General features: G+C 47.8%; 1 protein-coding gene across 3 annotated transcripts; it reads right to left on the reverse strand.

Moving 5' to 3' along the window:
* Positions 1 to 13,607: 13,607 nt before the first annotated feature.
* On the reverse strand, positions 13,608 to 50,508 carry PLEKHA1 (pleckstrin homology domain containing, family A (phosphoinositide binding specific) member 1). 3 transcript variants are annotated; one of them, XM_012723835.1, is made up of 12 exons: positions 50,343 to 50,508; positions 45,992 to 46,048; positions 42,163 to 42,208; positions 36,717 to 36,814; positions 31,206 to 31,331; positions 26,761 to 26,904; positions 25,389 to 25,457; positions 20,749 to 20,813; positions 20,154 to 20,217; positions 18,416 to 18,505; positions 17,220 to 17,260; positions 15,803 to 16,093 (listed from the first exon to the last, which is right to left on the reverse strand). In XM_012723835.1, exons 1-12 carry the CDS (start codon positions 50,481 to 50,483, stop codon positions 15,901 to 15,903), a joined length of 1,134 nt encoding a protein of 377 aa, XP_012579289.1. In that variant the 5' UTR covers positions 50,484 to 50,508; the 3' UTR covers positions 15,803 to 15,900. The 3 variants fall into 3 exon arrangements, with proteins under 3 accessions (XP_004680438.1, XP_012579289.1, XP_012579287.1); XM_012723833.1 differs by having other exon boundaries at positions 17,190 to 17,260; XM_004680381.2 differs by lacking the exon at positions 17,220 to 17,260 and having other exon boundaries at positions 13,608 to 16,093.
* Between the last annotated feature and the right edge of the window lie 5,558 nt (positions 50,509 to 56,066).

The raw sequence follows: 56,066 nt of genomic DNA on the forward strand, positions 1-56,066 counted from the left end.
TGGGCCCCACAGCCCGCAGCCCACCCCCGCTGCATCTCCCAGGTCGTTTGCCCGCTGGTGCTCCTGGTCGGTAGAGAAACGCACTTGGACTCTGTGATGGAGGGGGCTGAGCTGGCTCGGGTCCTGCCGCGGCCCTGGCGGCCACAGCTCCTGGCGGCGGGCATCCACCCCGCTGTGCCGCGGGGGGCCGGCTCGGAGCCCTGATCCTGGCTGTCTGCTCCCGCAGGCCTGGGGGGGCCTGTCACGTGCCCCCAAGCTGTGCATCACACTGAGGCTGCACGCGGGAACCCCGCTTGGTAACAGGCATGAAGTGAGCTAATCTGCACCCCCAGCTCCACAGACACGCTGGGAGGGGTGGGCCTCATTTTGGGGAGCAGGTAACCAGTGTCAGAGTGGCCTCCACAGAGGTAAATCCTAAGAGTGAGGAAGCGCAAGGGGCCTGTTGGCAGTGGGGGGCTCTGTTTATGGGCACGCAGGAGCTGGGGCTTCCTCCAGCCACTCTAATCAGAAAAGGAAAGATTTATGGGTGGAAAGACCAACATGGGATGGCATCCTGCAATGTGAGCCCAGAGTCGGGGTGTGGAAGGCGCGGCCTAGCGGCAGCTCGTGCTAGAAAAAGCACTAGGTGGGTCTACTTAGCAGCAGCAGCACTGGCTGCTTGGAGCATGCGGTCTCTTGACAGGACGCACGTCCACTCCGCCATTCCCAGGACCAGCACCCCACCCCCTTCTCCTCCTTGGGAGCGGCTGCTGGGTGGTGAAGGTCAGAGGACTGTGGCCACGTCATGTTGGCCCATGGAGTGAAATTCAATTGAGACCATGCGGACTTGAGAGAAACCTGCCTGGTGGCAGGGCAAACATCTGGTTGGCCACATGCGCCCCCTCCTCGTGGGCGACCACCTCCTCGCTCCTTGATGCCCGGGCCCTGTCCCCATCCCCGGTCAAGAACAACCCTTGCCTGGCGTTTCAGCCCTAATTGCGTTTATTCGTTTTCTCCTAGGAATCTGATGTTCCTCTGTCTGCCCAAGCAACTCAAGCGGATCCCAGGGGTTCAGGGAAACTGTCCCCTGCACTGCAGTAGACTTCCCTCGTTGGGGCAGGGAAGTAGCCCCGGAGAGGCTCGGGGCGTCTTCCAGCCTCCCCGCCGCGCAGAGAGGCGGTTTCTGGACATTCGTTTCACACGTGGTAAAGAAATTCAGCTGCGGTTTCAGCAGCCGGGACCACAGGCGAACAGCGAAGAGTGGGTCAGCTCCCTGCCTGTGAGGAGCACCCCGCTCTATGCTCCTGTGGTGCACACAGCCTCTCCAAGGGCGGAGACGCATACTGGAGAGCACTCGGGGGCCGGGGGGCCGGGGTGCAGGGGCGCAATGCAGTGACGAAGGTGCGGCCCTCAGCCAAGCCAGCTGCCCATCTGGCTCCGCCTGGGTGCTCCAACTTCTGGGGTGCATCGCCGGGGACCTCGGGGAGGCCCGTCCTCTCGCTGGTTCTCACGGCTTCATCTGCAGAGGAGGTGACATGGATCCCTGTTTCGAATGATTCATGGGGAGAGCTTTTTAAAAATATGGATACGCAGGAATTTAGCAAAGCCAGTTTGAATTCAGTAAGAAGTGACAGTGTTGATTTCTGGGTGGATCCTTTTCCCGGGGAAGCAAACAGGAGTGTGTGTGCAGTATCTGTGCTTCAAGGATGTGAACGACGCGGTCTTCAGATGATGGTCTTCATGTCTGCAGCTTGCGGTTAAATACTGCAGAGGAGGAGGGTGAGTGAGCCGGTGTTTGCTGTAAGAGGGGAGTGTGGGTTAAGGACAAGGGAGAGGTATATGCTATTTTTGTAACTTTTCTCTAAACCTAAAAGTATTAAAAAACAAAAAGCACTATACTCCAGGCGGGCTGAATCTCAGGCCCTAGAGGTGCCGAGAAGCACGTCAAAAGCAGCTGCACCTCATCAGTCACCAGCACACTGCAGCCAAAGTGCAGGAGACCCCACGAGCTGGCTCAGGTCAAGCCAGACCCATCTTGGGGGGATGACGTCTTATCGACCAGCAAGCACCAGTCCAGTTAGGCACCCCTTCCCCCAGGACTGGCAAAGATAAATGTTTCTCTTTTTCTTCCCTTCTTAGTAACCAAGGCCAGCTTCCGGGAAAGCAAGCTCAGGAACCCGAAGGACTGACCCTAATTCTTGGTGAACAGCTATTGCAATCCTGTCCTTCTCTGCCCTCCTTTTATCCTTCCAAAGTCCTTTAACCCAAGACCCCGGCTTGACAGTTTTGACTGTTACCTGAATACATGCCCTCCAGTTTGCAAACTGAAGGCGCACTCGAGTAAAAGCTATTATTGCATGCAGGCTCGTGTTTCTCTTGCTCACGTACGGATGCAGAGAAACGCAAACCTGACCTGCTAGTGGGCATGGACAGTGGTCAGTTGCTTGGTAAAGCAGCCCAGCTGCCCCGTGACCAAAGAAGGGGTTCCCTGGACCCAGCCCAGGCACACACCCATGGGAAGTAAAGCACACACCGCCCACCCACACCGCCATGGCCCATCATGGCCAAGGAGGTGGAACTAAGCCACACCCAGCGGCCCTGCCTGGCCTGATCACTCACAATGGCCCATGGGGCCGCTGCACTGAGTGGAGGCGCCAGACACAGGCCACACATCAGGTGACTACTCAGGTGGGTCGTCTAGAACAGGGACTCTACAGGGCCAGAAACCGGTAGGTGGTTGTTTAGAGCTGCAGGAGTTTGAGAGGCAGAGAGGGAAGAGCTGAGAGCCACACTGTCTTTTTGAAAGTGTTTTAAAATTGGGCCTTCCTGGTGGCGCGGGGGCTGGTCTCAGCACTGTGAAGCAACCGGCCACCACTGCAACACGAGTTCGATCCCCGGCCAGGGAGTGACCCCCATGGCACGGCAGACCCCTCCTGACCCGCCCGCTGCTCCCCTCGGCAGTGTACTTCCTCGATCTGCCTGTTCTGCTCCCCATCCTGTCTCTGGTGAATCCTCTCATCCCCTACACCTCTAGCCTGCACCCCAGTTCTTATGTGCATAAATAAATTTTTAAAATCTTTTTAAAATGTTAAAAATAAAATTGACAGTGGTGACATTTGTACATACCTGTCAGTACAACAAAAACACCCCACATTATCCTCTGACGTGGTGAATTATCGATATTATATGTCACTAAAGCTGTGGGGTGCGGTTAAGCATCCCTGAGCCCTGGGCATCTCCAGTGAGCTGAGAACAGACAGCCACTGCTATAGAGTGACCCTGTGTGTGTGGCGTGCTGACGACCTATACCAGGGTCATGTCCTTAAAGGTGTACATTTGAGTTCACTGGGGTTCCACGCATGACGTCCACAGCCCTCAGTTTATCAGCCCATCTGTGCTCCAGGCCGGGAGCCATCTGGAGTGGGAAGCTGACTTGGCCACGGCACCGGCCAGTGCCAGCCACGTAATCTGTGCCAGCCACGTAATCTGTGCCAGCTGGTGTCAGCCACATAATCTGGGAGCCACAGTTGCTCCAGCAGAAGCCAGGCACAGCCCTGAGATCACACATTTCTTCATTTACTCTCTTCCCTTAAGCTCAGTTCACTCCTGAGGTGACCTTCAGCTGTCAGCTGTCACCACTGCAGGATGGTGCTGCGTGGCGCCGGCCGCAGGGGCCCTATGAATCACAGCGGGGTACTTTTCCACTGGGCCCCAGCCGCCACCCCCTCTCCATGTGCGTGAGAGTCCTGTCACCTCGCTCTGGAGAGACCTGCCCCTCCCACTGGGTGTCACTTCTTGTGGGCAGTTTCTGGTGGCTCACGCCAAGCCCAGTGCTGGCAACATCCAGTCTTTGAATTAACTTGCTATTCTTTTCAAAAGGAATCGTCACCACTTCGAGAAATGGGTTCTGAAAGCCTTGTCTGCATTTGCCCCAGACTTCCGGTCCTGAAGACCTGCAGCTCACTGGGAGAGGAGGGAGAAATAACCCCACCATGAACTTCAGGAAGCCCAGCCACTCTGACCACTCAGCGGGAAACCAGGAAATGCTTGGGACGGCCCAGCTTCCCTGGTTGGAGAATCAAGAGGAAACAAAGTAAAGACCCAGGGGATGCTTATCCACAAAGCAAGAAACGCAGGATATAAAGCTTTGTGCTCTTGGCTCCTGATTGCTAAAGAAAATGGTCTTGGGTATACACAGGAGGGAACCAAGCACGAGGGTGACAGTGGTGCATTCTGGGTGGAGAGGTCTTGGCTGATGGATGTTTTCTGTTTCTTTTAATGTTCCACACTAACCATTCAAAATAGAAGGAAGGAAGGGTCAAGGAAGCCAAAGCCCCGGTGAGCCCTGCTCCCAGGCACACTTGGGAAAGCCGGGGTTCCCTCTGAACCCCCATCAACACTGAGCAGTGCCTCTAGTTGTGATAGGCTGCTCCTTGTCCCCTGAGAGCCTCAGACCCACCCTGCCCCCGTCCGAGCTCAATGCCTGACCCCAGCCCTTTCTAAATACCATAAGGGACCCTCTTCCACTACTTAGCACATAGACGGTGTTCCAAGTGCTTAGCAATGAGATAACACAAAGGATTATAGATTATGCCAATGAAAATCAATACACAGAAACACTATCTAAGGCAAGAAGGGAGTTCTCACCCCCATGAAATCAACAAGCTACAAGACTCAACAGCACCAAGCATCTGTCGGGAAATAATGGTTCTCCCTGCTCCAGAGGAAGGAGGAGGTTTGTTGTTTTGCCCAGCAACAGCTTACCAACGATGAGTCACCACACATCAAACCCCCAGTTTCCTCCAATGAACTGCGTGGTGACAACACCCTGTGTAAAATCTATATACTGGCTCTGGCTGTTGTTCTGGGGAAGTGTGTGTCACCGTGAGACGGCACTTTCCAAGTCGCCATTTCTGGGAGTCATCATGATTTTGCAGGACACAGAGTCGACTCACCCAAAGCTGAGAGCAACACCTGCTATACATGTAGGCTGCTCTGTGCAGCCACTGGGACCCCTGTGGTGCGTGTAGCCCACTGTCAAGTCCATCAAGGAGTAATCCATGACTGGGCACTTTCTGATATTATAGAATGAGGATGCCCTCCTGTGCTCTTCAATCTAGCAGGACATCTACACCCCTTCTCTAAATGAAAGGCCCCTGAAGCCTTGAGGAATGTCTCCTGGTATCGGCCCAGACGTATCCACTCCCTTTCTATTTTCCCTGATTCACTTGCCCATCCCAAATGGCCAGTGCTGTTTCCTGGTACAAGGAAATGGCCTTTGTGAAGATGGTGTTCAGATATCACAATGTACTTTAACAGTAATGAGGACAGTTTAGCATTGGCATCTGGATAAACAAATAGATCAGTCAAGTGGGAGGGAACCCAAATTAAAGTCATCCAGACATTGCACCTGACTTAACAAAGGGATAACTGCAGCTTTCAGTCAGTGGCATTGGGTCAATCAGCTCTCTCCACTGCACATGCACCCGCAAACACTGCTGGGGGTGAGCCTAGGTCCATGCAAGCATCAGACACAATCACTAACTCAAGGTGGACCATCGAGTTTAATTAAAAAGTAAGAATAATAAAACAGGTCCAGATGGGAAACTATCTTTATGATCTTGGGGTAGACAGATGTCATGAACAGGGCATGGTGGAATTGTACCTCAAACAAGGTTCAGATAGCCCTTTTTCCAAGATATCCACAGAGGCCTATGTGTCACTCTCATAGTGAAATGAAAATCAGTCATGGCCCTGTGAACCTCAAGAGAGACTGTTCCCATTACCATTATCTAGATTTAGGGGGACCTCCAGAAACAATTGGGGAAGCCTCTCTTAAGGCAGGTCCAACATCAAGAGGCGAGGTTTTGTCATATGAAGTCAAAGATAGCCCCTCCTTGTCATGTGAAACCCTCCACCTCTCCTTGATGATCTCCTTGGCGTCCCATTTATTTTAGAATTTACAGCCATGCAAATTCTCCATCTTGACACAAGCTATGCAACCTCTGTTGACCGACAAATTCCCAATAGAAGGGAAACGCTCTGAAAAATCAGAATTTCCAAGCTAACTTATGTTATGACCTCCCTTTTTTGTATAATCATATCAAAATAATCTGAGCAATCTTTAGTTTACAACTGGATTGCCTTAGCCTCATAAGGCGCTGCCTGGCCCAGGCAAGCAAGCGCTGAGAAATTCCTCTTGGAGTCCAATACTTTTACAATTGGCTGATTAATAAAAGCAATTGACTGTTACAGCAAAATTTATATTGTAATATGAGAATGTTAAAAAATAACAAGAGTTCTTTTACTGCCTGGCCGAGAACCCAAATCTCATCACTCTACTATCTTACTTAAGTTTTGTATTGTTTTTAAGGAACTACTTAAGCTGTCTATTCTTTAGACTTTAAATAAGGAAATTTACTTACATTTTCTATTTTTTTTTTAAGAATTTTTAATTTATTTGTGCATACAGAACTGGGGTACAGGCCAGAGGTACAGGGGCGGTGAGAAGATTCCCTAGAGACAAAGCGGGAGCAGAACAGACAGATGGACGAAGTACACTGCCGAGGGGAGCAGCGGGCGGGTCAGGAGAGGTCTGCCGCGCCCTGTGGGTCAGCTCCCGGGCAGGGGATTGAACTCACGCTGAAATGGCTTTAGCTTCTTAGTGCTGCATTAACCCGCTGGCCACCAGGGAGGGCCTTCTATTCCATTTTTAAGGAACGACTTAAGCTTTCTATTCTTTAGGCTTTAAATGAGGAACTGTACTGTATCTCTTTTAGTGATTGATATACAAGAAAATCACTGCACCCTAGTCCTCAACGTGACTATTTCCTCTAGGATGTCTCAATGTGAATAAAGGTCATTAAATAATAATTAGGGTTAAAGAGACTTTATTTTAGCTAATCATCACTGTGGTAAATATAGCAATACTAGTCTTATATTTTATGAATTTATGTACCTGTTTTAACTTTAATAGATTGATTTTTTCCCCTTTTTTTAAAGATTTATTTATGCATACAGAACTGGGGTACAGGCCAGAGATGTGGAGGGTGAGAGGCTTCACCAGAGACAGAGTGGAGAGCAGAACAGGCAGATGGTCGAAGTACACTGCTGAGGGGAGCAGCGGGAAGACAGGAGGGGTCACTGCACCCTGTGGTCACCCCAGGGCGGGGACCGAACTCGCACTGAGCTTGCAGTGCTGCGTCCTAACCCGTTGCACCGCAGGGAGGGCCCCGGTGCGCCTTTGAAGAGCGCCTTTGCCTGCCCCAAGTTAGAGACCAGCTAGGCCTGCAACAGCCAGAGCGTGGACTCTGCAGGGTGGCCAGTGCATGTGGCCAGCGACTGAGTGAGCTTAGACCTGGTCCCCACACTCCCGCCACCTCCCAGCCCCTCCCCTCCTACCTATAAATCCTCTGTGCCTGATGTGGGGCAGGCACTAGACAGCGAGCTCCCGAAGACAGGAGCCCTGCCTGCCTGCCTGTCTGCTTCACTGCTCCGTGCCAGCTGAGCACAAGAGCTGAGCACATTTCAATGACTCTGTGATCCAGATTCCCACAGACAGGCTTCTTGGAGCCCAAATGCAGACTCCAACAGAAAGTTTGCATGAGGCCCTGTGCTTGCATGCGGCAACCTCAAGTGAAGAGGATGTGAAATTCAAGTCTCTGTCTAATCTCATCAGAATTTATTTATTAAAAGATTTATTGATGCATACAGAACCGGGGTACAGGCCAGAGGTGCAGGGGCGGTGAGAGGCTTCACCAGAGACAGAGTGGGGAGCAGAACAGGCAGATGGACAAAGTCCACTGCTAAGGGAGCGGTCAGGAGAGGTCTGCTGCATGGTGTGGGTCACCTCTGGGGCGGGGATCGAACTCCCGCTGAAGTGGCTTCAGCTTCTCAGTGCTGCGCTCTAACCCGCTGCGCCCCCAGGGAGGGCCACAACATGTACTTCACCCACACGCCCACCGCTGCGTGCTGGGATGACCATAAAGTGATGACATTTGAGCACGCTTCATTACAAGGTTCCTACTGAGGCTGTCTGATTGTCATCTGTATCTGCTGATGTTGGACAGCTCTGCTGAACACCCGCTCCCGAGACTCCTGAAGGCCAAGCGAGAGCTCTCAGCAGCCAGCCCCTGCCCGGCCACCTGGGCCGCCCGCCTCCAGACGCCAGACGCAGGGTGGCTGGCAGCCTTGTCAGCATCCAAGCACCCACCCAGTCTTCCTCCTCCTCTACACACATGTCTGGGTGCACAGGAAACCACACCAGCCCCCTGAGCTCTTCTGGGCTGCCTGAGCGGTCAGAACAGCATCAAAGGTCAGCACAGGAACAGCGGTGAGCCCACGCAGCGGGGGCGGAGCATTTCTAAGGAATAATGCTGCGGACCCGCACTATCCACCGTTCATTTAGGGGCCTGGGGTGTCAAGAGGGGAGATTTCACAGGCCAGAAGCGGGGCGACCCCATCCTTAGATGATCTCAGCTGGAGAGGCCATGCTCACGGACAGCCCTGCGAGTAAATGCCACACCACAGCACCTCTCGTGGGTCATAAAAAGGGGAGTCAGGATGGCTTCTGCAGCTAGAACAGGGCAGGTGAAGACGGACGCTCCTTCTCCCAGGGGGCAGCGCCCCAGGACAGCCCAGAGCTTCAACTATGCCTGAGTTCACTGCTCCTCACTCCACTCAGCAGGCAGGTGGGGTCTGTGCACTCAGCAGGCAGGTGGGGTCTGTGAACTCAGCAGGCAGGTGGGGTCTGTGAACTCAGCAGGCAGGTGGGGTCTGTGAACTGGCCAGCAGGTCTGGGAGTCTGGGGTGACCTTGCTTAGGCACAGTCTCACGCACCCTTCTCTTGCAAACCCCTAAAATGCGCACAGCTACAGGAAGACCCCCCAGCTAGGTGCAGTCACGACTCCAGCCAGACCCCGCTTTCAGCTCAGGTTTAACAGGAACAAGCAGACTGGCAACGTTATCAAGTTAGAGCACCCCACACCCCCAAGCCTGCCCCCCACCCCCGACAGCTTGAGCCCGGCTGACACCCCAGGCCTGCCAGCAGCTCCCAGAGCCAAGCTGCTGCCCGGATGTTTGAACTTCGCTTCCTTCCTGTCTTATGTGCGTCTCTCGGGGCCGATCTAATCAAGAGTTAGACTTGGCTGCTTCCATTTCCATCCCCTTCCAAGTTTTGAAGTCACTGGCTTTTCAAAGTAACTGCAGAGGAGAGAAAAGCTCCTCAGGCAGCTCCGTGTACCTGCAAAGGCTCCGGTGCCAGCGAGCTGGATGGGAGGTTGGCAGAGGGAGAGGCGGGAGCCGGGTATTTTGGGGACACTGTGGCTTGTGCTGTGGGGAAGACCAGAACCGATTCCAAAGCCTCAGAGAGAAAGCGGCGGGAGGGGGGCCCGGAGAGGCAGCCAGCAGCAGCCAGCAGAAGCAAAGGGGAGAATGTGGGCGGGAGGTGGGAGCCCGGAGCCAGAGCAGGCGCCGCCCCGAGGGGTCTCCAGAAGTGGCTGCCCAGCACGAGCTAAGATGTCAAACAGTGCTCTAGAGGAGTGTGCTTCCCCAGGGGAGCCCCGACTTGAGCTCAGGAATCACAGCCTTTCATACTTGAATTTTTTACTTTTGAAGGCCCTTAAAAGTGCTTTAGATGCCGTGGAAATGCGGCCACTTCATTCTGGAGTCCATGTCTGGACTATACTCTCCTCCGTGCCGGGCTCAGATCCAGGGTGTCACAGCTCGCTGTGTAGACATCTCCCTAGCAGTTCACAGTTGAAACTGAAGACAGGGCCCTCCCTGGTGGCCCAACGGGTCAAAGCGCAGCACTATGAAGCTGTCTGCAGCCGCTGCAGCGAGAGTTCGATCCCCGGCCAGGGAGCTGAACCAGCATGGCCAGCAGCCCTCTCCTGTCACCCCGCTGCTCCCCTCAGCAGTGTGTTTCAGTACATCTGCCTGTTCTGCTCCCCGCTCTATCTAGTGAATCCTCTCACCCCCAACACACACTTCTGGCCTGTACCCCAGTTCTTGTATGCACAAATAATCTTTTAAAAAAGGGTGAAACTATCCAGTATTTTTCTTTCTGGGGTATGTCACTCAGCATGATCCCCTCCAGCCCACCCATGTTGCCGCAAAAAGCATGAGTTTGTTTTTTTGGTTGCTGAGTAATATTCCATTGTGTGTATGGACCACATCTAGTTAATCCAGTCATCTACTTTTGGGCATTTGGGTTGATTCCTTGTCTTCTCTACTGTAATGGATTGGCGGGGGTTGGGGGGGGGGGAAGCAACTGTAATAAAAAACAAAACAAAACAAATAAAAAACAAAACACAAAACAACTATATACCAGACATTTTACAGGGGTGGAGGGGGGAATGGGATCACAAATAGGGTGGGAAAGGGCCTAGGGAAAGGGGTGGAGGGGGGAATGGGATCACAAATAGGGTGGGAATGGGATCACAAATAGGGTGATGGCACACGGCAAAGTGGTGGTGGGAAGTCCACGGGGACTGCACCTGAGATGGAAAAATGAACAAAATGAAGGATGATGTGAAAATAAATAAATAAACAGTGGGTTCTGCAAGAACTCTGCATATTGGCTCAGTTTCATGCAAACATCTGATAACTTAGAATGTAGGGTTCTCTAGGAATGTATCAAGCTGATTTCAGAAGACAGAAAACCTAAGCGCACTGGCTTCCAGGGAAGAAATGAGCTGGGTCAGGGGAGTCCCTCCGCGGAAGTCCAGAATGTTCTGAAGAAAGCCCACCAGGTCTCTGCCCCCAAAGGCAGAGCCATGAGGGAGCCCCAGGCAGCCTGCGCCCTAGGCAGGAGCAAGGGGTGTGGTGAGTGGCCTGCCGGCTCTCACAGCCAAGGGCCCTCCCCTCCCAGGCTGCTGGGCAACTCACTTTCTGCTCCTTCCTGAAGCCTCCCACACCTCCTCCCATCTCACTTGCCATGAAGATTGTTTCCTAATTTGTTAAGACTAAACCGTGGGAGAACCCAAGCCCACGCCTCATGGCAATGACATCTCTATCTCTACTTCCAAAGCAAAAACTTGGCATCTTCACGCTATTCCCTAATCCCTGTACAGGTTGCGAAATGTCAAGGCCTGAACTGTCAGGGAGGTTGGAATCAGGCACCCATGAATTTAAATGCATGTGTCACTTGGAATACTATGGTTCTGGAAAATGTTGAACATTCAACTTACTTAACAATGTGGAGGTAGCACAGTAGACAGAGCAGTTCTCCCGACTTCTGCCCAGGGAGTACCACCATCTGGCTGAGAGATGCTGCAACCCAAAGGTTTCCGTCTTAGGCCTAATGTGACTCTGGGCAATCTGTTTCCACACCTGACACGGGAGGTAGATGTGATTCTGTATTTTTATAGCTTTTTTTTTTAAAGTTATTTATGCACATGAGAACTGGGGTACAGACCAGAGGTGTGGGGGGTTGAGAGGGCCCACCAGAGTGGGGAGCAGAACAGGCAGATGTACTGAAACAACACTGCCAGGGGAGCAGCAGGCAAGACAAGAGTTCTGCTGCGCCCTGTGGGCCACTCCCTGGCCGGGGATGGGACTCGTGCTGCAGAGGCTGCAGACAGGTCCACAGCGCTGCGCCTCAGCCCACTGTGCCACCAGGGAGGGCCCTGGATGTGATTACAAAAGAGCTGCAAGGCGGGATCCCCTGGATGATGCAATCACACTGCATCCTGACTGTGCTGATGTCTTGGTTATATTATTTTACTCTCATTTTCACTATCATCATTGGGTCTCTGTACTAAAATCACTGAAGTCATTCTTACAAGTGACTACAATTATCTCGTAATAGGTTTAATATTAAATTTCATTTGCAAATGATTTGTTTTTACATTCATTTCAAAACTGTTCAAGGCGACGGAACCCTCTTTCTGAGTGAGACAAAGCCAGACCTTCATTTTAGCCATGACATAACCAGAAGGTGGCGCTATCACACCATGACTCTATTGGAGCGAGGCACCCCGCCTTCACTGTGGTGAAAATGACACGGAACCTCAACAACCAAAATCGTAAATGCTAACACTAATTCAGCAATGTTTCTAACACGTCAGAGTGAGGGTTTGAAAAAGCACACTTTCATATTTAAAGATGATATGCAAATCATCAAAATTTTGGATCTCTGACACATAGTTTACAAATAGAAAATACAAACCCGTCTGATAAATGCATCTTTCAACACATCCCACTTGGCCTGTCAGGTTCTCCCAAAGACGAGGGAAATTCACAGCACATGGTATTAAGTGGTTATATCACTGTATTTTTGCTATACATATCTCCTGTTCAGCCATTAACAAAAATATTGATAAAGGCACAGCTAACGTAAATACATGAGAAAATTCCTGTAGCTGGAAGTAAAAGTTCTGAAAGGGACCAGCCGCACTGCTTAAAAGCAACAAACAAAACTTACAAATGTTTATTTGGGGTTTCTTGAAAATAAAAATACTTCTGAGAGAAAGAAAATTTAATTGAACCAGCTAGTAAAATTACCAAGAAAGACAGCCCTTACCCAATACTGTTACTTTACAGAAGGACTAAGGGGAGGTCCAGAAAACTTAAACTTGACCCAAGTCAGACATCAGAGCAAGCCCAGAGTTTGGGCCTCGTAACTTCAGACAGACAGCGCATAGGAACCGAGAAATGATGGCAGAAACTCCTTGCACAAAAGGGGCTATTTCTGTGCACTGTGGGTCTGACTTTCATAGTCAAATTGGGGGGGGAGGGAGTCTTCTTTATAAGTATCACTCACCAACATAGCCATTTATTTAGGGGAACAGAAACACCCACAAGACCAAAGACTCCAGGGAAGTTGAGGAGTTTGAGACCCAATGGGGAAGAGAGATGCCGAGGGTGAGGGTGGACCCCTCAGTCTTGAGGACAGTCTTGGCCAAAGTACAGGTCTGTTGCTCAGGTTCTCGGTGCCCTGCGTGGTGTGAGGAGACATGGGCTATTCTTGCAATGGCACTTTTGATAAGAAAATCTCAACACGTCTTTGAAAAATAGACACAGGCCCAATGAAGAAAAGAAAACCTCACTTGCTGAACCCACAAAGGTCTTGGAAGAGAGCTTTTCCCAGGGAGTACTAATACCAAATAGCCCCGTCTAACAGTGAACATACTACTTGTGGGTGTGCAAGAACCAGCCTAATTGGAAACCAAAGGAAGCCTGACACGTGGGACACACTGCCAAGCCTCAGCGCCTGCATTCTGGGGCAGACCCATCCCAACTGGGAGCAGCGGCTGAGGATGCACAGGGGCGTCAGGGGAGGCCAGAGGGCCTCGGAGACTTTTAAAGTCACTGATGGCTTCTCTGTCCGAGAGCACATTCCAGTTTCAAAATGCTTTTGTTTCCGTCAGCAGGGACATATTCTCCTCTAGAGTGCAAAGTGGTCATGTTCTGGGTCACCTGGCCTCACTCACCCCAGAGGTCTCATCGCTGCACCCCAGGGCACTGTGCTCACGGGCTCTGCCCACCACAGCTCGGGACCAACGTGGGAAGCTCCTGACACTGGACGGTGTGTTGGTGGGGGGGCGGCGGGGTGGTGGGCTGAGCGGAGAGCAGGAGCAGGTCGCCTGGGGATGGGCCCCTTGCTGCCCTGCAACCCTGCCTGCCGCCCACCTGGTCTAGCCAGCACCAAGCACTCAACATACTCCATTTGGCTTTTGAAAATCTGTTTTCTAAGGAAGCAAAACCAGTGACGTCTTTTCCCCAAAAAGTCTGCTCTTCCCTTGGGTCCCCCCAACCTGGTTTCCTTGGGCTTCCCGGTCACCAGGTGGCCTGCTGTGCATAGATTCGAGTCAATTAACCAAATGCATTCTGGCCTTGCCCTCGGTTCACAAAACAGTTGACCCAACCAGGAGAGAAATGAGTTAGAATTAATTCTGGAGCAGTTTATTCTCAAGTCATTACAGTGTTCAACCAGTTTGACATACAAAGGCAACACGTTTGTAAAAGAAGCCTCTCGGAATCACGCGCCCCCCCCCACCTCAGAGGTGTGCTACGCGCACAGGGACAAAACGCAGCAGGTATCAAGGTGTTCAAAGTGAAATTCTGACAGTTCAGATGTAACGTATTTACAAGAAAAGTCTAAGCTTTAAAACAATTAAATAATTTTCATAGAATTATAAAAGTACTGAGATAAATACTAGCAGACCCGGACAGTCACAGGGTGTTTTCCAAGGCTAGTGAACCAGGGAGTTCTATAAAAAGTCCCAAAATAGAGCTCATTATTTCGCCACCGTTAAGTATATCAAATTACCCATACCAAAATGTACGAAAATGAACATGCAATGTGGAAACTGCACCCCAGGAGACAGGCTCCGGCTCCTGAGTGCCCCAGGTCGCCCAAGGGCGACTTCAGAAGGGCCGATGTAGCGGACACGTCAGCACACAAGCGGTAACTACTTAAACCCTTGCATCCTACCATCTGCAAATGTAGCTGCAGAAAAGAAAAAAAAAAACTAAATGTTTTTAAAATATTAGCTTATAATGAAAAGTTGAGCGGTGCATTCTTGATGCACTTGGGATCTGACGGGAGCTGTGTGGCCAGCGTGGCGGAGGGTGACCTCGGCGCCCGGCCCCAGCAGCACAAGACTCTTTTCAGACCAGAAGTCATCTTAGAAAGAGAGCTGGAGACACGGTGATGTGTACGAGTTCAAACAAATGGACTATAAAATGGCAAAATATAAAAATAGCAGCATGTGAAATCCAAGACTATTAAAGCGAATGTTCAAGGTCGAACTACAAAAAACAGTTCTTGCTCAAACTGGTCTGCGAATCGCCCCCTGAAACCAGGACGCTTTCTCAGAGGGGCCTGCGTTACCACAGCCCCGTGTCCGATGTGCCCTCAAATTTGTGTCTGCAGACAAATATATTGCACAGGTAGTAGAATACCAGCGTTCTGGCACTTGACATAAACGGTAGCTCATTTAGCGCATCAAACTAAGTAAGCTACTGAAAATTAACTTTATCCCAATGTTTAAAACCCATCCTGCAGGACTGCTGAGCACATTCACCTCAAAACTTTCCTCAGCGCGATAAAAGCAGCACAGGCACTTGAATAGAGTTTAGCAGTGACACAAAGGAGAGGCCACCGTTGAAAACGACTGAGGGCAAGATGTCTGTACATACAAACTTAGGGTCCTTACTGACAAGTATAGAGGGAAGACCCACTGACAAAATTTGGTAAGGAAATCATCACCCCAAAACCTCACGCGAAATGCTGTTCACTGAAGAAAGCAAAGACCGCCGCAGATCCCAACTGAGCTTTTCCACACACACGTCCCAGAGGCAGCTCCTGGAACCCTACGGCTCCCCTCTCCTCAAGCCCGGGACGGCCGCACGGTTCCCAGCGGTCGCCGGCCAGCACCCACCCCGACCTGGCCGAGTCTTGCAGCACCGCAGCCCGCGTGGCCGGGCGCCGCCACCCCAGTCTGGCGGTGGTCCAGGCAGCGACACTAACCGGAGAGGTGGGGAAACACCAAACACCTGCCGGAAGTCAGCGGAACGATGACCCGCGTCACTAGAAGCGTGTTTCATGTTACGGTGTGGAGACACTGCCACTGCCAGATTCACTATGAAAGAGCATCACATTGTCGGCACCCACATGAGAACACACAAACTTAAGACAGTCGATACAGAGACACTTTTTTTTCCCTTTCTTTCGCTTTTTTAAAGAAATTATATTTAATTTGGCCACTCCCTAATTCTTGGGTTACCGGCTTCCAGAGTCCACCTAAGAGGCGTCTTTGGCTAGAGTCTCGCGGGAGACGGGGCTGCGGCGGGCGCGGCCCGCGCCGCCAGCTCACACGTCGCTGACCGGGAGGCTGGCGTCGTCCAGGTCCAGCGGGCCACAGTCTTTTTCCTGAGGGCCATTTTTACTTTGAGGTCTGAGCAGAGCTTGCTCAGTCACTTTGGAAGCTGGTTCTCTTGGAGAGACAGTCTGGACCTTGAAGTTCCCTGACTTGACCTTGGCAAGAGACTCGTAAAATCCTCGCTTCTCCACGGCAAAGCCTGAGACCAGAGAGTTGCTGCGAGCGGCTGTGGCGGCCCCGGGGGGGCGGAGCGCGAGCCTGGCGCCGGCGGGGCCGGGAGGATGCTCCTGTGGAGAGACAGCGGGCAGGCGCGGTCAGTCAGCCGGGTCGGGTTAGGGGCTCAGCGTGAGACTGACTCTCTGAAAAACAAAGGAGCACAGCAGCACACGCACACAGCAGAAGCCGAGCCATGCAGCCGAGGGCGCACGTTCCTCCCCAAGCAAGGCGTCGCCGGGGCGCAGGAAGCGGGGCGCCAGCGCCGTGTCCCCCAGAAGCGCGGCCGTCACCAAAGCCGAACTGGCAGCTCCTGGCGCTGTGGGGACTCGGCCGGCCTCGCTGGCCGGGGCTTGCGTGTTTAAAGGGGAGCCGCCAGCCCGTCGTTTACTTAAGAGCATATTCTCGGTCCACTCTAGCAGTTATTGCAGATTATAAAAAGATAAAAAATGAAAATGCAGGCTATGATCAGTGAAAGGCTGTAGCAGAACCCACATTTTTCAGAGCTGAGTCTGGCCGGGCAGCCTGGCCAGCTGAGTTCTCGCGTCCCTGAACTTCACTGTAACCAAGGGCACGTACTAGCCGTGGTATGTCCCACATGCAGACGGCCTGGAGTCTGAAAAGCAGCACCGCTACGTGCTTACAACCCCTCAAGCGGCGAGGTGGCTCAGCGGCGAGTACTGCTCGCAGCGCTTCTAAGTGAATCAAAACTGAGGAGACCCGGGAACAGGGCCACCGGGGGACCCTCTCACTCCAGGCACACGCCTGTGACACTGGGAGACAGGCGCTGGGCCCCCTAGGCTGCGGGGCTCACCCCACACGTTCGCGCCCAGGTCCGCACACACGACTAGAACGGGTGCGCTGCTGCGAGACGCAGCCTACAAGACACCAAACAGACACTGGAACGTGCAGCAATGCAGCCAGTGAATTTCTAGATGATCGGGCGATGTGACTTTCTCATCGAGCAGATGTTCGTTTTCATTATTTATCTTTTCCTTTCTTTAACACACGAACAACCTGACGGCTAGAGTGACATAGTTGGCGTTAGTGTTGACGAAGTCAGTTACAGTCACTGCGAAAGGCAGCTCGTTAACTCAACTTTCTAGGCCCGGTGCGGAGTGAGCGAGGCGGGCCTAGGAGGAAGGCACGTGTGCGTGAGAGCCCACATACGTGCCGCGGTCCCCAGCGCTCGGTGTATACCTCTGTATACAAGGGTTCGACAGCCTTCTGGCCTGCCGCATCTGCAACACAGTGAAAGCTAAGATTAGCGTTCACCTGGACCGGGGAGAGGGAGGAAGAGAGCGTCTGCTGGCAGTCCCAGCTGAGAGTCCCACCTGCCCCACCACAAAGCACCAAACACAAACGCCCTGCTCCAGCTTCTCCTCTTCCCAACAGACAACGTTTTTGCAGAGAGTCTCAGACTTGACTGCTGAAAAGTCACATAAAACACAGGCAGTTAAAGTTGACACCTATGAAAGTGACGTCTGGGATGTTCCGAAATGGCTCTGAGGAGAGTGCCTCGACCGAGAGGGAGGGAGCGGCCGCGCTGACCAGCACGCCAGGCATCCCTGGCGGGCAGGCCCTGAGAGAGAGGACCTCACGCAGGGGCCTGGCTTCCCAGGCCATCGTCCCACACTCCAGTGGGCGCTCTGCAGCCACAGTGCCCCATCTCGACACACCTGACCTTTCATTCCTCAATAGAGCTATATTTTCAGGCAGAGGCCACAGAGAAGGGATTCGAATGCCAAATCCTATTTCTATGCTTTGGACGTGATAAGATGAAAAACGCTGCTCTTATGATTTCTGAGGACGGTTAGCTGTTTCAAATTTACTACACCACCGAAAAGAAAATTACAACGGTGGTAAGGTAAGAAGCAACATTTTAAATTAACCTCTGAGAAAACGAGAATGAAAATTCTCAGAGCACTCAACTGCCTTTAAAGTGCTCAGCGGTCTCACAGCACTTACGAAGCCAGAAGACCCTAAGTGAAACCGGAGGAAGCGGTCATCGAGATGCTCACCAAACTGTAGTGTTACCGCAAAAGGTACCTGGAGTGGTTAGCCACACCCCGCATTAGGAACTGTCAGGTAACACTAAAGGTGGGGCACTGACAAGGGAGACCCCGAGACAAAGCAAGGGAACGTTCATTCTTTAGCTGCCCTGCTTGTGCATTTAAGACAATACGATGCATGGGAAGTCATGTCCACAGAACACTACAGGGAAGCGTTACATTAGGAATGCGGGTTTTTTTTTGCAAGTCCAATTGGTATAAAAGTCAACATGCAAATAAATCTCAAGAGAGACGGGAACCAGAGGATTCGAGGGAGAGGTGGGGACAGAGCTGGCCAGGATGGGGGGACCAAGGGAGCATCACCCCAGAGAACAGGAGACATACAGAAGACGCCGATCTGCCAGGCCCGCGCTGAGCCACGATGGCGCCCGAGACGGCTTTGATCCAGCTGTGCATCTCCTCGGGGCTGTCGGCCTGCGGAGAGAGGCCCGGTCACCCCCGCCTCAGAGCCGCCGCCCGCCTCTACCGCTCCGCTCCACGGCAGTGCCCGCCACACCGTCACCCAACGCAGTGGTGTCCAAAGAGCTTAGAGATTGCTTCCTTAGAGCTAGGTTTTGCCAGGCAAGTCATTACAGCGAGCGCAAAGGTGGCACTACCCATTTTAAGGCCAGACACATTAAAAGCTGTAAACACGAGTTCTTGTAAGGAAGAGGAAGAATGACCTTCTCGTCTATCAGACCTACTGCTACACTGTCTGAACCTGACAGGGGTCCCGATGTCACTGTGTCGTTCAAAAACCATGTTGACATCATTCACATTTTGGTTTTTTAGCATATTTTCTTGTTATTTTCATATTTCTAGATACTAGAAACAATTTCTAGTAGGACCCTAAATCCTAAAAGATGTATTGGCTAGTCACAGCCCAAAAACTCCTTGATGGGTCTTGGCTTCTGACAAAATCAAAAGCCTTACTAATCTTCTTGGTTTTTTCCCTCTTGTTCAAAAAAACCCCAGAAGTAAAAAACTTTACTATGGCTTTAATTCAACTTAACAGGAGCCGAAGAGGGAGGGGTGGGGAGAAAACACCCTTTACTTCTAGAATCTAGAAGTTCAAAAATGTGAAGCTACAGAAGAGTTTCTTTGAACCAATAATATTAGTTTTTAGAAGGAACAGTGCAAAGCAAGTGAAGGTCAAAAAGGACACTTTCCTTCACTGCAAACAGGAGCGCCTCATCAAAGTTCGTGCTCGGAGGTTCACATCTACAAACTCATCAAGAAAAAGTAAAAAATGCAGGCAAATTTACATACAAAAATGTCCCTGGCCACAGTGTCACAGTAAATGTACAGGAATTATGTACATGAAAGAAAAGGAGCAGCAGAGGCCAGCTGAGTCAGGGAGAATTCCCACAGCAGAATACAGTGCGGTTCCAGAAAGTTTTCAGAGCTTAGTAATGTCGGGGGAAAATCTATACTATATTAAGCTAACACATAGAACACATACATGAACCCACTTGTTATAAAACTTACCCTTTTAAGAAAGACAGTAAAAAAATCAAAATGGATGTGGGAGTCTGTTTTTAAAACTACTCATTTCTTGTTTTTCTAGATTTTCCATATTTTCTGCATATGTAGTTTTCATAAAATAAAAAACTGTTCTTTTTAAAATCTTCCAATCTAGGTAATTCAATGTGACAGGAGTATATTTTTAACTTAAATACAGATGCTTGTCTACCATTTGTGAAGCTATGTTAAGAGCTGTCTATTTTTATTAAGGGTATTTGAGGGAACCCCCCCTTTTTGAAAAAATTACCCCCAAAATGATGTAATTGAAATTCCAAAATATGTGTAAAAATAATGAACTTTAAGGTACATACATTATTAAGCAGGATTTCCCTTCTTCTAAATACTACTTAATTCAATTTGACTAATTTATAGCATAAATAGCCTTATTTGCTAAATATATGACCAGTAATCTGAAATATAACATTTTTTGTTGGGTTGGTGAATTTTAGTTGCCATATATTTTGCTTGTTCTCATAAGCAGCAAGTGCATATTTATTTCACCCTAAACATTACTAATGTCTTGTTAGGAGGCTCTATAATCTCCTAAAAAGCATCTTACCTGCACATAAAAAGTTCGAGACGATGTTACAATCTCAAAAAGGTTGTCCCTCATCATTATGTCACTGTTAACAAAAAAAGATTTTTCCAATTGTATTTAAATGACAGTTATTTGATAGGTTTTTTTTTTTTACTTATTTACCTAACACCAGTATGTCAGAAAGGAAATAAGCATTAGAGGTAAACAGTTAAATACCTTTTTTGGAAAATGTTCACCAAGCAACTTTAAAGTTCAAGCTTGTCAGCTATCATCAGTTCGCTCAAAGAAATGCTGAAACAGCCAACATATTTACTAGAGAAACCTCAAAAACTAAAACTACTAACACACCCAGTTGCCAACCGTGTTGGAATAAGTGGTTCATAATAAATATCCCTTTCCATTAATAAGGATTAGGGGTTTCTCTACATTTTAGTTTTCAAATGAAACAACTCAATACTTCAACCGGAGAGTTTCGGAAGTTCGAGCATATCCACACTATAAATGGGTAAAAGGAACACCAGGAGGAATCCAAGGAAAAGCCTGCAGCACACCCATCAAATCAAGCATCGCTGTGTGGCGTGAAGCGGTCCAAAGCTCACGCCAGGCCAGGACGCACCTCTGCTTACATTCCTGGACTCTGTGGACCTCTTTAAGTGGTATTACACGGAGAGGTTCCTTTTCCTGCAAGAAAGCAAGCAGATACATGAGGCTATATTCTTAAAATCTTCGGAAAGGTTAGCTGTCTTGTTTTGACATTTATATGAACATGATGTTTCTTCCTTGAAGCACATGTAAGACATAATCCTAACTTCTGGAATGAACCAGCATCAGAACTGCTGAGATACTACCACCTAGATAAACGATGGTTTGAAACAAACAAACAGGCTTCTAACCGGCATCTATCCCACTATTTCCGGCCTTAATGCAGGGGAGTTGACTAAAAGACATTAGCCACGATGTCCCCTTGATGGGCCTCTCTGCCTGGCAAGCGGACAACTCCTCTTTGGAAATACTATTTTGACTCAAGGCACAAGGGCAGTGAATACTCACATTCTTTGAGCTAAATGTGTCATCATTTTAAGACCATTACTTTTATGTAAATACATTATTTTAACAAATTCAAATTACTGAACATTTACTAAGTGCCAAGACATGGCTAGGTTTTAAATGTGTTATTTCCAACTTTCCCCAACTCACCACCGACCGTTCATCTGGTGTTAAATACCGTATCAAAGGTCTCTAAACTAGGTCTCAGATTCAAGTAAGTACTTCCTATTAACATTTACATACTACATGAATTTCACTGAATTTGACACCATAAAATATACCACAATTTCCTGCAGCATTAAGAGAACAATTAAAACATGGATAACTATTTTTAAAACATTTTCAAATTTTTTTTTAATATTTATTTATTCATACAGAGCTGGGGTACAGGCCAGAGGCTCAGGGGTGGCGAGAGGCTTCACTAGAGACAGAGTAGGGAGCAGAACAGGCAGGTCGACGAAGTCCACTGCTGAGGGGAGCAGCGGGCAGGTTAGGAGAGGTCTGCCTGCCATGTGGTCACCTCCGGGGCAGGCGGGAATCGAACTCATGTGGAAGTGGCTTCAGCTTCCAGTGCTGTGCTTTAACCCTGGTGCTGCGCCACCAGGGAGGGCCACATTTTCAACTTTTTAAAAGCTACAAATATTTAAAGCATTACAGTTCATTTTAAAATAATCTCAGACTCTTAAGACATACAAAATTACTACAAATTTCTGTAGTATCTATACTCTTGCACCGTTTTCTCAATGTTAAAATTGTATGTTTGCTAAATTATATAAATATATGAATACAGTGCATGGCTTTATTGTAATGTGTGAAGGCAAACTGTCGCTATAATGCAACTTACTATCAAATGCTTTCACTGACACCGCCTAGAAGTCTCTTTTACGCCAACAGTAAATTCATACAATTACGAGAACGGAAACACCACAGATGAGGCACTATTATCTAATCCAGACTAGGTTCAGATCTCACTCACTGCCTCAGCATCATCCTTTACACTTCACAGGGTTCAATCTGGGACCACACCTGGTATTAGCTGTCATGCCTCCTTTACTGTAGAAAGCTCCCGTCTTTCTCTTTTATGGCCTTAGTTTTAGTGCTGAAGCCAGTTACTGCAGAGAATGTCCCTTACTTTGAGTTCACATGACTGAGTCGTGCTTAGATTCAGCCTGAACGGCTCTGGCAGGAAACCACAGGTGCGAGGCTGTGTTCTCAGCACACTGTTCTCAGAGGCCCATGGCCGTGGTTTTCCCACTGCTACCGTGCTAACCCTGGCCTCCGCTGTTTGCCAGTAGCTGTCAAGTTAGCTTTCCCCTTGGCCATGACTATCTTGTGGGGACCAGGTCGGCACCCAGCCACTTTCCCACCACGGCTTGCCCACTTGTTTTATGAACACTGACAATTTTTGCCTGAAACCATCCTTTCCACACAGTTGCCAAAAGGCAGTTTTTCTAGCCCCATCAGTTCATCTACCTGCGAAGCTGGAATTATACTGTAAGCAAATGTTTTTCTTTCTCCACTTCTTTACTCATGAGTTGCTCTATGTTATGGGTTATAACTCATTATTGCCACGACTCGTCATTCAAACTGCCTGAAGATTGGGCTCTGAGAGCCTTTCAGCCGCCATCCAGAGTCTCCGAGCCTGTCCCAGCATCCTCTGCGCTACTTCCTGTTAACTCTCACAACTGCCAGGTCTGGGCTCAGCCCGTCCTTTCTCTGTCCCACTGCTGTGAGGATCGCTGGCTCCTTCTGTCAGAGAATGGAGAGTTGTTCTGGGGGGAATGGGTTTGCCCACTCTTCAATGTGCTACAGCTTTTTCTTATGACAGGGAAGAACTTCAGCTTCTCTACTTTTGCGACTGACACAAGCTATGCACCTCTATCAACTGACATATTCCAGATAGAGATGGAAGTGCTCTGAGAAATCAGACTAATCCACGCTAACTTATGTTATGATCTCCCTTTTTTGTATAATCGTAATATCAAAATATTCTGAGCAACCTTCAGCTTACAATTGGACTGCTTCAGCCTCATAAGGCGCTGCCTGGCCCCGACAAGCACGGCACCAGCGTGAGAAATTCCTATTGAAGTCAAAAGTGATTGGACAACTGGCTGATTAATAAAAGCAAATGGCTGTTACTGCAAAGTCTCTCTCACTGCCAGATGGAGGAAAACCCAAACCTTATCACTCTACTATCTCAGTCTTCTATTCAGTTTCCAAAGAATCACTCAAACTTTCTACTATCTAGCCTTTAGATATGGAAATTCACCCAAGTGCCTATTCAGAGTTAATCAGGTTTTCTACCATCTAGACTTCAAGAAAACTCACTTAAGCTTTCTCACAAGTTTTTCAAAGAACCTGAGGTAACTTGACTTACAAGAAATTTCCCCTTCCTGCCTTTGCTTTCCTTTACCCCCTAAGGTGTCTCAATGAGAATAAAAACCATTAAGTGGTAGATAAGGTCTAAGGGACTTTATTGTGGTTAATCTTCACTGTGGTAAAGACAGTAATATTAGTCTTAAACTTTGTGAATCTCTGTACCAGTTTTAACCTTGATAAATTGATTTTTAAAATAATGTTATAATCTCAACTAAAGGTCAAAATGACCCCAGACTATTCTTTAAAAAAAAAAGGTGATCGTGATCTCAGCCCATTTCATTCATCCCTCTGCCTGCTTGAACCCTATAAAATAAACCTCTGCTGAGACCAGAGCAGGAAGACTTGCACCCAACTCCGATCCCCATGTCTTCCTTGTGCCCGGTCCCCTTTTTTTACCCCTTTCTCCCCTTTTCGAGGAATCTCTGCTGGCTGATGCCGCTCCCACCTTGAGACCCTGCCTATTCTCCTGTTCTGCCCCCCAATAATCCGTAATCGGGGATAGAGTCTCTGACATGTGATGTCAAGTGTCTTTTTAAGGACCATTTTAATTTCCTTGTAAATTAATTCATATGAATATCTTTTGCTCATTTTCCTACCCAATATTCCTCCCTCAGTATTTCTGTGTCTAAATTCTGAAGCTATCACACAAAGGTTGAAAACACAGGATCAAGAACTGGTTTTCCTAAACCACTTTAAGAACGAGTTGCTCACCTGGTTATCTCAGTACTCTTCCTACAAAGACCCCCCTCTCATCACAACACAACCACTAAAAACAACACTGTCCCCCAACATCTGTTATTAAAGCAAAGTTTCAGTTCAGAACCACAGGCTGCATGGCTGCACTGATGTCCTTCAGCTGGTGTCTTGCTCCTGTCACCTCCCTCCAGGGAAGGCTACAGGCAGCTACTCTGCAGACCACCCCTCATCAGGTATGCTTGTCCCCTCGGCCGGTTCAGGTCACACACGCTGGGGGAGACCTGGGCGACGGCGCTGCTCTTCAGCCATCCTGTCAGGTGGCAAAAGGCTAGAATCCAGCTCGTGGTTGATGAAGTGCAAACACATGTTCTCCCTTTGCACTGTGTGATCTGTAGACAGGTGACCTGAAACTAAGGGCTCTTGTTCTTCGTCACACATAGATTTACTCATTCACTCCAATCATTCGTCCATGCCTGTACGAGCTCATGGATTTCTATTTTATTCAGTGGGCAATAATTTGTTGCCATCATTACTTATTTCAATGTTCAAATTATCTCAATTTTGATGAGGGGGAACATTTTCAAGTCTCAACACTGTGAGGCTATCGGCAGCCACCGCAGCCCTGGTCCCTGGCCAGGGGCTGACCCACATGGAGTGCATCCTGCACAGCGCTCAGGTCACTGGACACGTGGAAGAGGAAATATTCAATCTTTTGAGTCTACCTCCAGATAAGACAAAAAAGTCAAGACAAAAGTCACCTGAAGTAGGATAAGAAAATGTCAAGGGCAGACAGAGGTGAGAAGGCAGAAGAGGGTTCAATGCTGACTTTAGAGACTGTATTCTGCACTCTCCTTCCTCTTAGAGGAGACTTGCAGACTGAAAAGTTCTAATATTTTTAATTGGCTCAAGGTGGAATGTCTTTGAAAATGGGGTTATTTTATTCAGGATGCAGTAAATGAAAATACTGTTAACCAAAAATATCACAACAAAATAAATGGCATTTTATGCACCGCTCAAAACCAGAATTTCATGATTTTTAAAGCAGAGAACAGGACAAAATTCCATGTATACGATCCCAGCCAGTGTGACAGTTCTCCAACATTTTTAAGCAACATTTATGACACGGTAACATACCAGTTCAGATTTGAAGTAGCCTATTGTATTCTCATCCAATTGAAAATATCTTCTCTTCCAGTTTTTCATCTGGCAGAGATGAATGAACACAGACATTAAGACTTCTGTTTCTAAGGTCAAATGTTAATAACCACCCACAATCAGAAATGTCAAGCACTAAGCAACCTTACTACCCTCCCATCGTGAAGCAATAAATGAAACTTCTTCTCTTTTGTTACTCAAGTCATGAACTCCCAATTTGACTTTGGTGTTTGGCTTTTAGCTTGGACTTTATAATATTCTTTCATTTTTTCATGTTCTAAAAGTTACCAAAAACAGAAAGCATCCCCATCCTCCTCAACCACCAGCTGTACCAAGGTAAGTGCCATTCAGAGCAGGCCCAAGAACTGTTACGAACAGTGTGGCTTCTTTGTTGGTAAGATGCATGATACCTCCTACAGGTATTTTTACTTCATTAGTAAAAAAATATTTAATAAAGTGAACCTACTCTGTAAAGATAGTTTTTGTCAATGAAAGGTAGTTTTGTGAAAGCCTGGACTTAAGAGGGAGGCAGAAAGGTGAGAGAGTCAGCCTGAGAACTCCGGCTCTGCGGACAGATTGCTAGTCAAAACCCTCACCTCCTCCCCTCAGCCTGGAACTGTCAAGTAACCAGTGATGGAAGGTCTTTCCCTGAGCTGATCTAACCTCAGAAGAACTGCTAGAAAGAGCTATGAGATCAAACACTACCGCTGGCAGAGTTTAAATACTTTAGTCATTGAAAGTATTTTTAACATTTCTTTTTTCTCATGAAATTCTAAAGATTTAGTTCACATGATCAAATTTTTAGAAAGGGGCTTTGGAACTTCAGAAACACTGATAAATGTACCTGCTATTCCCACAGCCCCTGTCACTGCTCTGGTAGAGTGGGGACGCTCGGGGAGCCCACCACAGCTCCCAGGAGGGACCAGGAGCTTTCTACTTTACACCCTCCAGGAAAGCCCCAGCTGGGCAACATGATCTTCCACAAAAGAAGCTGAGTGCCTGGGCGGTCAAGCAGGCTGAGGTCCCAGAGCTTCCAGCTCAGGTCAGCCAGCCCCAAATCAAGAGGGACCTTCCAATGACTCCCCGCTACACACTGGGGCTCTCTTTCCTTGACCCGCTCCCAGGACAAGAAAACTCAACAGAAAGACTTTCTGGAATACATTTAAACAGCCAGGAGGAATCATTTAAAACGGAATGTCGGCAGCAACAAGCATTAACCTTACACAACAGAGAAAATACAGCACTGAGTTAAGAACACACTCACCCCCTCTGGCGCCAACCCCCACCCCAGCACGCTGGCCTCACACTTCGTGCACGTCGATACACACTCGATGTTCATGATGCCACTCACCACAGCGCCTTGCTTCACGCAGTAGCCGGCCTTGATGACGGCGCTGTCCGGGGGCGGTGTGGGCGCGGAGTACGGGAGATGGCTCTGGGAGCGCTTCAAGTGGTTTCTGTCAATGCTTGCACCACACTCACTGACTTCTTCTTTCTAAGATGCAGCAAAATAAAGCAATTTGTTCTTGCTTGTTGAATTTCAAAGCACTTACATTAAGTGTTGCCATCCCAGTAATAAATCTCAGTCTATCTTGTTCAGGGAAAAGATTTTGAAGTGTCAAATTAATTTGAAATACTTATTCACACATTGCACGTTATTGATGAAACCAGATTCATGTTCCTCTAGTTCTGTAAAAGTCACCATGGCTTGGGGAGGGGGTGCTCTTTTCTGTTCTGAAGTTATTCTTCAGAGTCACAGGAAGGGGTGAACATACCTACAAAAGAGCAGGTTTCCCCCAGTGAGGACACAGTGCACTCTCCAAGGTAACACTGAAGCAGCCCCGTCCTCATGTGACCTCACTGGTCTGCATGTGCGCCTGCATCCTCACCACAGGCTCCCCGGGCCCCCCGTAAGGAGCTAGTCCCCACCCCGGGAGTCTGCTCCCCACTCTTATTGCAGAGTGGAGAAGACGGCGGGAATGGCCGCCGGAGGAGCTCTGCGAAGGGCCCGGCGCTCAGCACGGTTCTCTGGAGTCTCACGCGTCAACGGTGCAGGCCTCTTCTTGCCAAGCAGCGTTCGTGTTTGGTGGGGCACTCCCTGCTTAACCAGCGCCCCCACCCCGCTCTGCAAAGGGCACCTGAGTTGTTTACAGTGTTTGCAAAGCTGCTGTAACGGTCCGCATACAGGTGACAGGAGGGTAAGCCTGTCTCTGGGAGGACAGACACCTCGGGCCACATATGCTGGGCACGCAGTGAGGGCAAGATTACTTTCGGTACAAATAGCTGCCCTCCTATTTTTTATTTTGAGTTTTTGAAAAGATTTACTTGTTTGTTTCTGCATACAAGAGCCAGGGTCCAGGCTAGAGGTGCAAGGGTGAGAGGATTCACCAGGAAAAGAGTGGGGAACAGGTGGATCTACTGAAATGCTCTGCTGAGGGCAGACAGGTCTGCTGCACCCTGTGGGTCACTCCCTGCCCAGGGACTGAACTCAGGCCCCAGTGGGATAACACTGAGACTTGACCCCAGGCACGCCTGTCCACCTGCTTTTCAGAACGCCTGTACTATTTTGTGTCCTCACGCTATCAGCCTGTGTACAAGCAGCCCTTGAATCCCCCTGGCAGGTGTGCAGGACAGTCTCCTTGTGGCCTGACGACACGCCCTGCTGGCCAACAGCCGTTCTAGCGCTTCTATCAGCTTCTCTCTTTTCCTCTTGGTAAGCGCTCCGCTCATGGGGGTGACCACTGACTAGCTGGGCTGTTTTACTTGCTGGACAGTTTGATAGTTCTTTATAAATGCCTTTACTGAAAATGCAGCTTGCAAATAAATTCTCCTCGTGTGGAGCTTTTACCCTCCTAAACAGAGGCTGCCACAGAGCAAACACTTTATTTTAATAAACTCCAAGTTATCAATTTTCTTCCTTTATGTATTGTGCTCTTGATGCCAAATCCTGAAACTCTTTGCCTATTTCTCCTTTGCGCTTTCCAAAATTTTCCAAAAATTTTTGTAGTTTTACTTTTTTCCATACATCAACCCAGGACTTTTTTTTTTTAAAGCTAACTACACTCAGGTTGTTATACTCCCTCAAAGCATATACAACAGGTGTGTTCACCTAGAACCCACATCTCCATGAAAGGTGTGGTTTCAGAAACCCCTAAATTTCAAGAGAAATGCTAAGTATTCAAAATATATTTGAGGAATTTTCAAAACAAGTAAGGTTTGTGCAAAGTTCTAATATCAATTTTGATAATGCACTATCATTTCACAGTCTACATGTATAGTCAACAGCACTAAATTATGTACTTAATTTTGCAATCCCACCAATTAACTTACTTCTAACCCAACAGTTACTGAATAAATTAGTTACGTAAATGAGATTTTGATATTTCTCGATAATCTACTCTCTAAATCCTCCCAGAATGCATAAATACTACCTTACAATCAAAAAGCAATGCAAAATGATAAAGCAGTAACATGCATAGAATCTTTTTAATGTGGCACCTGCCAAAGACCTCAGAACTTACTGAACTGCCTATACCAAAACGAAAAGACAACTAAGCCAAATTCTATTCAAAATTAAAAGTCACAGGCTACGTCAATACTTTACTGCCGTCATACAACTGCGGCCACAGACGCAACACAGCTGTAAGTAGGCTAGTCCAGTTACCACTTGCTAGAGACTTTACATGCGGAAAGCATGGCTTCCAGAAGAGGAAATGCGTGTGCACGCACGCACACTCACACACAAAATCCTAGCTTACTTTCTATCCAATTTTGTGAGAAACGTAAGCTCTTGTTAGAACACAGATTTTTTTCATTAATATATACTTTGGCTAGCACAAAGGAAGCATTAACTAATTAACTGATATGTAAGAATCCTATTCCCACTAATCACTCTCCCTTTACAAACGACCAAAGATGTGGTCCATAAAGTAACTTGAGTTTAAAAAGGTTTGTAACGTGCCAAAACAGTTAAGTCTGAAGACAAGGAATAAATACACTCAACACTAGCAAACTGACTAACCACTTTATCATTCTTGGCTTTTCAACCTGCTAGTAATTTAATTTACATCACAAGTTCTTATTTTTTATAAAATCCAGTAAAATTTAACTTAGAATGTGAGTACTGTCGGGAGGGAACTGAGTCAGAATTTAGCTCTCTGTTTGGCTTATGTAGGCCAGATTGCCAGAAAACAGGGTTTAAAAATTATATATATTGGGACCTCCCTGGTGGCACAGCGGGTTAAAGCACTGCACTGAGAATCTAAAGCTGCTTCCGCATGAGTTCAATTCCCGCCTGCCCCGGAGGAGACCACATGGCGAGGCAGACCTCTCCTGACCCGCCCGCTGCTCCCCTCAGCAGTGTACTTCGTCGATCTGCCTGTTCTGCTCCCCACTCTGCCTCTGGTGAAGCCTCTCACCGCCCCTGAACCTCTGGCCTGTACCCCAGTTCTGTATGTACAAATAAATAAATCTTAAAAAAAAAAAAAATTATATATATTTGTAAAAAAAAAAATTTATATTTGTAAACTCTGACTCAGCAATTGTATTTCTAGGAGTTTTACCCTTTACAACTCACTCTCTCTTGTCTGTAAACACAGCGCATGACCCTGGCTCGGAGCTCCTCAGCCCCTCAGATGCTGAAGTGCGGAGGAGAGCATGGGGAGGGCCTCCTGCCGTAGTGCGCGGGGCCCAGGTTCCTGACAGGGGTCTGGTCACCAGGGACATGTCCCAGCAGGAAATGTGGCAGTTCAGACCCACCCTCCTTCTCCAGGGAGCATGCAAGGGCTAGAGTCAGAGGTAAGGATTAATCGTGCCTACAGGTGAAGTCTCCATGAAATTCCCACAAACTGTTCAGGGAACTTCCGGGGGGCCACATGCAGGTGATAGGGGCGTGTCAGCACGGTGTGAGACTCCCAGCCCCCAAGCCTTGCCTCACACACCGCCGTTATCTGGATGCACTTCTGTACCCTTTATCTGATAAGCCCCGAGCTGACTACTTTCCTGAGTTCTGTGAGCTCTTCTAGCAAAGGAGCCGGACCCAGGCCATGAGGGCCCCGGAGCACAGCCCACAGGGCAGGCGCATGGCAACAATCTGGACTCACAGGCGGCAGGTGAAGCGGGGCGGCAGAGGGGAGGCCCCCCGGGCCAATACAGAGCCATATTGAACTGCAGGACCCCCAGTGGACGCTGCGGAATCGCTGCGTGTGGTGCAAGCCCACGTCTGGCCGCATCCGTGCTAGACAGCAGCAGCGTGACCACCACAGAGAAGGCCGCAGGAGGGAGCCTGGGCCTTTCCTACTCACACAGATTGTTAAACAAAGAAGATAAAGTGAGAAAAGAACCTGCCCTACAACAGAGCTCTCGTGAATGGCAGAGACGGTCAGAGTCTGTAAACATAATCTACACTGACTTTCAATGACTGGGAAAATACTGAGCTCTCGGCGAAGAACGTTCTTTACCAAGCACCTCCACTTTTGGGGGGCAAAAGAGCACGAGACAACTGAGATGGAATAAGGCACAAAATGATGTAAAAATAAACCATTATATTATTTTTTTAAAGTGCACAAAAGGCTCAGAGAAGCCACGAGAAGGGTAAGTGTTCATCTGTGATTTCTTAACTTCTGTTATGGCAAAGCCAGACTTGTGAAGAGACAAGCTATTCCACCTGCTAGCCCTGTGGTCGACTGCGCTCAGCGTGTGCATCCACCGTGCACGAGGCGTGAGTCTGTCTGTTTTATGGTACCGAGCACATGGTAACGCAGTGACAGGAAGCCCGCAGCGCCGCGCTCGCCTCACCTGCGTGGGGGTGATGATGGGCACGCCCCCCACAATGTCAGTCCTGTAAGACACCTGCTTCTTCCCACATTCACCGCGCCGGCTTAGGTTTTCAGAGTGAGGCAGGGCGTCGGACTGCTTTGGTACCTGAAAGAGTCGAATGAGTCCGTGTGCGCATCCAGCATGACTGTGTGACCCACTGTCACCTCAGAACTGGCAGCCAGTTGTGCATGAATATAAAAGCAACTTACATAAATCACTTACAATATGTATACCTCTTTACCTGCTCACGCCAATGCTTCTGTTACAGCAACGCTTTAGAGCGCAGCCAGCTTACTGGGCGCTGACCTGAGCCACTGCCAGTCCAGCTCCCTTTCCGCCTGAGTCTCCTCTCGGCCCTACCGGCACAGCGGGATCATCTCTGCTGCAGCGATGAGAAGCAAGCTCTGAGGAGGCAGCAGGCGTAAGCGGAGCTCGGGGCTGGGCTGAGTTCGGCTGGGGCCGTGAAGCTTTTCTTCCACGCTCAGCTGGACACACACTGGGGTGTGCTGGGCTGGGCCACCCCCTTCCCTCTCCTGTAAGCCCACCTGAGATGCTGCAGGACTGTGGCCATGCCATCATGACTGGCTACAGCAGACAGGCTACTGCTGACAACACTAAGTATGTGGTGAATGTGAGAAGACTGACTCAATATTGGGGTAAACCCACAGTCAGCAGGAAAAGATAAAATACTTAGCATGATTTAAAGTTGCAATGTTCATAATAACTTAAATCATATACGGAGCTTTAGAAAAGAATTCCAATGCCCTTGTCCATGAGAAGTGTTACAAAATGTTAACTTATGACTGCAGGAGTAGCACAATGTCACATGTCAACACCCCAATAAGCAGTATCAAGCATAGCATACCCCTATTTTAGTTTGCCTTATGTGGCTGAATTGGGGAACAGTCTTTCTTTCTTTACATGTTTCATGTGGTCTGTCTGGATTCTACATTTTTAAGGCTTTGGAAAATATGGTAATACAATATGCTCTGCTCTACAGTTATAGTAGTGAACATGATTCAGTTTCTCCAAAGATTTAAAGGGTATCTGAGGACCTTGCAATCTTTCAGACACATGACAAATACTCAAGAATAGTGGTGCAAAACATTTGATTTAAAATTAAACCCCTCGCCTGTCGCGCAGTTCATCCCTGGCAACAGGTCCTGGCATTGCCTACTGGGGACCATTCACACCAGTCAGACCCCAGCCACCGCTAGCGTGTGCCTAAGCAGTGTGCTTTCTCAACGCTGGCAAACGTGAAGTACCACCCAGGAACTTTATTAAAAATGCCATACCCTGAGGCCCCGTCTCCCAAAGTCAGGGGCAGGCAAACCTACCGTGCAGCCCACACAACAGTACTTCCAGCAGAACCCCAGGTGCTGCCCAGGCAGGTGTCTCACGAAGCACATTTGGGCAAACGCTGCCCAGGGTCCCGCCCTGGTGTAGGCTGCTACCCCCACCAGCTGCGCGAAGGAGCTGTGGACAGTGGAGTGTGCCGACCAGGCTTTTCAGACGGTTCTATACAACACTGGGCAATATGGTCCATGTGTGCATGAGAAACGCTGAGCCATGGTAGATCCCAACTCACATAAATATAATCTGCAGGTAGAAATAGCTGGTGTCTGGGGAATTCTGAACCACACTCTCTCTCCTTCCCTTCTTCTAATCCCAGAGTGAGGCCTCCCGTGAGGCTTTCACCCAGGCCTCAAGCCCAACCCTCCCCCCTCACATCCACATCTACAGCACAGGGCCAGTCAGTCTAGGTAGAAACAACAGAGAACGAGAGAAACAGGTTGGAAGAGAAGAGGACTGAGAGAGAGCAGGCCAGCGGGAGACGGGCTCCAAGACCCTCGTGGGCCTGTCCTAAGAGGCCAGGTGTCTGCAGTGCTTCTCAATGCAGTATGAAACCGGCAGACTCTTGAGATCGGCAACACGGACTCACTGAGAAAGGCCAGGGGGGCTTCTAATGAACACCACACACCCCAGGCCTTCTGGCAGAAAACATGGACAAGCTGCCCCATCAAAAACAGAAAAGAGCTTGAAGAAAATTTGAAACCAGAGAGAAGATGATCTGTTTGGCTGTTTTAGCTGAAAATGTGCTGCTAAGAAGTGACCCATATGAAAACAGCTATTCCCTTTTTCAACAAGTTGGGGGTTCAGTCAAACATGGAAATTTCCATAGAAAACACCCTTAATGGTACCTTAAAATGCACAAAACTTGTATTGGTTTTTCCATTTTTCTTCCAGGAAATGAAATTTAAAAAACTGTTTGCCCTATGGTGATGGCACTTGAATGATGTGGTGACGGGAAGCCCACGGGGATTACAACTGAGTTGAAAAAACGCACAAAATGATGTAAAAATAAACATATATATATAAAATACAATAGTACTACTTAAAAAGAAAATTGTTTGCCTATTCTGTTAAGGCCACTGTTCTCATTCGTCCTTACAACAAAACGCTGAACAGTTTCGTTCCAGAGTTCCAGATTTTACAAAAAGCTATGTGAATTGTACCATCTCTAAGAAAAAGCGAAATACCCACCAAGTAACCCCTTTGAAGTTCTGCATGACAGTCTGGGCCAGCCCAGTCACTCCAGCAAATGTGCTTTCAGGACGCAAGGAGGCGGCCCGGCAAGGGTCTGCGAGCTGCAGCGCGAGCGGCGGGCGCAGCCTGGGCCCGCCTGGGCCGGCCCCCTCTCCTGCTTGCTGTCCTGCTCATTGGGCCTTTTTCTGCGAGAGACTCCCATGGACTTTTAGGAGGCATTTACACAGGATCCTAACAGGAGGAAATTCTTACAGGAAAAGGCAAAAATGACTAAAGAATGAAGAAATGAAGGAAATGGACGCGAAGGGCAGAGCTCGAAGCCTGGCGCCCGCCAGGTGAGACGCAGAGTCCGGAGCCCCAGCCCTCCCGAGGGCCACCCTGCAGACACCCCTGCAGGCCGAGCCCCCACCCCCAGCCCCCGCCGCCTTCAGCCTACTCTGTGCACTCTTGCTGCCAACTTAAAGCCTATAATGGGAAAAGACACTTCTAAAAGCTAGTGGGTTTCCGTTTAAGAACACATCTAGAACGCACCTAGGTCTTGGCCGATCCTTCAACTCAGTAAGGGGCCAGAGCACCGTGTTAATGTGACTCTTGTAAATGAAGATCTAGGGGAAAGCAGGCTTCAGAAAGTGATTTTCAAACTCTAGTCATTAACACTCTCTTCAGGATTGACTTTTTTTCTAAGGCCCTTTCTTTTTCTTCAAATAAAGGGGAAAACAAGCCAAAGGGTAGCCACCAACAAATACTCAGACTTCAGGGAAGTAAAGCAACGGCCTCTGGTGCTGGCGGCCAGTGCCTTCCGGCTGGGCACTATAATTAGGGAGCAGTTAAATAATCACCATCCCTTACCACTACCTCTCACCACCCCCATTCTGAAACCAAGTATTTCTGAAACCTAATTTTGGATTTCTAAAAATTCTAAGTTTGTACATCACATTGTACTCAGCAGACCACTAAATTACATAGTTGTCGTTTGAAATGAATTCACAGAAAAGTAAGCTGCGCATACACTAAAAAGTAAACTTTACTTTTCCAAAGAAATCTGCACATAGCAACAGCAATTTCCACAGGAAGTGTGGCAACTAATACTAACACATTTACACATGTGTAAAATGCGTGAGACATAAGCTGGCAAGATTTTTTAAAGAGCAAATTAAATGTATCTTATTAAAGCATGGGGAACTTTTACTGCTCTCCTATGAGCTGAATGTGTAGCTAACATAAACATATGCACCAGTGCCAGCAATTCTGTATTATTTCAATATAATAATAATCACTTGGTTGACAAAGATTCCTGTATCTTGTGTGCATTTGTATTTTCAAAATGTGAATTACAAAAACATATCATTCATGAACATTTAAAACTCTGTAAAATTTCAACATGTAAAATAAAGCTGCACAACCATAAAAGCTATTTTTAAAACATTACCCAAGCCCTAATAGTTTCTCTTGCATTAAATAAATTTAACAAGGTCATTTATATAGCCTCCTACTATTAATAAACTAGATACAGAAAGTCAAGCACCCAGCATGGATAAAGCCTAACACCGCTGCCTGTTCTCACAAAGCACCTGAGAAGCCAATGCTGCTTATTACTGCAAAGTGTAAAACAGGAATTGAGCAGTTACCAGATAATTGTTTTTCTAAAAAAAGTTTGCCAAATAGAGAAAGCCTATTTATTAGGAATTAAAAACAGCTACGTTTTTCTTATAGTAATAACACTTCTGAAATGGCTCGAGAATTTGCTTTCCTGAAACTGCACAAACTAAACTAACTTCTGCTTCACGGACAGACCAGATGCCACGTGTGGGTGTTGCCGTCATGTGCGACAGGCTGTGCCGGTGGGGCCAGCAGGGCTAAGCGCTGAGGACAGCTTCGGTGACATTAACTCTGTATTGAGTGACACACACACATGGGATCACGTAGCCCAGCTGGGGACTAACAAGTGGCGAGCGTACACGGACTGCAGGACGTGTGCTTCCGAGAGTAAGCTGCGCAGGTCAGAGAAAGCAGCTGTGCTTCGGCAAACACACCTCACGCTACACAGACCTCACCCAGAATTCCTTCCTGACCCTTCCGTGGCCTACTGTGTGTTTCTCCACAAGTGAGTAAGGAGGAAAAAAGACATCTAGTTAAGGAACAGGACTGATTCATTTGCTCATCATCGTCAGAAAAGCCTGCTTTGGCTTCAGAAAAAGAAGGGTACAGAAACGCTTCTGCAGGCAGCAGGAAGGCTCTGTGCTTCCGTCAGGACCTGGACACCACTTTACTGGTGGCAAAACTCACACCAGTCCCCAGTCCTGCCAGTGTGATCCTCAACCGTACCTGTATCCCTCCAGACAGCTCAGGCATCACCTGCCTCTGGTATGGCAAAACCTCACTAAGGGGGAGTGCTCGGCTCGGTAGAAACCCTCAGGAGAGAAGCCAGCGGAAGCCAGCAGCTGCAGCAGGGGGCACAAGGGCCAAGCACTGGACTCGCGGGGTCAGGGCGGCAAGGCACGGGTTCCCGCCTGGCAGCCACAGCTCTTTGGGTCCAGACCCCATGCTCCCCAGGCCCCCACGTCCCGCCTGCTCGCACATCAGTCCTCGTCACAGCTCAGGGCTGACAGGAGCATCTACTCCTGTCACTGGGAAGGTGGCACAGAACTTCATAGTCATCAGGGCAGGATCGAGATACCGCCCTGTAAATGCTGCTCTAAGCAGTGCTAAATCTACAGGAAAATCTTCTCATGAGGTAGAGAGTAGGTCAGAGAGACATTCATGGGCTCACATGAGGACCAATAATCACCATGTACAAGAAACTGTATCCAGTCGAAACCCTTCTTTGAAACAAACTTTAAGTGTGCAACATGCTGGTGAGCTGAGCACATTCAGTCGTTGTATTTCTGAAAATAAAGATTACTTTCAGACATTTAAACAAAAAAGACTAATAGGAATACTTACTGTAATTTTAATAGCTTTGTTCAACACATTGACCCATTCTACTAGGTCCTGCTGGTCATTGGCTTGTAGGAAGTATTTCCTCATCCCTGCATTCATAACTGTTGAGAGAAAAAATAAACCACAGCACACGAACTTTTGACTTGTGATCTCTAAACTTATGTTTGCAGCAGCTAAAAACAGTGCTAGGTTTAATATTTGGATTTCTGGATTTGAGAAAACACATCTTGTTTAAACCACTTTCTAATCACTTAATATTGTCAGCAAAACTTTTTTTTAAAGATTGATCTATTTATGAATACAAGAACTGGGGTGCAAGCCAGAGGTGGGAAGCAGGTGAGAGGATTCAACAGAAACAGAGTGGAGAGCAGAAAGGCAGACTGACTGAAATCCACTGCAGGGCAGCAGCGGGGAGACAGGAGAGGTCTGCTGTGCCCTGTGGGTCACTCCCTGGCTGGAGATCAAACTGCAGCAGCTGTGGACAGCTTCATAATGCTGTGCCTTAACCCACTGCACTCCAAGGGAGGGCCCTAAAACTCATTTTTAATAGCCATATTTTTTACTAAACAGATATACAACAATATAGTTATAGCTAATTCCCTAACAGTGGACATTTAGGCCATTTCTGATTTTTGAAGTTCAATAAAATACCCCTATAAAGCATATATACATCTCTCTCCAGACTTGGCTAGCAGTTCTGTAGGGTAGAACACAGACTGCTAACACAGATTTGTTGAATCACAGGATTCACACTTAAAATTTCATACATATTGGCAAATAGTCTTCCCCAAACATTAAATCCACTTGCACGCCTCCCAACAGTGCGTGTAAGGCTTCCCCTGCTCATCCCCCTGGTCTGCTCATCCCCCCAAACAATGATCAGAACAACGACCATGATCAGAACGACCAACGATCAGAAGAACGACCAACATTGTGGGGGATTAGCTGAGGCACCCCCTGCTGCCAAGGCCGCGTGGCTATGTGACTGGGGAGCCCGCAGAGGGTCTTTCCTAAAACTCCTGGGCCGTGGGAGGCACAGGCCAGAGCCCTGAGCAGGGCGCCCAGCTGACTCTCCTCCAGTAGAGCAGCAGCTCCTGGCTGTGGCCACACCTACTGCGGCCCCTGCGGGCCAGCAACTTGCAAGGACCCCTTCTCCCTGGCTGCATCAAGCCCCTGTGAACTCAGCCTTCCAGCGGCTGCAGGGCCACGGCTTCTGGGTCAGGAAGACCCAGAGGGTGTTTCCCTGGCTGGGCCCTGACTCTTCTACCAGCTGGCTAGTAAGCAATCACCTCCTGAGTAAGTCTCAGTTTCTCTGACTTGGGAGGTGATTATTTACTAACCAGCTGTGATCAACGAGCTGGACTTGTGTTTCGTGAGCTTAATTTTCTTTCTCGAGTTATTTTTTATGAATTTTTTTTTTTTTTTTAGCTTAACCCTAGTTTTCTCACTTGCATGCTTCCTTGTCTTTGGTCTGTACATTATGATCACAGTATCTCTGACCAAACAGGTTCAGTTTTCAATGTTTTCCTATACCCACAGTAACACTAGCTTTCATACTCAGAAAATACTTAGAAACCTCCCTGACTCAGAATATACAAATAAACACCTTTATTATTCTAGTATTTATATATTTGTTATGCTTAGTCTTAACACATTTGGGACTTAATGCAATTTAACTCACACATGCCCCTTCAGGTTGATTTGCCCACATAGACAGTTGTCTACAAACGACAGTCAACCCTTGAATTCAACTTTACTAATTAGCCATCACGTGCATTTATTTTTTAAAACATTATTCTAGAAGTCAAAGTATCTTTGCTGTACTTTTTGAGATAGGAAAGTAACTTCCAAAAGTCTCCTCAAAATTGTTAATGATGACATATACCAGCACTCAGCTGAATATGACTAAGGGAGGGGAAACGAAAACCCTCAAGGAAAAAAGTTTCTCAAACACACAAGATTTTGAAATTGGGACTGAGACCAAGACACTAAACCAGAGCTTCCTTGAATTGAGATGAAGGTCTCAGAAAGGAAGTCAAATCGTATCTTGTGACTACGTGCTAGAAAACAGCCAGCCTGGAAAGTAACTTAAAACGCACTACAAATGCTCTTTTACATCATTCTAGAGACTGGAGAAAGTACATGTACCACAAGGACACATTAGTAAATCATATAGCTAAGGTATTATTTCTGTCAAAAGACAGTTTTTGCCTTTAATTTCTAAAAAGACTGGACGAGTCTTCTTTAGGCTGAAGCTCAGTACCCCACCGCTCCCCCCCGAGTTAAGGCCTCTGCAGAAGCTGAAGGTCTAGGCACAGAGTAACCTCCCTGTGGCCCTCCCTAGACACACTGAATGAGTGGCGTCACCCTTTAAGGAAGGGAGAGGGCAAACGCATCCCTACAAGGACACCAGAGGCTGACTGGCCTGCGCCGCAGGCCCGCCGGCGCCAGCCACTTACGAGTTGAGCGCCTAGGCCCCTGCTGCCCTGAGCGCCGTTCGCCCTGCTGGGAACTGGGAGGCGCATGTGTCGGGACACTGGCCTAGAGCCGGGCAGGTGGCTGTCCTCCATCACCCCTAGCACCAGCAACCCACCTGGACAGGCCCCACAGGAGCTCTGTGGGAATACAGAGTGAGTCCCTGGAAAGTGGGGTGTCAGCAACGTGGGGGTGGGGACACTGACTCAAGAAACTGTGTACAGAGTGGTCTGCTGTGCTCTGAAAGCGAGGGTCCCCTCGCGTGGCGTGAGCACACCGTCCAGGTCCTCACCAGCCTTCACCTGAGAGCGGCTTTCTCCTTTAGGATCTTTGTCATCAGAGCAAACACACGAAATGGATGCAACACTAGCTTGATGTGTACAAAAATCATCTCCCAGACAAGGTCAACTGCTTATGTGCAAATGGCAGAATGATAAGATCAATGGTTTTGAGGCATTCTATCTTCTGATCTCCTTGTGGATTTTCTGTGTATCCTCTCCTCTTTCTGTTAATAAGATGTTAGAGTCTCTAATTATATTTCTCTCCTGTTATCTAGGTTTGTCTTTATTTCACTCTTTCTTGAGCCTTTTCACTAACTCACATTCTTTTCCTGTACGACAGTTTTCTCTCAGCAGATGTCATATAACCACGCACTGTCCTAGGCCTTCCTAACTGGCAAGCTCTCCTGGCAGAGGTGCCCAGAAGTCAGTACCTACCCCCGATCTCCTCCCTGTTGCCCTCGAGTTCTTATCCTGCCTAAGTTGCGCCACCTGATGCTCGGCTGGCCCCGAGACAGCAGCATCCTGAGGGAAGACTCATTTGATGCTCTTTTCAGCTTCCTGCTTCACCTCAGCCTCCCCTGAGACTAGTGCCCCAAGCACAGGCATCACTGATTCTATTTCTGCAGACACAAAACATGCCAGTTCTTGCTGGAAGAAGGGCAGGGGCTATCTGACTGGACCAGCTGGAAGCAGGGACTAGAGGTCATTTCTTGCCTTTTTTTTTTTTTTAAATGCATACAGAACTGGGGTACAGACCAGAGGGTACAGGGGCAGTGAGAGGATTCACTAGAGGCAGTAGGGAGCAGAACAGGCAGATCGACAAAGCACACTGCTGAGGGGAGCAGCGGGCGGGTCAGGAGGGGTCTGCTGCGCCCTGTGGGTCACCTCCAGGGCGGGGATCGAACTCGCAGTGAAGCGGCTGCAGCCAGCTTGCAGTGCTATGCTCTAACCCATTGCGCTACCAGAGAGGGCCTAGAAGTTGTTTCTTACATGGACTTCAGACAAAAGCCTGTTCCCTGCCTCTCCCTCATTGGAAGTAGCACGGACCTAACGCTAGCAAAGTTGGGGTGAGGCACGACACCACAAGGTCAGCTCTCCTTTGGCCTCTCCTCTGCCTCGTTTTCACCCCCCACACGCCCCACTTCCTAGACTGCGGCTACAGATCCAGCAATGTCTGCTGGTCTCATCAAAAATGCTCTGGTGTTTCTTGCTCTCACTGCTTCTGGGCAATCTGAAAGGAAACGGGGGAAATCTTGATGCTGCTGCTATTTTGGAGGGAAGTCATGGTTCACTTTAGAAGGCAGGGCTCCCTCCTGAAGGCAAACGTGACTCTTGCTCCTCTGGTAGGAGAGGGCCCATCAATTACTGACAGGCCAGCAAATGGCCGTGCTCGTCTTTGATTCCAACTAAAATCCACCATTCTAAATTCTCCAACTGAGTATCAAATCTACTGCTCTATATTCCCAGTCCTTCCAAACTGTAATTCTGAAGTTTTACACAAGAGGACATGAAGAGTGTGTGCCTCATACATCTGAGACAGTTTGCCATGGCCCTACCTGCCCCAGAAACCAGCCTCTCAGACACAGGCTCAGGCACCTTCGTATTTAATAATCGAAAGTATAAATCTGCAGAAAGACAACCTTTTTTAGTTTCTCAGGGGGGTGAAGGCAGGAGGGGGAGCCCCTGGACAGCAGACCTGCCCGGCACCTCGCTTCCCTTCAGCTCCCACAAATCCAGCCCAGTCCCTGTCCTTGTCCTTTTAATGCTTGCCCTCCCTCCTCTTTGCCCCACCCTAATTCATCAGGCCTTTATCTAAGTATAGTGGTTCAAAAGCCACTTAACTCATCTAAATGCATCAGAACTCTCCTGGCCAAAAAGGAATCACCAACTTCTTCCCTCTAATTTCTCCTCTCGTTAAAAGAAATCACCCACCAACACTCGACACCTGCCCTCGGCCCGCCGCCTCTGGCCTCTCCTCAGTCCCTCTCCCTCCACTCAGCATCTGCCCCTCCCCTGTGCCTGTGGGGATCCTGCCACCTTCCCTGCCAGTGGTAGGGGATGTGATGACTCAAGGCCAGCAAAGGGCTTCGTGCCACGCGGCTAGCCTGATCCCAGGCCCCACTGAGGACCGAAGCTCTGCCCTGTGCTCAGTGACTACACCTCTTCACTTGTTCGATGTTGCGCGTCATTGCAAGCATCGGCCTGCGCCAGCCCTGGCCGCGAGCCCACGGGCAGCGGCTTCGGCCCCAGCCCCGTGTGAGCCCAGGGCCAATGCACTTGTCGTTCCCCAATGTGGGCTGAGCAAACTCCTCCGCGGCCCCAACATCCCTGTCCTCAGTCTGTGAACTCTTCTTACTCACCCACCATAAGCCAAATCATGTTCGCCATGTGTGTATCGACTGTAGGCGGATACAGGCAGGAAGTAGGAAACCACCTGAACTATCACTAGAGGTGACCGCTGTCCACACCTAGCGCGATTACACACGGGCCGGGCAGGAGCGGCCGCGATGGGGCGAGGCTCAGGAAGGGGGCTTGAGGGACGCACCTGGATGGCGTTTCAGCGAATTTGCCTTAGAGTTCCTCCCTGACCAGGAGTTTCGTGTTGTGTGACTTTCTGTGGCTGTTTTCCTTTCACTGGGATGTAGTTATATGAGTCTAACTGAAGAAACTTAACAGAAAAAATGACTACTTACCAAAACAGAACTCGGCCTTCGGCCTTAGCTTAGTCGCATCGCTAACCTGACGGAGAAAAGAGAGACAAGTCACTCACTTCTTCGTGTGATGCTGTAACCAATCTAACATGTGTAGACATCTGCACAGGATTTCCCAACAATCACACATGGAGCACACAGACCTAAAGTTAAACCTGAAAGTCTGAAATTTAAAATTAAACTGCTTGAGGTGGCACAGGGGTTAAAGTCCTGTGCTATCTGTGGCTGCAGCCAGCCACTGCAGCACAAGTTCAATCCCCAGCCAGCCAGGAGCTGACCCACAGGGCGCAGCAGACCTCTCCTGTCCCCCCACTGCTCCCCTCAGCAGTGTGTTCTGCTCCCCAGTCTTTCTCTGTTGAATCTTCTCACCCCCGCAACTCTGGCCTGCACCCCAGTTCTTGTATATATAAATAAATGTTTTTTTAAAAATTAAACTGCTTCGGAGAAAAAGGAATTCTCCTGCACTGCTGGTGGGAATGCAAACTAGTACAACCACTATGGAAAACTGTTTGGAGGTTCCTCAAACTGCTAAACATGGAGCTGCCCTACAACCCAGCAATCCCACTCCTAGGTATCTACCCAAAAGACACAAAAACACTGATTGAAAAGATACTTGTACCCCCATGTTTATTGCTGCTTTATTTACAATTGGAAAAACATGGAAGCAGCCCAAATGCCCAAAAGTAGGTGACTGGATTAAAAAGATGTGGGACATATATACAATGGAATATTACTTAGCCACCAAAAAAGAGAAACACATGTCTTTTGCAGCAACTTGGATGGAGCTGGAAAAGATCATGCTTAGTGAGATAAGCCAGAAAGAGAAAGAAAAATACCGATGGTTTCACTCATAGCAAGAATATAATGGACCAGGCGAGAAAATAACAAAAATAATGAACCACCATATACCAGAGACATTTTGTGGGGGTGGAGTAGGGAATGGGATCAAAAACGGGGGAGGGGGTAGGGGAGGGAAATGCACAGGACTATGGTGGTGGCACACGGGTGATTTGGTGATGGGAAGCCCATGGGGATTACAATCGAGATGGAAAAAAAAATGTGCAAAATGATGTAAAAATAAACTTTTGTAATAATTTAAAAAAAAAATTAAACTGCTTCAACTTTAAAACTGAAAAACAGGCCCTCCCTGGTGGCGCAATGGGTTAAAGCACAGCACTAAGAAGCTTAAGCCACTTCCCAAGAGTTCGATCCTGGCCTGCCCTGGAGGTGACCACAGGGTGCGGCAGACCTCTCCCGACCCACCCGCTGTTCCCCTCAGCAGTGGACTTCGTAGATCTGCCTGTTCTGCTCCCCTCTCTGTCTCTGGTGAATCCTCTCACCCTCCGCATCTCTGGCCTGTACCCCAGTTCTGTATAAATAAATAAATCTTAAAAAAAACCTGAAAAATAACTGTAAATTAAATATAGGATGTGAATCCCAACTGTAAGATGTTTAAAACAGGTAATACAGGGCCTCCCTGGTGGTGAAGAGATTCAGTCTCAACACCATGTGCTCAACGCCAGCCAAGGAACTGGCCACACGGCACAGCAGACCTCTCCCACCGCTCCCCTTGGCAGTGTATCTCAATCTGTGTGTTTGGCTCCCCAGTCCATCTCCAGTGAATCCTCTCCCCCTCCCCAACATATCTCTGGCCTATACCCCAGTTCCTGTATGCATAAATAAAAAAAGTAATTTTTTTTAAAAAAGTGATGCATCCATGTTTCTCTGAGCAAACTTGTTTTTCTTCAAAGAAATGTGCAGTTGAAAGTAAACCATTAAGTTTGTGTCATACATAAATATTTTTAGTTTAATACTCCCAATGAATACATCAGAGAAATGATGAGTTCCTACCAAACTGCCTATTTCTAAACTAGCTGAGAACTGCAGGAGAGCACGGAGGTAGGAAGGGGTAGAAGAGACTCAAAGTTCCCAAATCCAGGAGGTATTAACCTGAAGTGGCATGACCCCCCCCCCACATTGTACACCAGAATTCCTGGGACACAAGGGTCACCTGTTCCTTTCAGAAGTGAAGCAACTCTCCGAACCTAGCCACTGCTCTCTTCAGACAGTGCTGCTCTTCCCACAAATCCATTCACAACATGGCCAGGCTGCTACCCAGTGTTGGCACTTACAATCCTACTCCTGTTGGGGACCTTGATGAAGCACTCTAAGTCTCAGGTTCTTTGCTGACCCCAACAAATTCACAGCTTTACGTCACAGTGAAATGCATTCCAGGAATAAAGTGTGGGGGAAGAGGCCTGTCTGAGTGGGATCCGGACCATCCAAGTCAAATGCAGTGAGCCGCAGCACTGAGACGCACGTCAACAGCCCAACGGTGAAGGCTGGATTTTAAAAGGCGCAACGAGGGCGGGCAGGCAGCTGACAGTCAGCCTGCTGGCTGTGCTGAGAAAATACTTTCTTTTTAAAAAACCTCCCACTTTTGAAAGTCCAGGCAACAGCAACTGAAGAGACACAGGCCCCGCAGGCTGCCTGCCACGCGTGTGCCATGGATGGCGGGCTGCTTCCAGGGCTCACACACAGACCGCGGGCAATCCGGTCTAACGCACCCACAGCAGAGTTCTAAGCCCTAACAGTACTCGCAACACAATGGAAGCTGCAAGCTACCCTGAAGCATTTATTAAAGGAGGCTTAAAACTGACAGAAATCCTTGTCTACATAAACAATTTGTCTTTTGTAAATTTACATTTTAACATAAAATGTTTCCCCTAAATATGTAATCTTTATATCCAGTGGCTTTTGTCAAAGTATTTTATTTATAAAATTGAAGCACATTTCTAACCCGCCTTCTGCCGGAGCCGCCGCTGACAAGCCCAGCGCCCACGGCACAGCAAGCGTGTGCGCGCTGCTCAGCCATCCTGCTCCTGCTCACAGCCCCATCTTAAGTAAGGAACTTGTCATTCTGTGTAAAACACAGAAAAACTCCAGGGCTGCAGTTCAGCACCTTAATCTCAGTTCCCAAAACACTAACATAAGAATACAAGGAAAAAACTACTTGACAATATCTGGTGAATAATTTTAACAATGTGTAATGTGTTGGTTAAATCATTCTAAAATAAAGTATCCTTATCACATGAAAGAAAAAAACTACTTGACAATATCAAGTCTAAATATTTTAAAAGAAAAGAAAAACAGTTACTGCAAATACCAGAAAAATCAATAAAGAAGACAGAAATTGGGAAGGACAAAGTGAAATAGGGGAAGTAGCATTCTTTCACCTTGAAGACGGTTAATGCCTCTCAAAATAAAACCTAACAGAAAGTCAAAGTAATGAGAATAAAAATTAGGAACAGTTTAAAACAAGTTAAGTAGATTTAGAAAAATCTCGACATCCCCAACAGGCAATCCAACTGTGAACTGGTATCACTCTGGAATTCAAGCACCTGATCATAAAACCAACCTCTGCAGTTTGCTACGACCTTCAAGTTAACCCTCTGTTCTTCCTAATCCATCAGAGCTTCCTGAACAGCACCTGATGCCATCTTCAGCACGAACCCAACATCAACGCTGAGTGACACAGAAGGGAGTCCCTCCCTTTGCTTCTTTTACACCCACCATCAATGTAGCAAGCTGGGAGTCGCCAATCAAGGCATCCGTGACAGCAAGACTCAGGCCGTGTGTGGCAGGCACACACTCGGGAGAGCGGAGAACAGAAAAGGTGTGTCTGCTGAGACACTCTGCTGAGAGACAACGGGCCGGACGGGGCGCTCCTGATGCTGGAGGCCACCTCTTATTCCTACTCCAGTCTAAGTAATTTCACCCACACAAACATGAGGCAGCACGGAAAGATTACCTTTGAAATGTAGGTCAGCTTAATGGCTCCAACACGGGATGACCCAGAAGGTAGGTTCTGGAAACAAGTGATTAACATATAATTAAAACAGAACATTGAGAATCATTTTGAATGTGTATGGTCTACACATAAAGAAATTAACATTTTTTTATTACCACATTTTACAGAACAACTTTTCAGCTCAAGTATTTGCTAGATCTAGAGTCAAATGGACATCGTGGGTCACAGGACTAAACTCTTCCACCACAGTGCAGCCGCTAACGGAAGGCCATTTTATCAGTAATGCTGAACTCAGTTTCTTTTTCATGAGTTTAAAAGTTATAACACTATTTTTTCCTGATAGCAATGGGAAAAAATAGAGATATGAAAAAAATACCATTCTAAGAAAGTCATATACATGCTTCTATACACAAACATATATACAACATACATATTTTCACTTTGTATTATTAAAATTTAAACCAAATACATCTTTTAAAAAGATTAGATTCCCTCCTCATGTAAAACATACTTTTAAATACACTTGAAAGTATTTATTATACTATGGAATACTTGTTATACTTACCTTACACTGATACCATTTTCCAAAAAAAAAAAAACTTAGATGATACTCTTTAAAATATAAGCAAGGAATACATATAATGGCACTTTCATACAAAATATTTTTATTCTTCCCTTAATAAAGTCGATGTGTGGTTTTTGTCTTTAAAGAGCTAAGGATATACTATTAAAAAAAAAAACTAAGGATAAAAAATTAAGAATGAGAATCATTTCCACAAAGACTATCAGGAAAGACTCTGGGAGAGTGACAGCACATAAGCTGAATTTTAAAGGAAAATTCTGAGACTCAAAGAAGAGGTGAGAGAATGTCCCAGGCAAAGCAAGCAAGTGCAGTTATGGAGCAAGCAGATGAAGCTGCCCAGAGGCTCTGCGGGGCACGGGGGCGCCATGCAGGGCTGCAAGACAGTGTCGTAAACAGGACCTAATGAAAGCAGAGTAGCAAGACCATTAAAGCAGTCCTATAATTAAAACTGTGTTTTGATTAATATCTTCTAAATATAACAAACTGGATGGATTGTAGGGGCAAGGAAGAGACAGGAAAACTAGGTAAAAGAATATGGGGAGAAAAAAAGAGACGAAGACTGACGGATGATCTCCGACATGAGATGAGACAGTCTCATTCCGCAAGTTTCTTCCAAGGCGGGCTGCGCGAAGGGCTGGCTGTGGCTGACACAGGTCTCCAAAACCCCCGCTCCTGCTCTTCCGCTATAAACTTACAAGCAAATTTGCATCCACAGTAAAATGCAACAATTTTAAAGGGGAGAGTATGACTTTAAATGGCTCTGTTCTTACACAAAATATTTTGTGGCTAGCAGTTTTTGCTTGTTTTTTTTTTGTTTGTTTTATTTTTGGATAAGGAAATGAAAGGTTATAACGTCTTCAAGATCCCCTAACTACCACCAAAGTGCTTTTTTTCAGACACTGCTACCCTTCTACTCGAGGCTTATCTTCATGTGAACTAGCTGAATGCAGCTATAAGTCTCTGCGTGAGAAAGAGAAATGAGAAAGTGTCATGGCAGCCTAGCATACTGGGCCACAGGCCACAGTGGCGTGGCGCAGGGAAACGCAAGTAGCTGAGATCATGAGCAGCGGCCAGTTCAGCACAAGTTTCTGCCGGTCAGAACCACTACTGCCAAGAGAACAAAGTGGGCTCAACGATTGTAATTTAGTAGTAAACAACAAATAAAGAACCTGTATGGCACGGTCAAGATAAAAGGGCAACTAAGCCATTTACCCTTATGAATTCCTGTGCTCATTTTGCCAAAACATTTTTTTCAAGTTCAATTCACTTTCTAATATGACTGTTTAATTCTCTACCATTACCCATGCACTCATCAAAACACAGTCCCAAGTTGATCCTTAACAATGCACTGGATTGGATCTTAAACTAATGGTTTGTGGTTAAAAAACAGGAGTGATCTGGTGATGGGAAACCCGCGGGGATTACAATCGAGATGGAAAAAAAAAATGTGCAAAATGATGTAAAAATAAACTTTGGAAAAAAAAAAAAAACAGGAGTGATCAGAGGAGAAATGGCTCCTGGCGCACAGGCAAGCCAAGCTGATCTGCCCTTTGTAAGCCTCTGGTGATCAATATAAACAAGGTGTGATTGTACAACTAGACTAACTCACATGACATCACTATTTGGGAGATTAAATAACTGCACTCGCAAGTTTCTATGGGTCAGCCTATAATAATCTTAGCAAGCTATTTTACTAAAGTTCCCATGAAGAAATACATTAGATTAACACGTGGAAAGGTGACCCAAAGCTGGCAGTGACGGCTAACAGAATGACTGGCAGAATCAAGACTGTTAAGATTCTCACTGGAATAAAGAGGAAAATGAGCAAAACCAAACTGCACAGAAACACAGTTTCCTGCACCACATTCAGAAAGTCCAATACGCTACTCACAGCACATAAAGACCAGTCTGTGCGAGCAAGAACCGGTCAGGGCAAACGTGAACACCAATGGCCCCTGGAGCCCAGTCCACTCTTCTCCAAAGCTGCCACAGGCGTGGGAGCTTTGATCTCTTTGCCCATGTCTCGCCCTGCTGATGTCTGTATACTCCCCCTCTCAGCCAGAGTCACAGCCGCTCTTCCAGGTCAATTTCGAATGCCACCACGTCCCCCAGACTCGCTCCCTCTGTGCGCTACCACCCATGCTCCAAATTCAAAGTTGGTTTCCCTCAGCAGAACAAAGATGTCCTACATGTACTTTAATTTCTTTCACTCTGTTTAATGGGAAATACTTGTGAGGAATTCAGGTGAGAATTTATAGTGTGTGAAGACAGAGAAACAACCAAGGAACTTTAAAGAAAATCCAGGAGAAAGCCTGTACCAGGACAAGCAGATCTGGACAGGAGCTACAGGGGGTGAGAAGTCAGAGCCGGAGGCCAGCAGAGGTAGTGAGCGGGAGGCAGGGGCTAAGCTGCTTTCTACGCAAGAAAAAGCACCCCGAAGGGAATGCGCCACAGGTAAAGAGATGGGGTCATCAAGGAATCTGATTTGTGTTAAAAAAAAAAAAGTAAACATGAAACTCTTCTGCAGACCTGTTGCTTCTCCAGCTGTGGTCAAGTAACTAACAGTATTAATCATGCCGCTCTCTACCACCCAGAGAGCTGGTCACACCCAGCCAAGCCAGTAAAACAGGGTGTCGATAGCACCAGAAAGACAGAGACAAAGAAGAGACAGCTCTCAGCGAGAAGCAGCAGTCCGTGCTCACGTAACATCAACTGGAATAAGCACAAAGCGCCCTCCATCATTTAGGGCTGCAAGGAGACGCAGCTTTACCTAACAGAGAAGCAGGGCACAAACGCAGAGTGAAATGGGTAGAAAACAAAAGGCAGCAGAATCTGTCTCACAGAAAAAATACTACGCGGGCTATGTCAAACGTAACAATACCTTCTGGGAAGGTGTGTTTCAAACAGCGGCTGAGACGAACAGGCAGGATGGCTAGTTTCGCGACTAAGGAGGAGGCTGTGTCAACACTGAGCTCCCTTAAAACTCAAATTCACGGTAAACAAACAAAAGCGCATCAGCCTGGCAGAACTGGTCACCCTACAAACCAGTGTGGGGCGGAACACTGCCACCCTCGCCGTCAAGACAGCTCGCCGCTATTCTGAGACGGAATGGTCCTTGCACCAGTCTGCTCTCCCTCCGCCTGCCGCTGCTCACCCGCACAGCAGCCAGGTCAGCTGAGGCTTCCAGGGACTCGTGCCTGGCTTTGCGCGCCCTTCCTCCCAGGCCCGTCTCGATTTGAATGGTGCGTTTCACAGGTAGAGAAGACGTAAGCCCTGGGACGAGGACGGCTCACCCGAGGGCTCCCTCGGATCTCAAACCCGGGGTTCTCGTTTTTAATCTGACATGTCCCCTGTGCTGTGCAAGGGCGACGGCCAAGCCCACCGAGCTCCGCATGGCAGCGGCAGGCACGCAAGGCCGCCACTGTGCTGAGGCGACCCCACGGTGGCCAGGCCGCCCAAAGGTAAGTAGTGTCAACGGAGTTAAAGCATGAAGCACTTTACCTTGAGCCTGAGGGACTCCAGAATTTTACACCAAAGACAGCTTTTCTCTTCCAAGGAGGAATAAACACACACATGCATGCATTTTTAGCAGGAAAGTGTAATTTCATCTTCCGGGGGTGCAGGCAGGGACAGTGCAGCCAGGAGAAACAAAAATACCCAGCATGCAGTGCTCAGGAGGCCAGCCCTAACAGCTGTGCATCCTGTCAGTTCTAGAATTAATACAATTCTGGGTGCTTGGTACAGAAAGGCGCCCTTGGGTTTACACACCTGTGGGTTATCCATGTACCAGACAAAGCTATCTTCTCTGGTATCCAGGATGAAGTACCGTCGAAGAAACTTCCCACTGTTCTCATTTTCTTCGATGTCTAGAAAACCACAAATGCGATTCTGACGATCCACATAAGGCATTTCTGAACTTGCACATCACACTGTAAAAGAAAGACATGGACAGTATTCCCCAGTGCACTTGGGCATGGAGTGTGCCTGCTACCCAGTTTGTTCAACAAGGAGCCGACAGTAACGCGAGCACACAAGCATGGGCAACGTCGTCGCTTCTGGAAGGTGAACGTGGCAGCTGCGGAGTGGGGCGCACTCCCCAAGGGGGCAGAGCAGTGCTGCTAGCCTCCGATTACTAGGTGACGACCCAAGACTGTCCAAACTTTAGCTCCCTCCCTGTTAAGACAAGAAAGTCCACCCCTCAGGTTCAGAGTGCCTCAGACACACAGACACGGCGGCCACACTGGTGGCCACTCTCCGAGGCTCCGTCCCACTCCCTCCCACTTAATTCTCAAATCCGCCCTACAAGCTGGCATCACCATCCCCCTTCCCAGCCAGGTCTCTTCTCTCCTACTCAGAAGGCAGGAAGGGAAAGGCCCTGCACAGACCCAGGCGCACAGCACAGACACCATGAGAAACTCCCCACTGAGAAGGGGAAGTGAGTGAGGACCCAGGCTAACTCCGAGGTGATGAATCAAAACATGAGCCCAGGCACCAGAGCTCTTAGCTCAGCATCTTAACCCCTACAGCACCCCGCCCCTCTAGAGCTGAGAACTGCTAAAAACTAAAATCAATATAAAGTTCGCTGACGTAAGGGGAAAAAGAGAGACAAACATGCCGTGAGCCGCCAGAGGGAAGCCCCAGCCTGTGCCAGAGAAGGTTCTGTCTGAGTCTGCTCAAGTCTGTAGGGCTCCCAGAGTCCACCCTGCAGGAAAGAACACGGAGGGCCGTGGCAAGAGGGATCACAGTGACTCCACAGGAGACGCCGGACCGCGGGACACAACACAAGCAGCCCGGTTTCGCCAGCAAGTTAATGCACAGGGAGAGTCACCGGCTGAAAGAGATGCCACAGGCATGTCATCTCCTACAGCTAACATACTGAAATTCTGTTGTACTAATTAAATATTAAAAAGCAGGACTTGGGGAAAATGCAGTCTTTCTGGCCATTCTTCTCTCAGTGACAGCAAATGATCCCTTCCTAGTAGGCGGTCAGCTGGCTGATCACTCCCCTTCTGGCATTTCCACCGCCAGCACTGGCAGTTTTAGGTAGGTTGACTTTATCAAACTAGTTCTTCAATTAAAGGTTGAAAACAAATTTAACTCAAAGTAAAAAATACACTCAGAAGACACCCTGGCATATATTGCACATCTAAGTCTCTACTCCATATGCAGTCAGAGAAATGGTGAAACAAACCAAAAGTTTTAAAACAAAAAAGTATCCATTAAGTTTATACATGTGCTATTATATGATACACCTGGGACTTAGAGGAGACAGCTTTTTTTAATAAACAGGACTACCACCTCACGCTATATACAACAACTAACTCAGATTGGGTTAGCAATCTAAATATAAGAAAAACTGACAATATAAAACTTCAAGGAAAACTGGGGTTAATCTTCATGACCTCGAATGAACTCTTAAATATGACATGAAAAACATAAAAGAAAATATAAGATGAATTTTACTTCATAAAAACAAAACATTTTTCTACATTAAAGGATATTAAGAGAATGAAAATAGCCTAGAGAATGGAAGAAAATTATTTGCAAATTATAAATCTGATAAGAGTCTAGTATCCTGAATATATGAGAAACTCTTACAACAACAAAAACCGCCTGACTAAGAAAAAAATGAGCAAGGAACTAGAAAAGACATTTTCCCCAAAGATGCAACTGGCCGAATAGAACACAAGCAGATACTTGGCATCGCCAGTCTAGGGAAATGTAAATCAAAACCACAGAGCGATACCACTTCAACCCACCTGATGGCTGTCCTAATTCAGAGAGAAAAAGAACGAATTTTGGCAAGTGGTGAAGAAACTTGAACCGTCCTACTTTGCTGGTGGAACGGAAAATGGTAAGAAAGAGTTGAGTAAACAGTTTGACAGTTCTTCAAAAGTTAAATACGAATTACTACATTGCTCAGGATTTCTACTACTAGTATCTACCCAAAGGGCTCGAAAAACAAGTGCCCCAACAATTCCACATAAATGTTTCCAGCAGCACTACTCACAAAAAGCCGAACTGTGGAAATGGCCCCAATGTCCACCATCAAGTAGAATGATAAGCAAAACAGAATATGCCTATATAACAGAATATTAGCCACACAGAGAAAGGAACGAAGCACTGGCATAAGTGATGCGCGCCGAACTCCAGCAGGGTATTTTATAAATTGACACAGTGATGTGTACACATACACAAATGATCTGGCGGAGGCAAATCGAAGGGCAAGTAGGGACACATACACTACTTGGCCGTAAGATGTGACAAGAAGATACAGCAGCGAAGACAGCACAGAACTAGTGGGAAACAGATACGCTAAGTAAGTGGAATAAAATCGCATCCTGAAACAGATTGCATACATGTGGTCAACTTTCAACAAAACGCCAGGGCAATGTATGGTGGAAAGACAGCCTGCTTAAAGCGCGTTGGAACAATCAATTATGCAACAAGAAAGCTTGGGGGGAAAACAGGAGAATGGGCCTCCCTGGTGGAGCAAGTGGTAAGTCTCGAGCTATCAAGCTATCAGCTATTGCCAGCCACTGCTGCATGAGTTCGATCCCTGGGCAGGGAGGGACCCACAGGCACGGCAGTCCTCTCCTGGCTCCTGCTGCTCCCCTCAGTGGTATATTGCAGTGGATCCACCAGTTCTGCTCCCCCCTCTCTAGGGAATCTTCTCACTGCCCTCCCCTGCACCTCTGGCCTGCACCCCAGCTCTTGTATGCATAGCTAAATAAATCTTTTTAAACAATAAAATAACCTATGAAAAAGCACAGAGATGTTCAGGTTGGGGACAGGGACAACCACTGACTGCGAAGGAGCACGGGGGCACTTTTCTGGGTGGGCTGTGGGGCGCTCACACAGGTGATATATGCATCTAGCAGAGCCACGTGTTTAGAAGGGTAAGGCTTACTGAATAACTGAATAACCCCGAATTGTTTTAGATGCCACACAGTCACTGCCAGCACCAAATGTTGTCCTAAGTGTGGTGCATCCAAAATGAGGTATGGCTGGTGGAAACAGGGCAGCAGCCACTCTAGCAAAATCCTGCCAGTAGACCCCACGCGTGACCTACTCTGGAGGAACCCCGCCAACCCATTCCTGGACGTTTACTCCAGAGATGGAAAATGTGATGGAAGTACTTACAGTGACTTCATTCATAATAGCCCCACGCTAGAAGCAGCCCAAGTGTCTACACAGGTGAAAAGATCGATAAGGTCGTGTATCTATAGCAGCGTACCTCACTTTACTGCATTATGCAGGCCTTGCTTTTGATTTTTAAAACAAATGGAAGGTTTGTGCAAACCTGTGTCAAGCAGGTCTCTCCGCCAGTCTCCAGCAACAGGTGCTTTCTTATGTCTCTGCGCCACGTCTCGGTAATTCTCCCAGAGTTTCAATTTTTTCCAAATTATCCCTGTGCAGTGATCTGTGGTCACTGACCTCACTGCTACTTCTGAAATTGCTTGGGAGGCACCACAAGCCATAAAAAGAACACACTTAATAGACAAAAGTGGTGTCTGTTCTGTCTGCTCTCCTGAGTGGCCTTCCGCTCACCAGCCCCTTTGGCCCTCTCTATTCCCTGAAATCCAACAATATTGAAATTAGGCCAATAAATAAGCTGGCAATGAGCCCAGAATGTTCAAGTGAAGAGCCACATATCTCACTTTCAGTCAAAATCTGGAAATGATTAAGCTGTCTTGAAGAAGGTATGAAAACCAGGATAAGCTGAAATCCAGAACACTTATACCAGTTAGCCAAGTCGTAAATGCAACGGAAATTTAAAATGGTACGCCAGTGAATACATGGTTGATAAGAAGGTGAAAGTCTTACTGCTAATATGGAGAAAGTTTTAGCGATCTGGACAGAAGATCAAACCAACCACTACGTTTCCTTGCGTCATAACCAACTCTATATCAAGGTCTAACTCTTCAACTCCATGCAGGCCAAGGGAAGCTTCAGATGAAAAGTGTGAACTAGCAGAGGTTGGTTCATGAAGTTAAAGAAAAGGAGCCGTCTCTATAACATAAAAGTACAAAATGAAACAGCATTCTGTGCTGACGTACAGCAGTGAAGGCGGCTACACAGAGACTGGTTCCTAAGGTAGACAGACGCCCGGGACGGGAAGACGCCTCCTGGGACTCCGGAGGAGACAGGAGAAGTCAGTGTCTGGCTTCCAAAGCTGCCAAGGGCGGCTGACAGTGGCAGGTGCTAACCCAGTGGGTGGGCTGCAGTTGAAGACAGTGTGCGTGTCCCCCAGGGGCTCTGGTGGAGACGTGCCCGGAGGGACGTGCTGTTTTCATCCTGCTGACAAGGATCCATGCCACAGTCCGCAGAAAGCAATTCTGACTTTCAAGTCTCATAGTAAATGCATCCTGTGATACTACTGCCGCCATAGCGATCCACCTGATGGATCCAAGCAAAGTAAATTAAAAAATTTCTAGAGAAGAAAACTTAATGATTCATTAACACCATTAAGATCTCACAATTCATGGGGAAAGGTCAAAATATAATACTAACTAGAGTTTGGAAGTTGATTCCAGCCTTCCTGTAGTTTTATGTCTACTTCTATAAATATTCACAATTCTTCCTAACAGAAAAGTCCAAAACCCATATACAGAAGTGCTTTGTCCTACAGACTGACAGGGATTCAAAAGTTTGACAAAATACCAATCCTAGTGGTGTAAAGAGTTAAAGCGTAGCACTATGAAGCTCTCCGAAGACACTATCAGCTTGATCCCAGGCCAGGCCAGGGAGCAGACAGATTGGCTCAGCAGACCTCTCCTATTCCACCTGCTGCTTCCCTCAGCAGTGGATTTCAGTCAATCTGTCTTTTCTGTTCCCCATTCTATGCCTGATCAACCAATCCTCTCATCCCTCTGCACCTCTGACTTGTACCCCAGTTTTTATATGCATAAATAAATAAATCTTAAAACAAAAAACCGGGCCCTCCCCTCCCTGGTGGTGCAGCGGGTTAAAGCACAGCACTAAGAAGCTAAAGCCACTTCAGCATGAGTTTGAATCCCCACCCCCGAGGTGACCCACAAGGTGCCGCAGACCTCTCATGACCCACCCACTGCTCCCTGCAGCGGTGTGCTTTATCAGTCAGCCTGTTCTGTTCCCCACTCTCTCTGGTGAATCCTCTCACCGCCCCAGCACCTCCAGCCTGTACCCCAGTTCTATATGCATAAATAAATAAACCTTTTAAAACAAAACAAAAGAAAAAAAACGGCCCTCCCTGGAGGTACAAGTTAAAGCGTAGCATTACAAAGCTAGCCACAGCCACTTCAGCACAGGTTCGATCCCTGGCCAGGGAGGTGACCCACATGCTGCAGCAAACTTCTCCTGTCTCCCTGCTGCTCCCCTCAGCAGTGTACTTTGTTGATCTGCTTGTTCCACTCCCCACTCAGTCTCTGATGAATCCTCTCACCATCCCTGCATCTCTGGCCTGTACCCAGTTCTGTATGCACAAATACATCTTTTAAAAAAAAGGGACCC

Source organism: Condylura cristata, unplaced genomic scaffold, assembly GCF_000260355.1.
Source record: "Condylura cristata isolate star-nosed mole 26May11 unplaced genomic scaffold, ConCri1.0 scaffold00011, whole genome shotgun sequence".
NCBI classification, from domain to species: domain Eukaryota; kingdom Metazoa; phylum Chordata; class Mammalia; order Eulipotyphla; family Talpidae; genus Condylura; species Condylura cristata.

Excerpts from the sequence above, each read along its gene's own strand:
- PLEKHA1 (XM_004680381.2), bottom strand. The coding sequence starts at position 50,483 with ATGCCTTATGTGGATCGTCAGAATCGCATTTGTGGTTTTCTAGACATC. Across the intron at positions 26,905-31,205 it reads CCATCATCACCCCCACGCAG|AAAGAAGAAGTCAGTGAGTG; the intron begins GTGAGGCGAGCG and ends GCTGCATCTTAG. Across the intron at positions 18,506-20,153 it reads CTCGAACTTTTTATGTGCAG|GCCGACAGCCCCGAGGAGAT; the intron begins GTAAGATGCTTT and ends CTCTCTCCGCAG.